At 44.4% G+C, this 53,638-nt stretch overlaps 1 long non-coding RNA gene across 1 annotated transcript; it reads right to left on the minus strand.

Moving 5' to 3' along the window:
• Positions 1–15,030: 15,030 nt before the first annotated feature.
• On the minus strand, positions 15,031–42,455 carry LOC115933032 (uncharacterized). The gene is made up of 5 exons (XR_008668133.2): positions 37,379–42,455; positions 34,204–34,765; positions 25,715–25,822; positions 21,662–23,327; positions 15,031–19,082 (listed from the first exon to the last, which is right to left on the minus strand). It is a non-coding gene; the product is annotated as an uncharacterized lncRNA (long non-coding RNA).
• Between the last annotated feature and the right edge of the window lie 11,183 nt (positions 42,456–53,638).

Below are 53,638 nucleotides of genomic sequence, written 5' to 3' on the forward strand. Positions count from 1 at the left end.
CTTGCTATGTTGCTTAGGCTGGTTTTGAAATGTCCCTTTTGGGGGGATGCTTTCACTATTTCACTTCCTTTCTATGACAGCTCAGGGAATCAGAAGACAAGGGAGATGATTTTCTTGTTTGTTTGTTTGTTTGAGACAGGGCTTGCTCTGTTGCCCAGGTTGGAGTGCAGTGGTGCAATCACAGCTCGCCACAGCCTTGATCTTCTGGACTCAAGCGACCCTCCTGCTTCAGCCTCCTGAATAGCTGGGACTGTAGGTGGGTACCACCGTGCCCAGCTAATTAAATTTTTTTTTTTCAGAAGTGAGATCTCACTATGTCACCCAGGCTGGCCTCAAACTCCTGGGCTCAAGTGATCGCCCTGCCTTAGCTTCCCAAACATACAGGTGTGAGCCCCCACACCAGTCAACGCTGTGGTTTTATGCACCTAGTGTCCCCCTATGCCCTGAACAATGATCCTCCTGCTTCAACCTCCCAAAGTGCTGGGATAACAGATGTGAAGCAGCATGTGTGGCCCACATAGTATTTTTATGGGTTAAATTGAGTCCTCCTCAAAACATGTTGAAATCCTAAATTCTAGTAGTTCAGAATGTGACCTTATTTAGAAATAGAGTTATTGCAGCCCAGGCGTGGTGGCTCATGCCTGTAATCCCAGCACTTTGGGAGGCCAAGGCGGGCGGATCACCTGAGGTCAGTAGTTTGAGACCAGCCTGACCAAAGTGGAGAAACCCCTTCTCTACTAAAAATTCAAAATTACCTGGGTGTGGTGACGCATACCTGTAATCCCAGCTACTCGGGAGGATGAGGCAGGAGAATTGCTTGAACTCAGGAGACGGAGGTTGCATTGAGCTGAGATCACGCTATTGCACTCCAGCCTGGGCAACAAGAGTGAAACTCCGTCTCAAAAAAAGAAGAAAGAAGGAAAGAAGGAAAGAAAGGAAGGAAGGAAGGAAGAAAGAAAGAAAGAAAGAAAGAAAGAAAGAAAGAAAAGAAAGAAAGAGAAAGAAAGGAAAGAAAGAAAGAAAGAAAGGAAGAAATAGGGTTATTGCATATGCTATTGATTAGGATGAAGTCATCCTGGAGGAGGGAGAGCCTAAGTCAATGCCTGGTGTCCTTATAAAAGAGGAGAGGACACGCCGAGTCACAGAGACACAGGGAAGAAGGCCATGGATTGGACGGAAGATTGGACTGATGCGTATGCAAACCAAGAAACACTGAAGACTGCCAGGAGACCACAGGAAGCTAGGAAGAGGCAAGGCAGGACTCCCCGACAAGTGCAGGAGGGAGCGTGGCCCTGCTGGCACCTCCGTTTCAGACTGCTGGACACCAGAGCCACAAGACAATCAATTTCTCTGGTTTCAAGTCACCCAGCTTTTGGTACTTGGTTGTGGCGCCCTAGGTAATGAATATAAGTACTTTCTCTTTTTTTTTCTTTTTTTGAGATGGAGTCTCGCTCTGTTGCCCAGGCTAGAGTGCAGTGGCGAGATCTCAGCTCACTGCAGGCTCCGCCTCCTGGGTTCACGCCATTCTCCTGCCTCAGCCTCCTGAGTAGCTGGGACTACAGGCGCCGGCCACCACGCCCAGCTAATTTTTTGTATTTTTAATAGAGACAAGATTTCACCGTGTTAGTCAGGATGGTCTCCATCTCCTGACCTCATGATCCGCCTGCCTCAGCCTCCCAAAGTGCTGGGATTACAGGCATGAGCCACCACGTGCGGCCGAATATAAGTATTTTTAAATTAACTCTCCTCTTCTCTCCATCTTCTTCTAAATCATCATTTTTGCCTAAGCAACAGCTAGGCAATACAGATGTGATGACTCACTTCAAAGTGGGGGAAGCCCCCATGTGCACCCAAAGCTCCTGCTGCCTTGGCCCTGGCTTCAGATACTGGACCATCATTGTGGAGGCTTGCTGGAGATCTGAGCCAGGACACCATTCTCTGTTGCCTTTAAACAAAGGCTGGTGCTCGCCCAGGCATGTAAGCTCCACCGAGGATCTATTTGGAAGGCAGAATTCTGAGATGACCCTTTAGGTTCTTGCCCTGGACAAATGCCAGGTGTAACCTCCTCTCCCCTGGAGTGTAGGCAGGACCCGTGTCTTGCTTCTAATCTATACCTATGAAAAAGATGAAGGGATTTTGCAAATGTAACAAAGCCCCTAATACATTCACTTTGAGTTAATCAAAAGGGAGATTATACAGGGTGGGCCTGACATCTTCAGGTGAGATCTTCAAAGAAGGTCTGGAGGAGAGAGACTCCTTCCTCCTGGTTTTTGGTTTTTGTTTGTTTTTGACATGAAGTCTCACTCTGTTGCCCAGGCTGGAGTGCAGTGGCACGATCTCGGCTTACTGCAACCTCTGCCTCCTGGGTTCAAGTGATTCTCCTGCCTCAGCCTCCAAAGTAGCTGGGATTACAGGTGTGCGCCATCATGCCCGGCTAAATTATGTAGAGACGGGGTTTCACCATATTGGCCAGGCTGGTCTGGAACTCCTGATATCAGGTGATTCACCTGCCTCGGCCTCCGAAAGTGCTGGGATTACAGGCGTGAGCCACCATGCCTGGCTGGTTTTGAAGAAGCCAGCCACATGAGTTTCACAGTTGCATGGAAATAAATTCTGCCAACAACCATGTGAGGTTGGGAGAAGACTGCAAGCCTCATATGAGACACTAATTCCAGCCGACACCTTGATCACAACCTTGTAAGAACCTGAGCAGAGCACCCAGCTAAAGCTGCACCCCCAGACTCCTGACCCACAGGAAAGGAGAGGGAATAGATGGGTGTTTTAAGCTGCTAAATTTGTGTTGATTTGTTATGCAGCTTAGAAAATGAATACATCATTCCATTTTTAAAAAAATCATAAGCTAGTCACACCTTTCGATTTTTTTTTTTTTTTTTTTTTTTTGAGACAGAGTCTCACTCTATCGCCCAGGCTGGAGTGCAATGGTGCAATCTTGGCTCACTGTAACCTCTGCCTCCCAGGTTCAAGTGATTCCCTTTCCTCAGCTCCCCAAGTAGCTAGGACTACAGGCAAGCACAACCACACCCAGCTAATTTTTATATTTTTAGTAGAGATGGAGTTTCTCCATTTTGGCCAGGCTGGTCTCGAACTCCTGATCTCAAGTGACCTGCCTGCTTCAGCCTCCCAAACTGCTGGGGTTGCTGACATGAGCCACCACACCCGGCCTGACACACCATTCAATTTTAAGGAACTTCCAGGTGCTGTGGTCACGCCCCTCTTGTGTGGCATGCAGGTGGGGAGAGATGGGTTGGAAGATGACTGGATGGGGGCATAGAGCTAGGTGGGAAGAGGAAAAGTGCCTTGAAGGAAGTAAGTCCCTTCAGATAAGGGAGGGAGAAGCTTGATCAATATGCAGACTTTCACAGTCCTTCAGTCCTGGGGATATTGGTGGAGAGACAGGTCTTGCCTTACATTTGAGAGTTACCATCCCAGGCAGAGGCCCTACTTCCACCTTCTTGCAGGTGGGGCTGGGGAGCAAATACTTAGAGGAGAAACGAACACTCTTTGTAAGCATGTGAAAAGTTTCTGGAGTGGAGAGATGATGAAGCAGGATATTTGGAGTCAACAGCCAAAGTTTTTATTTTATTTTTTATTTTGTATTATACTTTAAGTTTTAGGGTACATGTGCACAACGTGCAGGTTTGTTACATATGTATACATGTGCCATGTTGGTGTGCTGTACCCATTAACTCGTCATTTAACATTAGGTATATCTCTTAATGCTATCCCTTCCCCCTCCCCTGACCCCACAACAGGCCCCAGTGTGTGATGTTCCCCTTCCTGTGTCCATGTGTTCTCATTGTTTAATTCCTACCTATGAGTGAGAACATGCAGTGTTTGGTTTTTTTGTCCTTGCAATAGTTTGCTGAGAATGATGGTTTCCAGCTTCATCCATGTCCCTACAAAGGACATGAACTCATCATTTTTTATGGCTGCATAGTATTCCATGGTGTATCTGTGCCACATTTTCTTAATCCAGTCTATCATTGTTGGACATTTGGCTTGGTTCCAAGTCTTTGCTATTGTAAATAGTGCCACTATAAACATACGTGTGCATGTGACTTTATAGCAGCATGATTTATAATCCTGTGGGTATATACCCAGTAATGGGATGGCTGGGTCAAATGGTATTTCTAGTTCTAGATCCCTGAGGAATTGCCACATTGAATTTCACAATGGGTGAACTAGTTTACAGTCCCACCAACAGTGTAAAAGTGTTCCTATTTCTCCACATCCTCTCCAGCACCTGTTGTTTCCTGACTTGTTAATGATCGCCATTCTAACTGGGGTGAGATGGTATCACATTGTTGTTTTGACTTGCATTTCTCTGGCCAGGGATGATGAGCATTTTTTTCACGTGTCTTTTGGCTGCATAAATGTCTTCTTTTGAGAAGTGTCTGTTCATATCCTTTGCCCACTTTTTGATGGGTTGTTTGTTTTTTTCTTTTAAATTTATTGAAGCTCATTGTAGATTCTTGATATTAGCCCTTTGTCAGATGAGTAGATTGCAAAAATTTTCTCCCATTCTGTAGGTCGCCTGTTCACTCTGATGGTAGCTTCTTTTGCTGTGCAGAAGCTCTTTAGTTTAATTAGATCCCATTTGTTAATTTTGGCTTTTGTTGCCATTGCTTTTGGTGTTTCAGACATGAATTCCTTGCCCATGCCTATGTCCTGAACGGTATTGCTGAGGTTTTCTTCTAGGGTTTTGTGGTTTTAGGTCTAACATTTAAGTCTTTAATCCATCTTGAATTAATTTTTGTCTAAGGTGTAAGGAAGGGGATCCAGTTTCAGCTTTCTACATATGGCTAGCCAGTTTTCCCAGCACCATTTATTAAATAGGGAATCCTTTCCCCATTTCTTGTTTTTGTCAGGTTTGTCAAAGATCAGATGGTTGTAGATATGTGGCATTATTTCTGAGGGCTCTGTTCTGTTCCATTGGTCTATATCTCTGTTTTTGTACCACTACCATGCTGTTTTGATTACTGTAGCCTTGTAGTATAGTTTGAAGTCAGGTAGTGTGATGCCTCTAGCTTTGTTCTTTTGGCTTAGGATTGAATTGGCAATGCGGGCTCTTTTTTGGTTCCATATGAACTTTAAAGTAGTTTTTTCCAATTCTGTGAAGAAAGTCATTGGTAACTTGTTGGGGATGGCATTGAATCTATAAATTACCTTGGGCAGTATGGCCATTTTCACGATATTGATTCTTCCTATTCATGAGCATGGAACGTTCTTCCATTTGTTTGTGTCCTCTTTTATTTCGTTGAGCAGTGGTTTATAGTTCTCCTTGAAGAGGTCCTTCACATCCCTTGTAAGTTGGATTCCTAGGTATTTTATTCTCTTTGAAGCAATTGTGAATGGGAGTTCACTCATGGTTTGACTCTCTGTTTGTCTGTATTGGTGTATAAGAATGCTTGTGATTTTTGCACATTGATTTTGTATCCTGAGACTTTGCTGAAGTTGCCTATCAGCTTAAGGAGATTTTGGGCTGAGACAATGGGGTTTTCTTGATATACAGTCATGTCATCTGCAAACAGGGACAATTTGACTTCCTCTTTTCTTAATAGAATACCCTTTATTTCCTTCTCCTACCTGACTGCCCTGGCCAGAACTTCCAACACTATGTTGAATAGGAGTGGTGAAGGAGGGCATCCCTCTCTTGTGCCAGTTTTCAAAGGGAATGCTTCCAGTTTTTGCCCATTCAGTATGATATTGGCTGTGGGTTTGTCATAGATAGCTCTTATTATTTTGAGATATGTCCCATCAATACTTAATTTATTGAGAGTTTTTAGCATGAAGGTTGTTGAATTTTGTCACAGGCCTTTTCTGCATCTAATGAGATAATCATATGGTTTTTGTCATTGGTTCTGTTTATATGCTGGATTATGTTTACTGATTTGCAAATGTTGAACCAATCTTGCATCCCAGGGAGGAAGCCCACTTGATCATGGTGGATAAGTTTTTGATGTGCTGCTGGATTTGGTTTGCCAGTATTTTATAGAGGATTTTTGCATCGATGTTCATCAGGGATATTGGTCTAAAATTCTCTTTTTTGGTTGTGTCTCTGCCAGGCTTTGGTATCAAGATGATGCTGGCCTCATAAAATGAGTTACGTAGGATTCCCTCTTTTTCTATTGTTTGGAATAGTTTCAGAAGGAATGGTACCAGCTCCTCCTTTTACCTGTGGTAGAATTCGGCTGTGATTCCATCTGGTCATGGACTTTTTTTGGTTGGTAACTATTAATTATTGCCTCGATTTCAGAGCCTGTTGTTGGTCTATTCAGAGATTCAACTTCTTCCTGGTTTAGCCTTGGGAGGGTGTACGTGTCGAGGAATTTATCCATTTCTTCTGGATTTTCTAGTTTATTTGCATAGAGGTGTTTATACTATTCTCTGATGGTAGTTTGTATTTTTCTGGGATTGGTGGTGATATCCCCTTTATCAATTTTTATTGTGTCTATTTGATTCTTCTCTCTTCTCTTCTTTATTAGTCTTGCTAGTGGTCTATCAGTTTTGTTGATCTTTTCAAAAAACTAGCTCCTGGATTCATGGATTTTTTGAAGGGTTTTTTGTGTCTCTATTTCCTTCAGTTCTGCTCTGATCTTAGTTATTTCTTGCCTTCTGCTAGCTTTTGAATGTGTTTGCTCTTTGCTTCTCTAGTTCTTTTAATTGTGATGTTAGGGTGTCAATTTTAGATCTTTCCTGTTTTCTCTTGTGGGCATTTAGTGTTATAAATTTCCCTCTACACACTGCTTTGAATGTGTCTGAGAGATTCTGGTATGTTGTGTCTTTGTTCTCGTTGGTTTCAAAGAACACCTTTATTTCTGCCTTCATTTCATTACGTACCCAGTAGTCACTCAGGAGCAGGTTGTTCAGTTTTCATGTAGTTGAGTAGTTTTGAGAGAGATTCTTAATCCTGAGTTCTAGTTTGATTGCACTGTGGTCTGAGAGACAGTTTGTTATAATTTCTGTTGTTTTATATTTGCTGAAGAGTGCTTGACTTCCAACTATGTGGTCAATTTTGGAAGACGTGCGATGTGGTGCTGAGAAGAATGTATATTCTGTTGATTTGGGGTGGAGTGTTCTGTAGATGTCTATTAGGTCCGCTTGGTGCAGAGCTGAGTTCAATTCCTGAATATACTTGTTAACTTTCTGTCTCGTTGATCTGTCTAATGTTGACAGTGTGGTGTTAAAGTCTCCCATTATTATTGTGTGGGAGTCTAAGTCTCTTTGTAGGTCTCTAAGGACTTGCTTTTTGAATCTGGGTGCTCATGTATTGGGTGCATATATATTTAGGATAGTTAGCGCTTCTTGTTGAATTGATCCCTTTACCATTATGTAATGGCCTTCTTTGTCTCTTTTGATCTTTGTTGGTTTAAATTCTGTTTTATGGGAGACTAGGATTGCTACACCTGCCTTTTATTTTGTTTTCCCTTTGCTTGGTAGATCTTCCTCCATCCCTTTATTTTGAGCCTATGTGTGTATCTGCACATGAGATGGGTTTCCTGAATACAGCACACTGATGGGTCTTGACTCTTTATCCAATTTGCCAGTCTGTCTTTTAATCGGAGAATTTAGCCCATTGACATTTAAGGTTCATATAGTTATGTGTGAATTTGATCCTGTCATTATGATGTTAGCTGGTTATTTTGCTCATTAGTTGATGCAGTTTCTTCCCAGCCTTGATGGTCTTTACAATTTGGCATGTTTTTGCAGTGGCTGGTACTGATTGTTCCTTTCAATGTTTAGTGCTTCCTTCAGGAGCTCTTGTAGGGCAGGCCTGGTGGTGACAAAATCTCTCAGCATTTGATTGTCTGTAAAGTATTTTATTTCTCCTTCACTTATGAAGTTTAGTTTGGCTGGATTTGAAATTCTGAGGTCAAAATTTTTTTCTTTAAGAATGTTGAATATTGGCCCCCACTCTCTTCTGGCTTGTAGAGTTTCTGCCAAGAGATCAGCTGTTAATCTGACGGGCTTCCCTTTGTGGGTAATCTGACCATTCTCTCTGGCTGCCCTTAACATTTTTTCCTTCATTTTAACTTTGGTGAATCTGACAATTATGTTTCTTGGAGTTGCTCTTCTTGAGGTGTATCTTTGTGGTGTTCTCTGTATTTCCTGAATTTGAATGTTGGCCTGCCTTGCTAGAGTGGGGAAGTTCTCCTGCATAATATCCTGCAGAGTGTTTTCCAACTTGGTTCCATTCTCCCTGTCATTTTCAGGTACACCAATTAGACGTAGATTTGGTCTTTTCACATAGTCCCATATTTCTTGGAGGCTTTGTTCTTTTTATTCTTTTTTCTCTGAACTTGTCTTCTTGCTTCATTTCATCTTCCATCACTGATACCCTTTCTTCCAGTTGATCAAATCAGCTACTGAGGCTTGTGCATTTGTCACGTAGTTCTCGTGCCTTAGTTTTCAGCTCCATCAGGTCCTTTAAGGACTTCTCTGCATTGGTTATTCTAGTTAGCCATTCATCTAATTTTTTTTCAAGGTTTTTAAGTTCTTTGCTATGGGTTTGAACTTCCTCCTTTAGCTCGGAGTAATTTAATCATCTGTAGCCTTCTTCTCTCAACTAGTCAAAGTCATTCTCTGTCCAACTTTGTTCCATTGGTGGTGAGGAGCTGCATTCCTTTGGAGGAGGAGAGGCACTCTGATTTTTAGAGTTTCCAGTTTTTCTGCTCTGTTCTTTCCCCATCTTTGTAGCTTTATCTACCTTTGGTCTTTGATGATGGTGACGTACAGATGGGGTTTTAGTGTGGATGTCTTTTCTGTTTGTTAGTTTTCCTTCTAAGAGTCAGGACCCTCAGCTGCAGGTCTGTTGGAGTTTGCCTGGGTGTCAGCAGTTGAGGCTGCAGAACAGCGGATATTGTTGAGCAGCAAATGTTGCTGCCTGATTGTTCCTCTGGAAGTTTTGTCTCAGAGGAGTACCCGGCCAAGTGAGGTGTCAGTCTGCTCCTACAGGGGGGTGCATCCTGTTAGGCAACTCGGGGGTCAGGGACCCACTTGAGGAGGCAATCTGTCCATTCTCAGATCTCCAGCTGTGTGCTGGGAGAACCACTTCTCTCTTCAAAGCTGTCAGACAGGGATATTTAAGTCTGCAGAGGATTCTGCTGCCTTTTGTTTGCCAATGCCCTGCCCCCAGAGGTGGAGTCTACAGAGGCAGGCAGGACTCCTTGAGCTGTGGTGGGCTCCACCCAGTTGGAGCTTCCCAGCTGCTTTGTTTACCTACTGAAGCCTAGGCAATGGTGGGCACCCCTCCCCCAGCCTTGCTGCCACCTTGCAGTTTGATCTCATACTGCTGTGCTAGCAATGAGTGAGGCTCCGTGGGTGTAGGACCCTCTGAGCCAGGCGTGGGATATAATCTCCTGGTGTGCCGTTTGCTAAGACCATTGGAAAAGTGCAGTATTAGGGTGGGAGTGACCTGATTTTCCAGGTACCATCTGTCACCCGTTTCTTTGACTGGGGAAGGGAATTCTCTGACCCCTTGCACTTCCCGGGGTGAGGCAATGCCTCGCCCTGCTTGGGATCATGCTCAGTGCACTGCACCAAGTGTCCTGCACCCACTTTCTGACATTCCCCAGTGAGACGAACCCAGTACCTCAGTTGGAAATGCAGAAATCACCTGTCTTCTGCGTCACTCACCCCAGGAGTTGTAGACTGGAGCTGTTCCTGTTCAGCCATCTTGGCTCCACTCCCACTATTATGATTCTTGCACAGAGTCCTTTGCCTTCCAGCAGCCTCCTCTTCCCCCTTTTTAGGTTGGAATCCCTCTATTTTAGTGGCCACTGGGATGGTGAAATGACCTGGTCTTTGTCTCAGAGACCTCACACATGCTCTTCCCTCTGCCTGGAACACTTTTCCTTGCTCTGGTCCCCTGAGATCTCTTTCAGCTCAACTGCCCCATGCTCAGAGACCCCCTTTATCCCTCTCTAGTTTGAAGCCAGTTTACCCCTCTAGTCTGTGCCTGGAAAACTCGTTTTCCTCCTTGATGCCTCCTGAGTTGTCACGGGATGTATGTGCCTGTTTGGGTGTCTGGTGTCTGTCTCCCCGACTGGACTGCATGCTCCTGGTGAGCTGGAGGGACTGGACTAGCACAGGCCAAGGCCCTGGGGCTGGAGGGAGCAGGGCAGAAGGCACAGGCAAAAGGCCTTTGTGATCCAGAAGGAAGTGAAGGAGAGGGAGAGAGATGAGATAGGCTGGCAGAAGATGGGCCAGGGGCCAGGCTGTGTGGGATCTTTTGGGCCACAGAAAGACATTTCAATTCTTATGTAAGAGAACCAGGACACCATTGGAGGGTATGAGTCACCTCATCTAACTGAGCTCTGTAAATGTCAATGTTTTATTATTTTTATACAATTATTTAAAAGTGATTTTAGTTATTTACCTTTTTATTTTTATTAGTTTTATTTTTTTGAGACAAAATCTTGCTCTGTTGCTCAAACTGGAGTGCAATGGCATGATCTCTCCTCACTTCAACTTCCACCTCCTGGGTTCAAGTGATTCTCCTGTATCAGACTCCTGAGTAGCTGTCGTTATAGGCATCTACCACCACGCCCAGCTTATTTTTGTATTTTTAAGATAGACGACGTTTCACCATGTTGGCCAAGCTGGTCTTGAACTCCTGACCTCAGGTGATCCACCTGCCTCAGCTACCCAAAGTGCTGGGATTACAGGGGTGAGTCACCATGCTCGGCCTTATTTACTTCTTTAAAAAAGATCAGGCCAGTCACGGGAGCTCATGTGTCCAATCTCAGCACTTTGGGAGGCTGAGGTGAGATGATCACTTGAGGCCAGGAGTTCAAAACCAGCCCAAGCAACATAGTGAGAGATCCCCTGTCCCAATTTCTAACGAAATGAGAAAATTAGGCATGGTGGCTTGTCTGTATCCCCAGCTACTGGGGAGCCTGAGCTAGGGAGGACTGCTTGAGACCAGGAGTTTGAGGCTCCACTGAGCTGTGATTATGCCACTGAGCTACAGCCTGGGCAACAGAGTGAGACCCCAGAGCAGCCTCAGCCTCCCTAGAGCTGACCGAGCTTTTGCTTCTTATCACAGGGAATGATGGACGCTGGGGCTTTGATGGGCATCAGGTGAAATGGGCAGAGTGACGTTTACTTGAGATGGCAGTGAAGTGGGACGGGGAGGTCATAGTGACAAGGGGCGGCATGAGGTACTTGGCCTTGACGCCCTCCCCGGCCAGACGGTCCAGGTTGGGGGTGTCCACATCCTGATCCTACTCCCAGCGGAAGCCCTGGAAGGAGATCGGCAGCAGTTGTGAGTGCTCTTCTTCCCTGGGAGGGGGTGGCCGCCCAGCAGGACAGGCAGCGGCAGCAGCAGCTGGAGGGCGCCGAGCCATGTCATCCCACGAGCACCTGTCATGCACTCCTCACAGAGTTCATGGGCTTCTCCCTCTTTAGTCTGTTGTTGAACAAAGTCCACATTAATAATTCAGCCCAGCTCTGTTGTGGGACAAACAAACTGGAGTGTAGCAAGGTGCTGCATATTTGCAGGACAGTATGAAAGCGTTCTGGAGATGGATGGGGGACATGGCTGTACAATGTGGTGGATGCACTTACCACCACTGAATTTTTCCTTTGAAAATGGCTAAAATAATAGATTTTGTATGTATTTTACCACAATAAAAAATCAAACTGGCCGGGCATGATGGCTTACACCTGTAATCCCAGCACTTTGGGAGGCCAAGGCTTGTAGATCATTTGAGGTCAGGAGTTCAAGACCAGCCTGGCCAACATGGAGAAACCCCATCTCTACTAAAAATGCAAAAATTAGCCAGGCGTGGTGGTACATGTCTGTAATCCCAGCTACTCGGGAGGCTGAGGCAGGAGAATTGCTTGAACCCGGGAGGCGGAGGTTGCAGTGAGCCGAGATTGTGCCACTGCTTTCCAACCTGGAAGATGGAACGAGACTGCATCTCAGAAAAAAAAAAAAAATCAAACCACATGAAATATTTTGGACTCTTATACTAATTCCAACATTTTGAAGATCTGGGGAGAACAAACTAGATTGGTGCTTTCCTTGGCTTAGTATGTTCTGTTTTTATAGGGAGAGCAAATTATTGTTCACCAGCACTATTAAAATAGCTACAACAGGATGGGCATGGTGGCTCACACCTGTAATCCCAGCACTTTGGGAAGCTGAGGTGGGAGGATCTCGTGAGCCCAGGAGTTCAAGATGCCAGCCTGGGCAACATGGTGAGACCCTGTCACTACCAAAACATACAACAACAACAACAAATATAACTAGGTGTGGTTGTGCACCTGTAGTTCCAGCTACTTGAGAGGCTGAGGTGGGAGGATCACTTGTGCCCAGGAGGTTGAGGCTGCAGTAAGCCATGATTATGCCACTGTACTCAGCCTGGGTGACAGAGTGAGACCCTGTATGGAAAAAAAAAAAAAGTTACAGTGGACTCAGTGATCATGAGGCCAGGTACTGTATACATATACATCATCTCATTTAATTTTTTCTCTTGTTTAAAATTATTTTTTCCTCTAATCCCCATGTTGATCGACTTTTTTTTAATCCTAGGAATTAGTTGAAAATTTTGCATAAGAATTAAAAATTGCCTGGCTTGATGGCTTACAGCTGTTATCCCAGCAATTTGGGAGGCTGAGATGAGAGAATCTCTTGAAGCCAGGAGTTTGGGCCAGTCTGGGCAATATAGCGAGGATGCAACTCTATAAAAAAATTTAAAAAGCTGGGTGTGGTAGGGTTCACATGTAGTCCCAGCTACTTGGAAGACTAGGTGGGAGGATTGCTTGAGCCCAGGCGGTAAAGGTAGTAGTGAGCTATGATTGTGCCATTGCACTGCAGTCTGGGTGATGGAGTGAGACTCTATCTCTGAAATAAATGAATAAAATTGTGGTATAATATATGCAACATTTATCATTTTGTGCATCTGAAAGTATACAATTCAGGGACATTTTGTACATTTATCATGTTGTGCAATTATCACCACTACCTAGTTTCAGGGCTTTTTCAACACCTCAGTTGGAAGCCTCATATCCATTCAGCAGTCACTCTGCATACCCCCTCCTGCAGCCCTTGGAAACCTCTCGTCTACTTTCTATCTCTGTCGATTGGCTTAGTCTGAACATTGCATATAAATGGAATTCTACAATGTATGACCTTTCATGTCTGCTTCTTTCACTGAGCATGTTTTCAACGTTCATCCATATCACAACATGGATAAGTTTTATTTTCTTTTTAGACCCTATCTAAAAAGAAACAAAAATTTTAAAACAAAAACCAAAAAAAAATATAGGATGGATATCAGATGAGTCCTGAAAAGTTTATAATATTTACTATCTAGCACTTTACATAGAAGCTTGCCTACCTCTGAATGATATTCAGGTACAGAGATGACATTTATCTTGGCACTTATAGAAAGACCTATAAATTGTATAAAGACATCATCATTGGAGTTCCAGTAACAAGAAGTGGCAAGACATGACGCTGTGTCCAGGGGTTCAGGTGAAGTGTAGGGAAGGTCTTGTCTTGACGAGGTCGGATGTGAGACCCAGATGAGATAACCCAATTTCCCCTTCTGAAATTGCCTGAGAATTTCATTCCAGTTATTTGCGTAGGTTGATTCTTTCGGTGGGGGTGGGGTGGGGGAGGAGGTGAAGTGTCAGGTGAGTTCTGTTTTGTATTTGCACAACTTGGCTTTCTTTTTACTTGGTGTGGTGTTTTGCTGTATGAGGAATTTCATAGAATTTTGTCATGAGTATGCAGCATAGTGGTTTGAATCCTGCCAGGCTGAGGGTCATATCTCAGCTCTGCAACTCATTATCTATGATGCCTTGGGGCAGGTCCCATAACTCTCCAAGCCTGTTATATATTCCATAGGGTTGTGAGGTTCAGATGAAATCATGCATGCTGGCAGGAATGGTTACTGCTCATGGGATTTCCATCTGCTCCCCGTATTCCCCAGACCCCCTGTAGTTAGATGGATCCATGCCAGGGTCCAAGGCTCTATAAGTGGAGGTCACTGACATCACCTCTACTCTACAGCTTTTGAGGGCTTGGGAATAACCATCTCATTCTCTCATCTCCTGGTGCAGTAACTATGGGAGAATCCTTACATTAAGATGGTAGAATTTCCATCATTCTAGGTCTTTGAGTGGCCTTATGGAGCACACCATACCCAGCCAACCCATTGTGGACATGGAATATAAGAAATCAACCTTGGTTGCTAAGCTGCTGAGACTCTGGGGTTAATTTGTTACTGCAGCATAACCTAGTCCATCCTGATGCATGCAGCATGCAAACCACTTAAGTTGACCCTTAGTCATGGTAAGTGCTCCACAGATGTTGGTTACTTTTGGTAGGAAGATAGATTGCCTCTGAAAGTTTTATTAACTGATCTCATGATGCCAATGTTACTATTTTGTAATTGGATAAATTGGACTTGGCTCTCCTTCCAGCATGTGGGAGAGAAAGATGACTGAGAGACAATAAGGCATTATTATCTTCAGTTTCTGTCCTTGGATACCCTTGGTGGCAATGAGCAATGCATGACCCTCTGAGAAAACTGGACCTAAAGGAGAATGGGAGGTGATACCAGAATTGGGAAAGTCCAAGGCCCCAGGCATTCCCTGGTCTGGAGACAAGTTTGAGTCCTTGGTGGGAAGATTCTCCAAGAGAACATAAATGCTTCTACTATCTAGTTTGTCTCTTTGAGAATTAAAACTTTTTTTTTCATTCCAGTAGCTTTTGGGGTACAGTTTGGCTCTTTGAGAATTGCATACTAATTAATTTTAGGGGCTATCTGTACACATCTCTATATTCCTGAAACATGGTAGAAACAGCCAGCAGTCAGGCGACAATCTACCATGACCACTAAAATATCCCCAAAGTAAACACTAGATGTGATACACTAGGTTTAGTGGAGGTGGCTGGCTCGAGAGTTGATTCTATTTATTATTGTCACTGTGGTGATTATGGCCACAACATTGTGATGCATGTTGGTCTTCTTTCGGTGAGTTGCAGTTTGGAAGGAATAAATCCATTTTTTTTTTTTTTTGAGTCTTGCTCTGTGACCCAGGCTGGAGTGCAGTGGTGCCATCTCAGCGTGCTGTAAACTCTGCCTCCCAGGTTCAAGTGCTTCTTCTGCCTCTATGGCCAGGCTGGTCTTGAACTCCTGACCTCAGGTGATCCACCTGCCTCAGCCTCCCAAAGTGCTGGGATTACAGGCATGAGCCACCATGACCGGCCCCATTATTCATTTAACCAACATCTGCTGAGCACATTGGGTGTGGTGGAGGATGAACTGAAGGGGAGAGAGGAAGCCTCCTCCTGCCACTATGTTTTCAAGTTGTCCTAATACTCCACCATGACACGCAGGCTTGTGGGTCCCAGAGCTCCAGAAGCATCTCCCGACAACAATATCCTGACCCAGATTCTACTGAAAAATACGCGAGTCTAGGAGACCCATCTCTGACACTTCTCTTCTTTTGAACGGCTGATCTGTCAGTCATGGGGAGCCCTTATGAAAGTGCAGTGTGTTTTGTGAAACTTGAGGTTGATCAAAGAATACCATTAAACTTTGTTAAGAAATCTACATATTGATGACATATGCAGTGGGGTGGAGGTGAGGAAATTCCCAAATACCTTTTAGGAATTATCTCAGAAGGAGGTAATAGTCAGAACTCTTGGTTGTCAGTGACAGAAACTCGTCTTACTAGTGTGGAGTGGAAAAGGGATCATGTTTTTCTCTGCATTCCCCAACCCCAACTCCAAGCAGATCCTGAAAGAGGGACAGGATTGCAAGTGGATTATTTAGGAGATGATTCCAGGGATCACCAAGAGGGGAGTGAGGAATTGATTCATGGAAAGGCAGGAGGCCACACAGGGGGCTTCAATGAGCAGCTTACCACTCCAGGCAACTAGGATTTGACCCCACTGGGGACCTCTGGGAAGTGATGTGGAATACATTTCAAAGTTGTTCCATCCAGAGGGCGAAGATATTGAAACATTTATAGCCTGGCTCCCATCCGTCACTGGCTGTGGACTGGTCCCAGGGCATCAACTCTCTGGCTTTGCTTTCTTCTTTTTTTTTTTTTTTTTGAGACATAGTCTTGCTCTGTCACCCAGGCTGGACTGCAATGGCATGATCTCGGCTCACTGCAACATCTGCCTCCCAGGTTCAAACGATTCTCTTGCCTCGGATTGCTGACTAGCTGGGATTACAGGCGCCTGCCACCATGCCTTGCTATTTTTTTTTATTTTTTGTAGAGACAGGGTTTTGCCATGTTGGTCAGGCTGGTCTCGAACTCCAGACCTCGTGATCCACCTGCCTCGGCCTCCCAGTGTTGGGATTACAGGAGTGAGCCACAGCACCCGGCTTCTGTGGCTTTTCTGACATACTCCATGCCTGACTTTGAGAAAGCCCTCAGGTGAAAGTCTTGGTTGTATGCAGTAGCAAGCATGTACTAGAATGATAAAAACCAAGGGGCTTACCACAAGATCTCTCTCTCTATCTCTGTCTATAGCTTTGTCTGCATACTGGCTTAATTTCTTCTTACTCAAGCCTTTTCTCCATAAGGCAAGAAACGTGGCCACAAAAGCTCCTGTATTTCTCACTACACACAATTCCTGTCATCACAGAGAATGATTAACTTGGTCTAGTTCCAGTTTTGAAAAATATTCAAGGGAAGAATTCTGATTGGCCAATCTAGGCCAGATGCTCATCCCTGGACCAATCAACTGAGGCCAGAGGGGTGGAGTCATTTGAGAACATGGCAGCCCCCATGAGAGCCACATGACTGCAGTAGGAAGTGTGAGTCTCTATAGAGGGGAGGGCTGCTAGGCTGAAAAGGCAATAGATGTCTGCAGTGAAAGGAACAGATCAGGAGATACATTCTGTTAAACCTGTTAATTATTTGAAAAAAAGAGAAACTTTCAATATACTGTCACAGTATACGTGAGCCGGTGGCTCACGCCTATAATCCCTGCACTTTGGGAGGCTGAGGTGGGCAGATCAGAGGTCAGGAGTTTGAGACCAACCTGACCAACATGGTGAAACCCCATCTTGTGCACCTGTAATCCCAGCTACTCAGGAGGCTGAGGCAGGAGAATTGCTTGAACCAGGGAGGCGAAGGTTTCAGTGAGCTGAGATCATGCCACTGCCCTCCAGCCTGGGCAACAGAGTGAGACTCCTCAAAAAAAAAAAAAAAGTTACATTGTGGTTCCCCCAGCATGATTTATCAGAAAGGAAAAACTTACAATATGCGTATTTCCTATGCGCAGGCTACTGCTATGAATTGAAATTCTTAAATTCCAAAGATTAATTAAAATGTTTCTCAAGACACATAAACTGTTAGAATCTGCTTATAATGAGGCTGAAGTTGAGTAAGAAGAGAACTGGCATTTAGGACACTACTTTTCTTCTGTCAAGTACTGTCAAGTTTTGTTTCTGCCTGGAAGTAGATGCACCTCAAGGGAGGGTTGCATGTAAAGGTGTGTGTGTGTGTGTGTGTGTGTGTGTGTGTGTGTGTGTGTGTGTGTGTGTGTGTGTGTGTGTGTGTGTGTGTGTTGTAGTTTCCAAAGATGGGTACAACTTTCTGCAAATGCTCGTGCAGTATAATTGAACCAATCTTTCCTTTAAGAGGTAGAGTTTATACTCCTCTACATGAATCTGGGCTGCCTATGACTTGCTTTGGCCAGTGGAATGCTGCCAAAGTGATGGTGAACAACTTCTAGCCGTGAAAGGAAAATAAACCTTGGGGCCCCAAGATCACTAAGCTAGGCTGGGCTCGGTGGCTCACGCCTGTAATCCCTGCACTTTGGGAAGCTGAGGCGGGCAAATCACCTGAGGTCAGGAGTTCAAGACCAGCCTGGCCAACATGACAAAACCCCGTCTCTACTAAAAAATATGAAAATTAGCCAGGCGTGGTGGCAGGCGCCTATAATCCCAGCTACTTGGGAGGCTGAGGCAGGGAAATTGTTTGAACCCTGGAGTTGGAGGTTGCAGTGAGCCGAGATCGTACCACTGCACTCCAGCCTGGGCAACAGAGCGAGACTCTGTCCCCCGACCCAAAAGAAAGTTACTAAGCTAAAGAGAAAAGTCAAGCTGGGAACTGCTTAGGGGAAACCTGCCTCCCATTCTATTCGGTCACCCCTTTGCTCACTGAGATAAATGTATATGTGATTGCCTCATTTGGAGAGGCTAATCAAGAACTCAAAAGAATGCAACCATTTGTCTCTTAACTACCTATGAGCTGGAAGCCCTTTCCCTTTGTCTCACCTTCACCTTCACCTGGAGTTGTCCTGCCTTTCCCGACTGAACCAATGTATATCTTACACATATTGATTGATGTTTCACGTCTCTCTTAAATGTTTCAAACCAAGCTGTGTCCCTACCACCTTAAGCACATGTTGTTAGGACGTCCCGAGGCTGTGTCACAGGCATGCGTCCTCAACCTTGGCAAAACAAACTTTCTGAATTAACTGAGACCTCAGATTTCTGGGGTGCAAATAGTCTTAGGCCTTGAGAGCTCTCTTGTAGTTCCCATATTTTTGCCCTCTTGGATGCTGGCACCAAGCAAACCTTGGCTATCCTGCTTAAAGAGACATTTGGAGAGGGGTTCTGGAGGGCGAGGGGCCACATGGAGGAAAACAAGGTTCCCCGGCTGACATCCAGCACCAACTGATAGGCACATGCATGAGGCCGTCCTGGATGTTCCGCCCAGCTGGCCTTCCAGCTGCAGGTAGCCACAGAAATGAGCCCAGGTTAAACCAGCCAGGAAGTCCCCATGCAACTCACAGGGTCATGAGCAATAATGGCTTGTGGTGGTTTCAAGTTTCTAACTTTAGGTGCAGTGGGTAACTGAAACAGCCCACAAGGGTGTGAGCCTGTGGAGGGTGCATTTCCCACCTGCTGAAGCTTCTCATCCAATCCAGATAAGACTCTTGTTCTCAGTGTCCTTGATGGAAATGGCAGTGAACTTTTTGCAGATTGGACCATCTCGGGAATCCCAAAGATTGGAAACTATTTTCTTTCTCAGAATCTTCCACACAGCATTGAGCCTTAGGAATTTCTAAGAAGGATCTGGAATGAAAAAAAACATCTTTTGAAAATGTATTTGTATAGCTTCACTTCAGCAAGATTCATGGTGGGTATTAGACTAAGTGCTGGTGTGAAGCCAAACCATGTTTTTCAAAGACTCATCTGGCCTCAAGGTTGGCGGGATCAGAGTGGCCTCCCAGGATCTATCACATCCTCAGAAGAGTTGGTTCAACTGGCATGTACCCAGATCTGTTTGAGCTAGTATGACACTCCCTTGAGTCAAAGGCTGCCACATCACGTCTCCCTTAAGTCTCCCTAAGTACGACCCCCAGAAGTATTGACAAAATAGTGCTATTCCTGAAGATTTCAGGAGGACATAAATGAAGAGACTAAACTGCAAGGTACCAAAACTTCCATCTTTGCTAAAGACCCTCATCCAGGCTGGGCACGGTGATTCACGCCTGTAATCTCAGCAATTTGGGAGGCCAAGGCGGCTGGATCACCTGACATCGGGAGTTCAAGACCAGCCTGACCAACAAGGAGAAACCCCATCTGTACAAAAAATACACAATTAGCCGGGCGTGGTGGCACATGCCTGTAATCCCAGCTACTAGGGAGGCTGAGGCAGGAGAATCGCTTGAACCTGGGAGGTAGGTTGCGGTGAGCTGAGATTGTGCCATTGCACTCCAGCCTGGGCAACAAGAGTAAAACTCCATCTCAAAAACCAACAAACAAAAAGCTCTTATCCAATGGTCATGCCACTCTATCTGGCCATGTAATTTCTCCTCCTGGCTTTCTGTAGCAACAGCCTTCTGGGGAACCTCACTCTGCCTTTCAAAACCCCTTCGACTTGTACCCTTCATCAGCAAAGTACTTAGCTCAACATGTATGCCTCTGGGGGAACTCCTCCACATGCCATTTAAGGATATTTCCAGCAACATCATCTTCACTACCCCAGGATGGTATTTTAGAGTGGATTACGTGCCTGCTGGATGTGTTGTACTTGAACGAGTTAGAGAAAATGCCACACTTTAAGATGAATTAAGAGTCTTCATTTAGCCGGCGAAATGGCTAATGTTTAAAGTTCTGTCGGCCTCGAAGAAGGTGCTAGATTTTCTTTTATACTTTGGTTTAGAAAGGGGAGGGGGGTCTAGTTAAAACAATCTTACAGAAGTAGGCAAAAAAGTTAAAAGGAAAAATTGTTGCAGGAAAGTAAACAGTTCTAGGTCTAGGGGCTTTAAGACTATTATGAGGTGATAGACGCGGGGCTTTGGGCGTTATCAATTGGACGAATTCCTGGGAACTGCGGATATTGCTCACCACAGTATCTTATCAGTTAATTGCATTCTTCGATGTGCTGGGAGTCAGCTTGCACAAGTTAAGTCCTTGAGGAAGGGGCTGCCAGTGAAAGAGCCAAGATGGAGTCTCTCTGGCTCTCTTAGCTAAGGGAGAGTCAATTCAGATGGAAACAAGGCTAGGTGATTAAAAGAAAGGGAGAGTCTAAGAACAGGGTTAGTAAAAATAAGGTTGGGCATTACATTCCTCACTTGTGTTTTTGGGGAATCAAATCGTTGATTCTTCAGTTATAACAAGGGGGTTATATTGAGTCTTAAGATACATAAGTTTGACAGAAGCTATGCGTTGTTTTACAAAATTAAGAAACTAATTTAATATACAAGGTCCAAAAATTAAACTTAATAGTAGGATGGGGAGGGGGTCTGTCTAACTTAGTAATTAGAATAGTTAGCTCTGGGTTCTAGTTGAACATGCTTTGATACTAGGGGATGATATTTTCTTGTTCTTGTTGGCGCTTATCTAGATTTTCTTGCACTTTCTGGAGTGTATCTTTTATGACTAAGAATGGTGGAGGAACAGTTAAATCAATTTTGTCAGGGTGTTTCTGGAACATAGGGTTACTTAGATCAGTTAAAGGCCTGATTGGCTTGGGTGGGCTTTATGAGACTAGGGTTTTTTTGGATGGTGAACATAGACTTAACATTAAATCCTGGGATATAAAATCTTAATCTTCATGACATGACATGATACTATTGAGTAAGAGGATTACAATTTTTTCTAGTATATAATTTAGGATGAGAAGCACGACTGATGGAAAGAGTTGAAGATCTGGTTGATCTTTTAGAGTAGGTGGCTAAAGTTACACATGTCTAATCAGGGCAGAAAAACTGATAAGTATCTTGACAGCTAGCATCAGGGTGATTTCTAGGACAGAGGTAAAAGTCAATATTTTGGCATCTTTTTTCTGCACTTTTGGAGCTTCTACACTTAGTTTGGCTCTTGGAGTGTCTGAATGTTGCTGAAAGGTCGACACTTCCTGCTCCTGGAACTGGCAGATTGTGTTGCTTTTCGTGGGTATGGGCTGGCTTTGGGAACAGTACAAATAAGTCAACTGCAAAGGAGACTTCCTTGGAGGTACTGGCCTTCTAAGTGGTGTTTGCAAATACAAGTCCTGTTGTGAAAGAGGTGAGGAGAAAGGAGTAGGAAGGCACAGAGGATGTAACGGGCAAAAACAAATAAGTGAGGTAGATAAAAAGAATGAATCTAATGGCTTGACCTGACTTAGGTGCAGTTTTAAGGAGACTGACTTAGGCCTGGCGACTTACGTTTTTAGCTGGGCTCTGTTGGCCTTTTTGATGTGGGAGTGATGAATGTAAGCAGGAATGCCGTCTACTTTCAGAGCAGCTGGCGTCGTGAGGATGACGGTGTGAGGTCTTTTCTAAGGAGGAGTGAGTCTTTCTTTTTGGAACTTTTTAACAAACACTAGGTCTCCTGGCTGGAACAAGTGGCAGGACTTTGGTCAGGAATTGGATTGGGATGGGCTCCTGCAACAAGTGGCAGGATAATATCTTGTACCTGTTGGAGAGACTATAGGTACTGTAATCAATTAGTTTGTAATATTTCTGCTAATTTGGCATCTCTTAGCTTAGGCAAGATAGGCGGTGCCTTATTATACATGATTTCAAAAGGTGAGAAATTAGCCTGGTAAGGGGTGCACCTTACTTTAAGTAGGGTTAAAGGAAGGAGGCTTACTTAATTTACACTGTTTTTTTAAGATTAATTTTGTAGGAGTGTTTTTTAGGGTGTGGTTCATGCGTTCTACTTGCCTAGAGCTCTGGGGTTGATAGGCACAATGGAGCTTCTATTGAATGTTTGACGCCTTACTGACTGACTCAGCTATAGGCGAGGTGAAGGCTGCTCTATTATCAGACTTCATGGCAGCAGGCAGCCTATATTGAGGGATGATTTCATTGAGTAAAAACTTAACTACTGTGTTGGTGGTTTCGTTTTCGGTAGCAAATGCCTTAGTCTATCTGGAGAAGGTGTCTACTAGTACTAGAAGGTATTTGTACTTAGCCTGGTGTGGTTTGACTTCTGTAAAGTCAATTTCTTACTTTTTTCTTGGCGACTTTTTTCAGAGACAGTGGCCTGGGCTGGGTTTAGGACTTTGTTTGGCATTTACTTGGGCGCAGGTTGTGCACTGGAGAGCTGCTTAATCTGTTAGGCTTTGAAGATGGGGGATCTTAAAATGGCTCTGGAGGAGCTGAGGTAGGTCTGCTCTTCTTAAATGGGTGGTAGACTGTAGGTGACTGATTAACGTTTCTTTAAGAGTTCAGGGTATGAAGATTCTAGAGTCAGGAAGAATCTACTAACTTTCCTGATTTTTATTGGCTCTGAGATCCGAAGCCCGTTGTTGTTGTTGAGTATACGGGATTGTCAGGCAGATCTGGCTGTGGAAAGGAGACTGCGGGCAGCAAGTTTAGAGGCGCGACTGAAAGTCTCGCTGCCACCTGAGCTGCTGAATCAGCTTTCTGGTTACTATGGGCCACGGCCGTGTTTTCTTTTTGATGTCCTTTGCGGTGGATCACAGCTACCTGCTGAGGTGAGTAGCCTGCTTTCCTGGTAGATGGCTTTATGTACATGCACAGTAGCAAAGGCGTACTTGCTGTCAGTGTAAATGTTAATACGTTTATTCTTACTTTATCGGAGAGCCTGAGTGAGGGCGATCAATTCAGCCTTTTGGGCTGAGGTGTTCGCTGGTAATGCTTGAGCTTACAACACATGTGTCTCCGTGGTAACAGCTGCACTGGCTCTTCATATTTCCTGCTTGAGGAAGCTGCTACTGTCTGTGGACACGGCGGCATCTGCCTTTTCTAGGGGCACAGCTTGAAGATCAGATCGGCCAGTTTCGATAGTTTCTAACAGTTCTTGACAGTCATGAGCAGGAATAGTGGAGTCTGAGTCAGGAAGTAGTGTAGCTGGATTGAAACACTGTGGGAGAGAAAGTCAAACGAGGCTGATCTAACAGTAAACTTTGATACTTCAAGATGCGAGCATTTGACATCTATTTGCCAGAAGCATTTTGTAGTAAGGTCTTTACGGCGTGAGGAGCTGTAAGGGTTAAATTTTGTCTTAGAGTTAACTTACCATCTTTTTGGGCCAGGCTTGCTGTAGCCGCTACGGCTCGAAGACAACTTGGCCATCTAGAGGCCACAGGATCTAGCCTCTTAGACAAACAGGCCACTGGGCGGCTTTAGGGTCTTAAAGTCTGAGTAAACACGTCTTTAGCAACTCCTTGGCTTTTATGGAGATATTAGGGAGGGCTAAAGCAGGGGCTTCAGTTAATGCTAAATTAACGGGCTATTTCACTCTGTACTTCTTGGATAGCTGCCACTAAGATTTTTGTTTGTCTTTTCAATGCTTTATCAGCGGCCTTTTCAGCTGCCTGTGTTGCTTGTTTTTGTTTTTTAAGCTTTTGATTATCAAAAACTTTTTGGGCTATTTCTAAAAGCTGACTGATATTTATTCTAGAAAATCTTTTTAGTTTTTGGAGTTTCTTTTTAATATCCTGGGCTGCCTCAGCCACAAATGCTAAATTAAGAGCACGGCTATTTTCGGGAGCTACCGGGTCAAAAGGGGTGTAAATCCGATAAGCCTCCTGGAGGCGCTCTAAAAACGTTCTTGGTGACTTATCGGACCTTTGGACAACGTCGGTCGTCTTAGACAAGTTGGTGAGTTTCTGAGAGGCTCTTTTAACACTTGCGAGGAGATACCGGTGAAAATCGTCTAAAGCTCCCTTTCTACTTGAGGAATGTGGGTCCTGGTTAGGCTAGGTAGAGGGAAAGACATCCTCAAGGAGGTCTCTCGCTTGTTCTTCCGGTCCGTTGGCTGATGTGAGGAAGTAGTTTTTGGCTTCTTTTGGATACGTTCCTTCTTTTCAGAGGTAAAAAGGGTTAAAAGGAGCTGTTGGCAATCATCTTAGGTGGGCGGGTGAGTCCGGAGTACAGACTCTGTCAGAGAGGTCAAAGCCTGGGGCTTTTCAGAGAAGGTAGGATTATGGGTTTTCTAATTATATAAGTCAGAAGTAGAAAAAGGGACACAAACTAAGAAGGGTGCCGAGCGCTCGTCACCTGGAGGGACTTGTGCCTCTCTCAGTGGTAGTAGAGGGGCTACTTCTTCCTGCCACGGTCATGATTGAAAGGCAATGGGTGGCGAGCCTACAGGGGACGTCGTCGAGGAGACATGGGATAACTTTAAGGGAGAAGGTTGGTTGTAAGACGGTGGGATTGGGTGAGGGAGACTCTCCTCTTATTCAGAGGGAGGCAGTACAGGGGAACTGGCTGAGGGTCGAGGCGAAAACACGGTCTGGCTTAGGAGGACTTTGGAGGTAGAATTATGAATGGCGCATGAACGGAGCCATGGAGAGTGGATCCTGACTAAACGTAGCTAATGTAGGGAAACTGATCAGGGTGGCTAGGAGTTTCAGTAACAACCTGCCACACAGCTTGAACAATTGTGAGGCTCAATGACCCTTCAGGTGGCCACTTGACTTTAAACTTTGGCCATTTTGTTTTGCAGAGTGTCTGGAGCTTGCCTTTTTTAAGGCGGACTTTATAATCCTCTGAACTGAGAGAAAAATTCTGCAGCATACATTGGAGAGGGCTTTAACTTTACAAGGCTGGGAGGAAGTGTTTCTTATTTATTTTTTTTTGAAGGCACTTTAATAAGATTTGAGCATAGATATTAAACTTAGCATGGACAGAGAAACTTATTTCTTGGGGGACTGGCGTAGTGAAAGAACAGAATCAATATGACCAGAAAGAGCAGAAAAACTTACAACAGCTGATACTACTTGCTACATTGCTGTAGCTTTAAGATTGAGGGAGGAGGACTAGAGCCAGCCTGAGATCTTCTGGGTCAGTTTGATCTAGGCGTTCTTCTTCTTCTTCTAGATCTGCACTTTAAATATTTTTGGTGTCTTTATGACTTAAACGCAAATAGCTTAAACTTAGCTTTTTCTTTTAAGGGTTTAAGGAGTGAAAGCAGAGCCAAGTCCTGGAGACGGTAAACTTGCTGTCGCACCATAAAACGAGATGTGCGGGATAGGGGGCGGGGACAAGGTGGAAAAGGACTACTCGGATCATTTTTAAGATGGGACAGTAGCCACAGAGGAACAGAGTAAGAATCTAAATGAAGTAAAGCAGTACGGGCGTACATTTCTTTACACAGTGTTCTACTTAAGGGCACAGGAAAAGTTACAGAATGACAAGAGGGGTGAGCAAGGAAATCTGCAGGGTGGCTGTTTTGAACTCACTACTGGTTTAGTTTAGAGGAGATCTAATCACTTGGACGTGGAGTATGACGATCTAAATACTTACAACTTTCGTGGTGCTAGAAATCTTAATCAGGCAAATGTTTTTCACACTTGTTCTTGTAACAACACTTGACTTGCTTCTGGCAGAAAAGACAGGACTGTGGTGGCCAGCCTAAAAGATTGATGAGAAATTTAACCTCCTGTGACAAAAAAGTCAGCACTAAGGACTTAGAAGAAGTTTTAGACGTCTTGGGCAATATCAACGTCTTGACATGCAAAACTTTGACAACTACTAACAAGACAATAGACACTGAACAGAACAATCAATATAAAACAAACAATTGACTTTAGGGCATGTAAACAGTTATGACAGTTTCTTCCTTTTTTTTTTTTTTTAAGACAGACAAGGGGAGGGTTTCCTGTGATGGGATCAGTCAGATGCCTGCCTGGCCACTCCCTCTGGGGGGAATTGGGCTCCTATTAGCATTGGCAGGCCGGTATAAACTTCCGGCTCAGATCAAGCTATGCCTGATGCTGCCTTAAGCCTTATGAGGTCGCCACGGAACCGCAGGTGAGGGCCTACTTGAACTCCGTAGCTTTCGCCGTGGAGCTACAAACTGGATGACAAGCGCAAACCCTTGTCCTCCCTCATTCATTCATTATTCACACAGAGTATATAACAGGTTTTTTTTTTTCTTTCTTGGAGATTCTTCAAGAAACTTGAACAAGAGAAAGATGAGAGATAGAAAAAGAGAGAGAGAGAGAATGACCGGTCTGCCAGAAACCAGGACTCAGTCCTCCAGCATCCTGGGATGTGGACTGAGTCAAGGGAGGGCCCCTGTCAGGGCCACTTCCCTCCTAGAAAGAGACACAGAGGTGCCTAACAGAAAACCAGGGCTCTACCTTCTAGCGTCCTAGAGAAACAGGCAGAGTTGAAAGAGGGACATCCTCATCAGGGCCGCTTCCCTCTTACTAGAACTGAAGTCAAATCTGACCTACGTGACCTCAGGGTCAGAAGTCGAGGACTCAGAGGTGGAATTTTTATGGGCACCCACACGGTAGTCGATCCGCTCTCCTCTGGAAGACGGTCACCTTTCGAGGACCTGAAGATTTTTTTTTAGGTGGCACCCCCCCAGAAGCCGGCCATCCTTCCGGGGGAGCTCGGCTCTCGCCTCATGGCGTTTCTCGCTGGGGCCTCCAAATGTTGTACTTGAATGAGTTAGAGAAAATGCCACACTTTCACATGAATTAATAGTCTACTTATTTAGCTGGTGGCCAAGAAATGGCTAACTCTTAAAGTTCTCTTGGCCCCGAAGAAGGGGCTAGATTTTCTTTTATACTTCAGTTTAGAAGGGGGAAACGGGTCTAGTTAAAAGAATTTTACAGAAGTAAAGTAGGCAAAGAAATTAAAAGGATAAATTGTTACAGGAAAGTAAACAGTTCTAGGTCTAAGGGCCTTAAGACTATTACAAAGTGATAGACGTGGTGCTTTAGGCATTATCAATCGGACAAATTCCTGGGAACTGTGGATATTGCTCGCCCCACAGTATCTTATGAGTTAATTGCATTCTTAGATGCGCTAAGAGTCAGCTTGCACAAGTTAAGTCCTTGAGGAAGGCGCTGCCAGTGAAAAAGCCAAGATAAAAGCTGTCTCCAGTGTTAGAGGTGGGGCCCGGTGGGAAGAGATTGGATCATGGGGGTGGATTTCTCATGAATGATTTAGCATCATCCTTTTGGTCCTGTCCTTGCAATAGTGAGTGAGTTCTTGCAATAGTGAGTGAGTTCTTGCAAGATCGGGTTGTTTACGAGTGTGTAGCACCTCCCTCCTTACTTCTTGCTCCCGCTTCACCTTCTGCCATCATTGTAAGTTTCCTGAGGCCTCCACAGAAGCTCAGCAGATGTCAGTGTCATGCTCCCTGTATAGCCTACAAAACTGGGAGCCAATTAAACCTCTTTTCTTTATATATTACCCAGTCTCAGGTATTTCTTTATAGCATGAGAGAACAGCCAAATCCAGCAGCCATAGACAATATGTAGCAAATGTGCATGGCTGTGTTTCAATAATACTTTATTGACAAACACATATGCAAGCAGGTCAGATTTGGCCCGTGGGCCATAGTGTCCCAACATCTGCTCTGGAATATTCTGTTCAGCCTGGATGGACATCCCTAGGTTTTTTTCTTTTGAGACAAAGTCTCACTGTTGCCCAGGCTGGAGTGCAGTGGCACAATCTTTGCTTGCCACAACGTCTGCCTCCCAGGTTCAAGCAGTTCTCCTGCCTCAGCCTCCCAAGTAGCTGGGATTACAGGCACCTGCCACCACACCTGACTAATTTTTGTATTTTTTAATAGAAATAGGGTTTCACCATGTTGGCCAGGCTGGTCTCAAACTCCTGACATCAGGTGATCCACCCACCTCAGCCTCCCAAAATGCTGGGATTACAGGTGCCCGCCACCACACTTGGCTAATTTTTGTATTTTTAGTAGAGATGTGGTTTCACTATGTTGCCCTGGTTGGTCTCGAACTCCTGATCTCAAGTGATCCACCTGCCTCGGCCTCCCAAAGTGCTGAGATTACACGTGTGAGCCACTGCAGCTGCCCTCTAGATTTTTTTCTTTTTTTGACCATTGCTTATTTGGTTTGACTTTCATTTTCTTCCCCATTGTGGTAGTCATTTTCTGAATGCCTGTTAGTTTATCCATCTCTCTCCTCTGTAGTCCCTACAGTCAGATGAACTCCTCTGCAGGTGCAATGATGTAACACTCTCTAGTGCTGAATTTTGAGCAGGAGAAAGAGAGCAAGAGTGACCAGTACCTTTGGAAACTCTGGCCTCCTGAGAATTTGGTGTCTCCTCTGCAAAGATTGCATACCTGTTAACCCACAGGCAGGAGGTAGAGACAAGCCAGAATCATGATCTGTTGAGCTTGAGTTTAATATTTGATGCACAGAGATCACTGAGTTTTTTGATAAGAATTAGAGGGGCAAGAAATGGCCACAGAGAACAATTTCTATCTCCAGGTGAGGATTCAGGAGATAATTCTGTGAACAGAACTTCCTGAGAACTGAGATGGGGGAAATCGCTGGTATTAGAAGAGTGAAAAGGTCAGTAATTAAGGCTACGACTGTGCTGTTAGAGGCAAAAGAAGAAAATGAGACTGCCAGGCATGAATAATGAGAAATCTTTGATGGAATTAGCCATGCAGAACAGATACTAAATGCATCCTCATTCTTCTCATAGTCAAAAGTTTTTGCTTAAGCTGGATGGGAAAAAGAGAATCCCATTTCACTAAGTATAAAAGAGGGGATTTTAGAGAAGGTCTCAGAAGAAAGAGATGTGGGGGTTTGGTGAAACTCACCAGAGGCTGAACCCTCTCCAGCATAACACAGGGATTGGGAGGAGTGGGGCAGCATTAGGCCAGGTGCATAGCCCAGTGCTGCTCTCTCTGGACTTTCTGCTCTCTCTGGACTTGTTTGCTAGCTGAGCTTATCCATTTACATAATTTTCAGTGCCATTTCTCAGCTAATGAGTCCTGAACTTTTGTCTTGAGGCTAGACTTCTCCTTCAAACAGCAGTCTTAAACACTCAACTTCTTTCTTGTTTTTTCCACTTGTCAACTCATGAACACCTCAACTTTGTTACATCCAAAGCCAAACTCATGGCTTGGAGTGAGTGGTAGGTGATGGCTGTAATCCCAGTGCTATGGGAGGCTGAGGTGGGAGGATTACTTGAGGCCAGGAGTTGGAAGCCAGGCTGGAAAACACAGTGAAACTCCCTATCTCCAAAAAAAAAAAAAAAAAAAAAAAAAAAAAAAAAAAAAAGCTAGGCATGGTGATGTGCATATGTAGGATCTGTAGTCCTGCTACATGGCAGGCTGAGGCAGGAGGATCACTTGAGCCCAGGAGTTTGAGGCTTCAAAGAGCTATGATTGCACCAATGCACTCCAGCCTGGGTGACACAGCCAGAGACCCTGTCTTAAAAAAAAAACCCAAAGCCAAACTCTGTTTTCCCTCGTCTTTCTCCATGGGCTCTGTCCATGCCATCTCTGTTCTGTAAATGGCACCACCCCCTGCTGAGCTGCTCAAGGTGGTCATAACTCATGTGTTCTGCTAACTCTGCTTTTGCCCTCTTCTCCAGTCAGCAAGTCCTGTGATTCTAAACTTTATCCAACTTGTCCACTCTCTGTAGCTTCACTGTCATTATCTTTGCCTAGGACACCACTATCTCAGCTGGGCTACAGCAGCCTCCTAACTGGTCTTAACTGGTACTCTGCACCTGCTCTCCATGCTCAGCAATCCATTTCCTACCTGACAGCTTCAGTGATCTTAAGGTGTCCATTGAGTCTCATCCCTGCCTTTCCTGCCCATGGTACATAGAATAAAATCGAGACCTCTAGTCTTTTGCCTGTTCCTGCCACCTCTCCAGCCCTCTCCTATATCTCCTGCCCTTGGCCTACTCTATTTCAGCCACTATGGCCTCCTTTTGTTTTCTTGGACTTTCAAACCTTTTTCCACAACAGGACCTTTGCACTTGCTGCTTCAGCCTGGAATGATTTTCCTCTGCACCTCCCCAAATTAGACCATCCTTTAGGTGTCAGCTAAAATGGTGCTTCCACAGACAGCTCTTCCCTGACCCCTTTCTAAAGTGGACTTCCCTGCTCTTCTCCACTTTAACCTCTTATTGTTTCTTGTTGTGGGAAGTCAGGGACCCCAAATGGAGAGGGACTGGCTGGAGCCATGGCAGAGGAACATAAATGGTGAAGATTTCATGGACATTTATCAGTTCCCAAATAATACTTTTACAATTTCTTATGCCTGTCTTTAATCTCTTAATTCTGTTATATTCATAAGGTAAGGATGTACATCACCTCAGGACCACTGTGATAATTGTGTTAACTGTACAAATTGATTGTAAAACATGTGTTTCAACAATATGAAATCAGTGCACCTTGAAAAAGAAGAGAATAACAGCAATTTTTAGGGAACAAAGGAAGACAACCATAAGGTCTGACTGCCTGCAGTGTTGGGCAAAAAGAGCCATGTTTCTTCTTGCAGAGAGTCTATAAACGGATGTGCAAGTAGGAGAGATATCGCTAAATTCTTTTCCTAGCAAGGAATATTAATAGTAATACCCTGGGAAAGGAATGCATTCCTGGGGGAAGTTCTATAAATGGCCGCTCTGGGAATGTCTGTCTTATGCGGTTGAGATAAGGACTGAGATACGCCCTGGTCTCCTGCAGTACCCAAAGGCTTACTAGGGTGGAGAAAAACTCCACCCTGATATATCTGTGGTTAGCCTGGTTCTCTGCTCTTGAACCTTGTTTCTGTTGTTAAGATGTTTATCAAGACAATACATGAGTGAATGAACATAGACCCTAATCAGTGGTTCTGCTTTTGCCCTTTGCTTTGTGATCTTTGCTGGACACTTATCAGTAGTTCTGCTTTTGCCCTTTGTCCTGTTCCCTCAGAAGCATGTGATCTTTGTTAGACCCTTAGTAGTAGTTCTGCTTTTTACCCTTTGAAGCATGTGATTTTATACCTACTCCCTGTTCTTACACCCCCTTCCCTTTTGAAGCCCTTAATAAAAAGTTGCTCATCTGAGACTCAGGGGGCATCCCAGACCTACTGTTGTGTAATGTCACCCGCAGCAGCCCAGCTGTAAAATTCCTCTTTGTAGTGTCTCTCTTTATTTCTCAGCTGGCTGACTCTTATGGAAAATAGAAAGAACCTATATTGAAATATTGGGGGCAGGTTCCACCTATAGTTCTTTCATGTATTTACTTATTTTTTGTTTGTCCCCCTCTGTATCCTAGAAACTCCTGGAGGGCAGAGGCATGCCTGCCGTCTTCATCATTGCATTACCACCACCCAACACTATCGGGGGACCTGCCCTGATAATCAGGTAGGTTCTTTTCTATTTTCCTAAGCATCGACTGGCTTGAGAAATAAAAGGACAGAGTACAAAAGAGAGAAATTTTAAAGCTGGGCATCCGGGGGAGACATCACACATTGGTAGGATCCGTGATGCCCCACAAGCCACAAAAACCAGCAAGTTTTTATTAGGGAGTTTCAAAAGGGGAGGGAGTATAATAGGTGTGGGTGACAGACATCAAGTACTTAACAGGGTAATAAAATATCACAAGGCAAGTGGAGACAGGGTGAGATCACAGGACCACAGGACCTGTGAAATTAAAATTGCTAATGAAGTTTTGGCACCACTGTCATTGATAACATCTTATCAGGAGACAGGGTTTTGAGATCAACCTGTCTGACCAAAGTTTATTAGGCAGGAATTTTCTCTTCCTAATAAGCCTGGGAGTGCTATGGGAGACTGGAGTTTATTTCACCTCTGCAATCTCGACCATAAGAGACAGGTAAGCCCTGGGGGGCCAGTTCAGAGACCTACCCCTAGGTGCGCATTCTCTTTCTCAGGGACGTTCCATGCTGAGAAAAGGAATTCAATGATATTTCTCCCATTTGCTTTTGAAAGAAGAGAAATATGGTTCTGTTCTGCCCGGCTCACCGGCGGTCAGAGTTTAAGGTTCTCTCCCTTATTCCCTGAACAATTGCTGTTATCCTGTTGTTTTTTCAGGGTGCCCACATTTCATATTGCTCAAACACACATGCTGTACAATTTGTGTACTTAACGCAATTATTACAGGTCCTGAGACGATATACATCCTTCTCGACTGACAGGATTAAGAGATTAAAGTAAAGACAGGCATAGGAAATCACAAGGATATTGATTGGGGAAGTGATAAGTGTCCATGAAATGTTTACAATTTATGTTTAGAGATTGCAGTAAAGACAGGCACAAGAAATTACAAAAGTATTAATTTGGGGAACTAATAATTGTCCATAAAATCTTCATAATCCACGTTCTTCTGTCATGGCTTCAGCCAGTCCCTCCGTTTGGGGTCCTGACTTCCTGCAACATCTCTCCCTTTCTTTTTATATAAATGTGCCATGGCGATGAAGGCTTGTTCGTTCTCTCGATTTTGACACAGGATTATTTGACTGGTACGGCACACTAAAAGCAAGCCGATTAAGCAGAGAAACATAATTCCAAAATTTACTACAGTGGAGCCCCCAATAGACTTAATCCAAATTGTGGGGTTTAATCCATAAAGATTTTCTGCCACCTGATCTAACGCCTGAGCTCCAGGCACGATGGAGAAGTGAGCTTGGGAGACTTCAAAAATTTGTTTTTTTAATTTAGTTGTTTTCAATGATAAATTATCTTTTCTACATAGAAGGTGTCCTTTGACCATTTCCCATGAATGATCAGTCTCGTTATAGGAATAGGGGTGATGCAGAAATCCAAAGTATTCCAATCGCACTGCATTTGCATGCGATGTTCTAGACTCACTACACGATCTCCAAGCCAAATAACAGACTGTCTTAAATCATTAATTTGATTTGCCAATTTTTGATCTATGCCTTGTTGAGAATTCCACATTTGGGTGGAATTGGCTTGCCAATCATTAACAAAATGAGCCGTTTGAATAGACTGGTGTAATGCCATTCCGGCAGTGGTGGCCATTGCAGTGACTGTAATTAGGCCCATGATAACAGCGATTAAAGTGAAAACAAATCTCTTAGATCTTTTTAGAATTCGTTGTACCACTTCATTAATTAAATGTATTGAGGGGGAGAATTCCCAAGGTCTAGGTAAAGTTATCGGAATCCAGATTCCTTCTCGAGCTCGAACCAACATTACACTTTTCCTGGAGTCAAAATGGGAGTTAATACAAGTGTATAGATGACAACTGACGCATTGGACAGTTTGATTATTCATCCACATTTTGATATTTCCTACCAATAGCATGTAAGGAGGCTCAACACAACTCTGTATGGGAACAGTCAGGTTGGAGCTAAGTAAAGCAGAATGTCTGGGTCTACGTTGATACTGAGAGAGTGGGACGGTAGTGGGAACAGCAGTCAAAATAGTTTTTCCTTCCCATACTTGCAGTCCAGACATAGCAATAGCCAATTTCCAAAGTTCTGGGTGTTCTGGGCTCAGAATAGGGAGTATCATAGGAGGCCTGGGGGCTGGTAATGCCTTCATCTTCCCATTTTAAGGGAAACAATGAGCTGATCCTTGTATGCAAAGTAGAATGATGATTCTCTTGCTCCTGATAAGAAATAAAATATGTAGCCTCCAGGCATTCCCTTCCACAGAGGAGCAATTGTTTTTTAAATAGCCCTTTGGTGCCCAGTCTATTACTTAACCATATAAGTCATTTTTTAATATTACTGCATGTGAGTTAACACAATCTTCCCAAATTAAAGTTTTAGATGGGCCCTCAAAGTGTTTAGGGCATGGTTTTCCTGCAGGTTTATACTGAAAGTATGGGGTACCTCCCATTACTTCTCTTTTCATTTGTTTTAAAGGAGAAAGGGAGAGGCCAGAGACCAAATGTCCCATTTTGTCTATAGCTGATGTTTCTGAAAGATAAGCAGCCCAGAACTGAGTTTCTAGATGGATGCAACCAGGTGCCTGTCCGAGGCACAGAGGGCGGTATTGATAACCCATGGTAACATTAAATGCAGTACCTTCTTCTCCTGGTTGAGCAGGGCAAGGGTCGTCTATGGCTCCAGGCATCCACACACTATCGTTAGTGTAGATTTCTGCGGGAGCATCTATCCAGGTGAGAGGGCGAATAAGTGGAGGAAAAGGCACCTAAGCCCAAGAAGAATAATTATGTGTAGCAGGTACATCAGTGTGAGAGGAAACTGGTGAGACAGAAAGTATAAGGAGGAGAATCATTAAATAAAACCTAGTGTAAGCGAGATGGAGTGCTGAAGGAGAAAGAGAAGAACAGAGGGATGTTATTTTCAGGCTAACAGAAATGGTGAGATATTTAGGTTTGTAAGGAGAAAAAGAAAGGTAATCAGGAGAAGTGTGATTAGTTAGATGGGTCTCCACTGTCATCAGGGAGGATTGATTTACACCCATTGTGATTTGGTGTGCCTGTTTCTGAGGAGTCGGCACAGATCTCACCACATCTGAAGGCAGTCTCTGACACAGACGTCTCTTCACTGTGGTTTTGATTGTCAGTATTCATAAGAAGCTTGAGTCTTCTGGTGGGTACCCAGACAGGGGATTGATGATCTCCTGGTGAAACACAAGCATATCCTCTTCACCACGTTAAGTAGAATAACAGACAATATTTAAAGGTTTGGGGAAATCCTGTAAGGCAGTAATTACAGCAATTAACTCCGCCTTTTGAACAGAAGTATAAGAGGTAGAAACAAGTTTGTCTGCAGGACCTATATAGCCAGCATTGCCATTGCTAGAGCCATCAGTGAATACTGTAACGGCCTCAGGAATGGGTTGATTTTTGGTTAATCGAGGAACCACCCAAGACGTTATTTTTATAAAATCAAACAATTTGTTTTTTTGGATAATGATTGTCAATAACACCAATAAAATCAGCCAAGTGAATTTGCCACAGTACAGAATGTTGAAAGGCAGCCTGAACTTCGAGCTGATTTAAAGGAACTACAATTAAACTTGGATCAAATCCAGAAATTTGAAGTATTCTTCACCGAACCTGTCCAATTAATATGGCTATTTGATCTAGATAAAGTTTTTGACACAGAATGAGGAAGAAAACACCATTCCACTAAATCATTATGTTGAACTATTAGTCCAGTAGGAGAGTGTAATGAAGCAAAAACCAGAAGCTGAAAAGGCTGAAATGTCTGTACTCTAGATAACTGGGCAGTCTGGATTGTTTCCTCTACAAATTCCAGATCCAGTAAAGCCTCAGGGGTCAAAGTCCTAGGGCTGCGGAGATCAGAATCTCCCCGCAGCATAGAGAACAAGTTAGACAGGGCATAGGTCGGAATGCCTAAAGTAGGTCTTAAATAATTAATGTTACCCAAAAGTTTTTGGAAGTCATTGAAAGTTTTTAAAGAATCTCTCCTAATTTGAACTTTTTGAAGTTGAATACATTGTTTATCGACCACCATTCCTAAATATTGAACAGGAGTGATCTGTTGAATTTTATCCTGAGCAATGTGTAATCCAGCCTCTGTAACACAGTGGCTCAAAATTTGGTAACAGTCAATTAATTTTTTTATCAGTTGGGGCAGAAATTAAAATATCATCAATATAATGAAGAATATAGGCCTCGGGAAATCGGGCTCAAACTGGTGAAAGCACGTGTCCAACATAAAGCTGGCAGATTGTAGGGCTATTTAGCATTCCCTGAGGAAGTACTTTCCATTGATAACGAGCTACAGGCTCCTGATTATTGATACATGGTACAGTAAAAGCAAATTTTTCACAATCCGATTTATGTAAAGCGATATGAAAAAAAAAACTCTTTAAGATCAATAAGTATGAGAGGCCAATCTTTAGGTAGTAAAGCAGGGGCAGGCATGCCGGGTTGGACGGCCCCCATAGGTTTAATTACAGCATTAATGGCCCTTAAATCGGTTACCATCCGCTATTTGCCTGATTTCTTTTTTACTAGAAACACAGGAGAAATCCAAGGGGAAAGACAAGTTTCCACATTTCCAAGTTGTAGCTGCTCAGAAACCAATTGATTTAAAGCCTCCAGTTTTTCTTTAGAAAGCGGCCACTGCTGAATCCCAGGGCCACTTGTCTTATCTCCTTTGTTTAAAAGGATATTAGGTAGTAAAAGCAATTGAGCTTGTTTAACAGTAGTAAAAGAAACAGGAGCTTGGGCTGGGGAGTGTAATTTATCCCAGGCTCTCATACACACTTTTGTTACTTGTTCTGTGGTAAGAGTATCAAAGTTTAATTGGGCATAAGCATCAGACAAACTATCGGAGCCTGTGAGCTGAGCCTGAGTAATTAGAATGCCATTACTCCGATTTAGCTGAGCCTGTAAACAGGCCTCCTCTGACCACCAGGCTGAGATGGACTTAGAACAGCTTTTTGCCAAAAGATCACAGTCTGAAGGAAGCAAAATGACCTCAGTATAAAAAGTTTGCAATACCATTTGAACATAAGGAAAAGTAGGACCATACTGAGTACAAGCATCCTTAAATTGTTTTTAAAAAGGTAAGATTGAGCGGCGCATATCGACGCAGACTGGTTGAGGAACTGAAACGACAGGAGGGTGAGGGGCTGTAGTGGATGGGGGAGGGCCTGGAGAATGACAGGTAAATAGTAGTTTGGTCCCAGAGCCATTATTTGATGCTGGAGGTTTGAAGAGAGAAGAATTAGCATATTTATAGTACCGGGCTTTGTGAGTCACAGCCACAGGCGTTTGAAGTACCGGCTTTTCGTGAGAAGAAGTAAGAAAAGTAGGGGGTAACTTTAAGCCAAAGTTACCAGAGTTAGAAATCGAATTTTCAGAATCCTTAGGGAGGGGAGGAGTAGCTGAAGGGAGAGTCTGAACGAAGGCCATGTGGGAGAGGAAGGTTGAGAAAAAGGCAGAGAAACTGAGGAAAAGGCAGAAAACTGCGGCAACTGCAGGGGTTCACGAGATTGGCAAGCCACGAAGATGGCACGCACCAAGCACCCCAAACAGTGATGGGAACATAATACCCGGCCGAGACCAGTTTTCGGAATGCTTTACGGACACAATCACACAATTTTATATACACCGTTCCTTTTTCAGGAAACCAAGAAAAGTATTTTTCTACTGCCCTGAATAGAGTGATCATATTTTTCATGGTTACCGGTTTTAACAGGAGTTTGTTAGATTACTCATGACCCATAGTTAACCCAGACCTTACACAGATTACTCACCACTCGTCGGGGAGTTGAACACGCTTATCTGTGGGCCAAGCCGATTGACGTTTCACCGCACCTACCAAAGGGAATCCGGTTCCCTCATGCACTTAGGAAACAAGAAAGACCACGTGGGCGCCAGATATCAGGGGACCTGCCCTGATAATCATGTAGGTTCTTTTCTATTTTCCTAAGCGTCGACTGGCTTGAGAAATAAAAGGACAGAGTACAAAAGAGAGAAATTGTAAAGCTGGGCGTCTGGGGGAGACATCACACATTGGTAGGATCCGTGATGCCCCACAAGCCACAAAAACCAGCAAGTTTTTATTAGGGAGTTTCAAAAGGGGAGGGAGCATATGAATAGGTGTGGGTGACAGACATCAAGTACTTAACAGGGTAATAGAATATCACAAGGCAAGTGGAGACAGGGCGAGATCATAGGACCGAAGTGAAATTAAAATTGCTAATGAAGTTTTGGCACCATTGTCATTGATAACATCTTATCAGGAGACAGGGTTTTGAGATCAACCCGTCTGACCAAAGTTTATTAGGCGGGAATTTTCTCTTCCTAATAAGCCTGGGAGTGCTATGGGAGACTGAAGTTTATTTCACCTCTGCAATCTCGACCATAAGAGACAGGTGCGCCCCGGGGGGCCAGTTCAGAGACCTACCCCTAGGTGCGCATTCTCTTTCTCAGGGACGTTCCATGCTGAGAAAAGGAATTCAGCGATATTTCTCCCATTTGCTTTTGAAAGAAGAGAAATATGGTTCTGTTCTGCCCGGCTCACCGGCGGTCAGAGTTTAAGGTTATCTCTCTAATTCTCTGAACAACTGCTGTTATCCTGTTGTTTTTTCAGGGTGCCCACATTTCATATTGCTCAAACACACATGGTGTACAATTTGTGTACTTAACGCAATTATTACAGGTCCTGAGACGATATACATCCTTCTCGACTGACAGGATTGAGAGATTAAAGTAATGACAGGCATAGGAAATCACAAGGGTATTGATTGGGGAAGTGATAAGTGTCCATGAAATGTTTACAATTTATGTTTAGAGATTGCAGTAAAGACAGACATAAGAAATTACAAAAGTATTAATTTGGGGAACTAATAATTGTCCATAAAATCTTCATAATCCACGTTCTTCTGTCATGGCTTCAGCTGGTCCCTCCGTTTGGGGTCCCTGACTTCCTGCAACACAGCACAGTGCCTGGCACAAAAGAGTTGCTCAATAAATAAATCAGGATGAACAGATAAATACACAGATAGGCACTTTGAACTACAGATGAGGTTAAATACTTTTTGTTTTTCTTAGTCAAACATGTGCAATTAAGCATGTGATAAATGTTATGATGACCATACCTGTGTCTTGCCTGATGTTCTTTGCAATCACTAAATGAAGTCAGTTGTGCCTGTTTTGACAGTTCTATTTTCAACCTAATGATCTGTTTCTTTTAACTTCTGGCTGTTGGCTTTGTTTGGGTTTGTTAGCCTGACAAAGTGGTAGATATTGGTATTTGCTCTTTTGTTTAAATGTCACGAACTTTAAAAATGCCTTTGCTTTTGGTAAGAAACCCTAGTTAGGACACCCTAGAGGTCAGGATGATTTGGGTTCTGGTGCAGTAACAACAATCCCCAAATCTCAGTGGCCTCATGCAGTGAGGTATTTGTTTGTTTTTGAGACAGGGTCTCACTCTGTCACCCAGACTAGAGTGCAGTAGTGCAATCTCAGCTCACTGCAACCTCTGCCTCCCAGACTCAAGTGATTCTCCTGCCTCCTGAGTAGCTGGGATTACAGGCCCATGCCACCACTGTCTGGCTAATTTTTGTACTTAGTAGAGACAGGATTTCACCATGTTAGCCAGGTTGGTCTTGAACTCCTGACCTCAAATGATCCACCCGCCTTGGCCTCCCAAAGTTCTGGGATGACAGGCATGAGCCACCATGCCTGGCCACAGTGAGGCTTATTCTTGGTCACGTTGCATGTCTGGGCTGTGTTAGGGCATTGTGGGGTGGTCTGTTCATTGTGTTCACTCAGGGATCCAGGCTGACAAAAGCCCCATCTCTGCATGTGTCCTTGATCACCACTTCAGGGGAAAGGGAATGTGGTGGATCATAGAGCCTCTTAACACTTCCACCTGGAGGTGACTCAAGTTGCTGCTGCTCATGGTTCATTGGACAAAACGGATCACAGAGTCATGGGCAACTTCTCTGTGCCTGGAAGGGGAAACAAAATATGAATAGCCACATTGATTTTCCCTAGATATTACAGAGAAGGACTCATTTAAACACAGTTACTTATTTGTGTTTTGAAGCTAATTGTAGTCCATCAACCTTCACAGAAGATATGTGCACTTCCAAGCTATTATTAAGCACAATTTTTTTTTTTTTTTTTGAGACAGAGTCTCACTCTCTTGTCCAGGCTGGAGTGCAGTGGCATGATCATGGATCGCTGCAACTTCTGCCTCCTGGGTTCAAGTGATTTTCATGCATCAGCCTCCCAAAATGCTGGGATTACAGACACCCACCACCACGCCTGGCTAAGTTTTGTATTTTTAGTAGAGATAGGGTTTCACCATGTTGGCCTGGCTGGTCTGGAACTCCTGACCTCAGGTGATCCACCTGCCTCGGCCTCCCAAAGTGCTGAGATGACAGGCATGAGCCGCCGCGCCCGGCCTTGAGTATGATTTTTGATTTGGAAGGTCAGAGTTAGGGTTTTAGTCTGAGGACTCTATGATGTGAAGGTGAAAACAGACCTCGGCTGTGAGTTTGCTGGGATTCCTGTGCTGCTTCTACAGCTCTTTGGCCGTGTGACCGTCACCTTTGGCAAGTTTCTTTACCTTTCTATGTGTTGGTTTCCTCATCAATAAAATGGAAAAAAATAATCATAATCATAATAACTATTGGTGTTGGGATAGCCCAGTGGTTGACACATAAGGACTCAAACATACTACTTTTTTTTTGAGACGGAGTCTTGCTCTGTTGCCAGGCTGGAGTGCAGTGGTGCAGTCTCGGCTTACTGCAACCTCTGCCTCCTGGGTTCAAGTGATTCTCCTGCCTCAGCCTTCCGAGTAGCTGGGATTACAGGCGCCTGCTACCACTCCCAGTTAATTTTTGTATTTTTAGTAGAGACGGGGTTTCACCATGTTGTCCAGGATGCTCTCGATCTCTTGACCTCATGACCCACCCACCTCAGCCTCCCAAAGTGCTGGGATTACAGATATGAACCACTGTGCCCGGCTCAAAAATACTATTATTAATTTTGGGGGGCAGTTATTATATTTTGTGAAAATCAGAGTTCAGTACCTTGTAACACTGAGTTGGGATCTATCCCTGAAGGAACAGGCTTCTAAAGAGGAAGGCATCGAGAGAGGGGCAAAATTTTAGTGGACGCTGTAATGATTTTAGGTATATGGACCTGGGGCAGAGTTCTAGCTGGGGCCACCAGGTAGCAAGGTGGACTTTGCTAAATTCTATCACTTTCCTGAGCCTCAGACTCACTTGTTACAAATGGGGTTAAAGCATCCCTCTTTCAGGGCTAAGATGATTAAGTAAGAGGGAATGAAAGCAACTTCCATCAATGGTCAAAAGTATTCATTTAACTTCTTTTTTTTTTTTTTTTTTGAGATGAATTCTCTGTTGCCCAGGTTGGAGTGCAGTGGCATGGTCCCGGGTCACTGCAACCTCCACCTCCTGGGTTCAAGTGATTCCCCTGCCTCAGCCTCCTGAGTAGCTGGGACTACAGGTGCGTGCCACCACGCCTGGCTACTTTTTGTATTTTTAGTAGAGACGGGGTTTTACCATGTTGGCCATGATGGTCTCGATCTCCTGACCTTGTGATGCACCCACCTTAGCCTCCCAATGTGTTGGGATTACAGGCATGAGCCACCATGCCTGGCCCATTTAACGTCTATATTACTTTCCTGTTGGTGGATTTACCAGTGCAAACTCAGCAGCTTAAAACACCACCCAGTTATTATCTGTTTCCATGAGCCAAGGGTCTGGGCAGGGTTTAACTGGGTCTTCTATTCAGGGTCACAATACTGCAAGCAGAGTGTCAGCTGGGGTCTCATCAGATGCTCAGTGTCCTCTTCCAAGCTTATTCAGTTTGTGGACTGAATTCAATTTCTTCCAATTGTTGAATGAAGGCCCTCAGCTCCTAGAGCTGCCACCTCCAAAGACAGTTCACAGCATGGCCATTTATGTCTCCTTGGAGGCTAAGGGTTGAATCTCTGAAACTTCACCTTTAAAAGACTCACCTGATTAGGTCTGGCCCACCTAAGATCATCCTGCTTTGGATGAACTCAAAGTCAGCTGAGCAAATGTGCTTAACAAAGCAAGTGTGACCATAATCACATTTGCAAAATTCCTTCCCCTTGGCCAAATCACAAGCTCTGCACACACTCAAGAAGAGATGATACAGGGAGCAGATATAAGGGAGTCGTTCTCTTGGGGGGCTGTCCTAGAAATCTGCCCAGTACAACTTCCTTTCTCGAGGAACAGCAGGCCTGGGGAGAGATGATCACGGATGAGAGCAGCCCACAGGTTGCGAGTGCCAGGTGCTGGAGTAGGATGCAGGAGGCTGACAAGCAAGTATGAAAAGCCTTCTCTGGGCTGGGTGGAGTGGCTCACACCTGTAATCCCAACAGTATGGGAGGCCGAGGTGGGCGGATCACGAGGTCAAGAGATAGAGACTATCCTGGCCAACCAACATGGGGAAACCCCGTCTCTACTAAAAATACAAAAATTAGCTGGGAGTGGTGGCACTTGTCTCTAACAACCCAGCTCCCCAAGTGAGCAATTCCTGTCCCTTTTAAGGACTCACAACCCTAAGAGGGTCCGTGTGAGAGGGTCGTGATCGTGAGAGAGTCATGATCGATTGACCAAGAAGGGAGTACGTGACTGGGGGCTGCATTCAGCAAACCCCATCTCTACTAAAATAGCAAAATTCAGCAAAATCTCAGGATAAAAATCAATGTGCAAACATCACAAACATTTGTATACACCAATAACAAACAGAGAGCCAAATCATGAGTGAACTCCCATTCACAATTGCTTCAAAAGAATAAAATACCTAGGAATCAAACTTACAAGGGATGTGAAAGACCTCTTCAAGGAGAACTACAAACCACTGCTCAACGAAATAAAAGAGGACACAAACAAATGGAAGAACATTCCATGCTCATGGGTAGGAAGAATCAATATCATGAAAATGGCCATACTGCCCAAGGTAATTTATAGATTCAATGCCATCCCTATCAAGCTACGAATGACTTTCTTCACAGAATTGGAAAAAAACTAAAGTTCATATGGAACCAAAAAAGAGCTGGCCTTACCAAGTCAATCCTAAGCTAAAAGAACAAAGGTGGAGGCATCATGCTACCTGACTTCAAACTATACTACAAGGCTACAGTAACCAAAACAGCATGGTACTGGTACCAAAACAGAGATATAGACCAATGGAACAGAACAGAGCCCTCAGAAATAATGCCGCATTATCTACAACTATCTGATCTTTGACAAACCTGACAAAAACAAGAAATGGGGAAAGGATTCCCTATTTAATAAATGGTGCTGGAAAAACTGGCTAGCCATATGTAGAAAGCTGAAACTGGATCTCTTCCTTACACCTTATACAAAAAGCAATTCAAGATGGATTAAAGACTTAAATGTTAGACCTAAAACCATAAAAACCCTAGAAGAAAACCTAGGCAATACCATTCCTGACATAGGCATGGTAAAGGACTTCATGTCTAAAACACCAAAAGCAATGGCAACAAAAGCCAAAATTGACAAATGGGATCTAATTAAACTCAAGAGCTTCTGCATGGCAAAAGAAATTACCATCAGAGTGAACAGGTAACCTACAGAATGGGAGAAAATTTTTGCAATCTACTCGTCTGACAAAGGGACCTATGACTTTCTATTAACCAAGAGAATATGGCAGAGGTGATGGGATGTAGTGATTATGTTAGATAGGATGTTAAGTTGTCTTGCTAGGAGGCTGTCTTGCTGGCTTTGAAGATGTGAGCTGCCATGTCAGGAGTGGCCAGATGGAGAGGCCCATGTGGCAAGAAGCTGAGGACAGCAAGAACCTGGGGCCCTGAGTCCAGCAGCCTGCAAGGAACTGAATGCTGCCAACATCCAGATGAGACGGGAAGCAGATCAATCACCAGTCAAGCCTCCAGATGAGAACTGAGCCCTGGCTGACATTATGGTTGCAGCCTTGCACTGAACCCAGCTGAGTCACGCCTGGATTCCTGACCCACAGAAGCCACGTAGTGATAACTGTATGCTGTCTCAAGCCACAAAGTTTGCAATAATATTGTTGCACAGCAATAGATAACTAATATAAAAACTGTCCTACATCACGTACATTACTGAGTGAAATGCAGAACCTGGATTTAAGCTCTGATTTCAGAGTTGTGGTCTCAGTCTCCCCAGGGAGACCTGTCCTGGGAGACAGTTATGCCAGGCTGTGATGCTGTGATGATTGTTCTCTTCCTACCCAGAAGCTTTCAATAGGCATGTCAAGCATGTGACCCCAGCTACATATGCCAAATGTATTTCTGACAAATGCCAGGACATCGTGAGCTTTCTTGTTTTACTGGGAGCTCCATAAGGGAAGGATCATCTCTGTCTTTTTTTTTTTTTTTTTAAGAGTCTCACTCTCACCCAGGCTGGAGTGTAGTGGTGCGATCTCGGCTCACTGCAGTCTCTGCCTCCTGGGCTCAAGGGATTCTCCAGCCTCAGCCTCCTGAGTAGCTGGGATCAAAGGTGTGCATCACCGCACCCAGCTAATTTCATATTTTGGGTAGAGACGGGGTTTACTCATGTTGGCCAGGCAGATCTTGAACTCCTGGCCTCGAGTGATTCGCCTACCTTGGCCTCCCAAAGTGCTGGGATTACAGGCATGAGCCAATGCACCTGGCCTGTCTTTTTTATGTTATGTCCATGTGAAACAGCCCAGTGGTCAGCACACAAAGGGGTCCAAATGTGAAAGGAAAGGGCAAACACAGGGGAAACCTAGGGGTGTTCAGAAATAGTTCCCAGGTCATTGCCTGTTTCAATATGTAGAGTCCTGGGCCCCACCCACAAGATTCTGACTTGGCAGGTCAGAGTTGGAGATGGGGAACTACCTGGTTACGAGGGATCCCAGTGCATTTTGAGGCAGCTGGTTGTTAAGGCTGCATTGTAAAAATTACAACCCAAAGATGTGAAGGGAAACAGAAAGACATTGGCAGGCTAGAAAACAACACAAGTAAAACAGGAACAAGTTCATTCCAGAAGGAGATTCTCAACCACAGCTGCACATCAGAATCACCTGGGGAGATTTTAAAACCCCAGTGCCCGGGCTCTGCAGCCCAGATCAATTATTACAGAATCTCTTGGGGATGAAACATGGGCATCAGTATTTTTGGTTTGTGTGTGTGCGTGTGTTTTTTTTTTTTTTTTTTTTTTTGAGATGGAATCTTGTTCTGTCACCCAGGCTGAAGTGCAGTGGTACGATCTCAGCTCACTGCTACCTCTGCCTCCCAGGTTCAACCCATTTTCCTACCTCAGCCTCCCAAGTAGCTGGGATCACAGATGTGCACCCCGAAGCCTGGCTAATTTTTGTATTTTTAATAGAGATAGGGTTTCACCACGCTGCCCAGGCAGGTCTCGAACTCCCAGCCTCAGGTGATCTGCCCGCCTTGGCCTCACACAGTGCTGGGATTACAGGCATGAGCCATTGCTCCTAGCAGTATTTTTTTAATGAGGCAAAATTCACATAACATTCAAGTCCCTGTATGAAACCATCCACTTCAGTATCATTAAATACATTCACAATATTAAGCAATCATCATCTCTGTCTAGTTCCAAAACATTTTCATTAACACCCCCCGACCCCCCAAAAAATAACCCTGTATCCATCAAGCACTCTCCATCCCCTCCCCTTTCCCCCAGCTCCTGGCAACCACTTACCTGCTTTCTGCCTCTATAGATTTGCCTATTCTGGGCCTTTCACATAAATGGAATCATGCAATATATATAATAACCAAAAGGTAGCAACAACCAAGATGGCCATTTGGTTGACGAATGAACAAACAAAATGTGCTGTATCCATACAATGGAAATATTGGTGCCTACTACACGTGGATGGACCTTGGAAACATCACGCTAAGTGAGAGAGAGCCTTGGTATTGTCTCTTCTCCCCAGGAGATTCCAAGATGCAGCCAAGGTTGAGACCCACTGACAAGCAATGGATACGATTGGGTGCAGATGAAATAAGGCAGCCAGAGGCAGGAGGGACGTCTCATTGAAGATGACTATTTGTGGATGCCTAGCAGGGGTGGGGATGAGGTATGATAACAGCAACCCCAATCCCAACACTGCGTGAGCGATTTTATCTTCAGCCAGCTGATACGCCTCATGGGGTTTGGACACAGGACAACTCTGCCTCCCAGGTTCAAGCAATAACACCTGCCTCAGCCTCTTAAGTAGCTGGGATTACAGGCATGTACCACCGCGCCTGGCTAATTTTTGTATTTTTAGTAGAAATGAGGTCTTGTCATGTTGCCCAGGTTGGTCTCGAACTTCTGGCCTTAAATGATCCACCCACCTCAGCCTCCCATAGTACTGGGATTACAGGCATGAGCCACAGTTGCAGCCTCCAAATTGTATTTGAAGTTTGACTTTCCACCTCCAGAAAATCCAAGTCACAGTGGGACACTCCGGAGTTAATTTGAGAGAAATATGCTTTTAAAAACAACTCCAGGCCAGGCTCAGTGGCTCATGCCTGTAATCCTAGCACTTTGGGAAGCCGAGGCAGACGGATCACAAGGTCAGGAGATCAAGACCATCCTGGCCAACATGGTGAAACCCCGTGTCTACTAAAAATACAAAAAATTAGCCGGGCATGGTGGCACATGCCTGAAAGCCCAGCTACTTGGGAGGCTGAGGCAGGAGAATCTCTTGAACCAAGGAGTCAGAGGTTGCAGTGAGCCGAGATCGCGCCACTGCACTCCAGCCTGGCGACAGAGAGAGATTAAATAAATAAATAAATAAATCCCACCGATATGAACACCAAACTAGAATCATTCCACTGACTTCCCTCCGCCAATCAGGGGGGGTGATGGTGATGGTGCATGAGTGTCTATTTGCATTGAGTCTTAATGGAAAATAAGTTTGTGTCACTCAAAGGAAAAACAAATTACAGCCCGGACTGGAGCTGTGGATTAATAACATGGCTGAGTGTTGGTACAGGCTTCCCACAGCAATATTAAAACTGAAAAAGTCAGCAATGAAGCTCCCAGCCACATTTCTGCCAAATGATTTGGGGGAAAACAACAGAGGCACTCCTCAACTTTTCCTTCGCTGCACAAAGTGGGTTTGGCTGGAAATGCCAAGTGTACTTGTTGCTGGGATCTTTCAGATGAAAGCAAGCTGGGAGTCAACCTCCTGCAGCCGCAGGCCAGAAATGGGTTTAGACCAAACTAGTAACACTGGTGCACATCTAAACAGATTTAACTCCCTGCCAGCAATCCAGATTAATTTAATATGCTTTCCTATTGGCATTCTGCATTTTTCATTAAAGCAAATAAACATCCATCCCTCTGTGATAAATCAGGGCAAAAAAAAAATTCATATGTTTAGGGCATAGGGAAAGAGGAGTTGTTGGCTGTTAAAAAAAAAAAAATACTGCAAATCGCCTTTGAAAGTCTAGACATCTTCATCATAAACACAAACATTCCTCTTCACAAAGGGACCTCAAGTAACCTTAGGCTGGAGGGCCCACTTGAGTATGTTTTTTTTCTCATTCTTTCTTACCTTCCCTCCAGCACACCCAACCCACATTCAGTGACCAAGTCACGTGGGTTTTACCTCCTAAATCTTTTCAGATCCGTTCACTGCGCAGCCACTCTCCCGACACCACCATAAAGCAAGCCACCATCACCTTCAGCTATTTGACTGCAAATGCCTCCTCACTGGCCTCTGTCTTCCCCTGGCCCTGTGACAATCTGCACTCCTCACAGGAACCAAAGCGATCACTTCAGAAGGTGCATCCAAACCGATCACTCGCTTTCAATGGCTCCCTCTGCTGTGTGGGTTAACAATGATAAAAGCTCGGCCGGGCGCGGTGGCTCATGCCTGTAACCCCAGCACTTTGGGAGGCCGAGGCGGTCGGATCAGGACGTTAGGAGGTCCAGACCATTCACCCTAACACGGTGAAACCCGTCTCTACTAAAAATACAAAAATTTTAGCTGGGCGTGGTGGCGGGCGCCTGTAGTCGCAGCTACTTGGGAGACTGAGGCAGGAGAATGGCGTGAACGCGGGAGGTGGAGCTTGCAGTGAGCCGAGATCGCGCCACTGCACTCCGGCCTGGGCGACAGAGTGAGACTCCATCTCAAAAAAAAAAAAAAAAGATAAATGGTCACCTTTACTGAGCACACCCTATCTCATTCCATCCCTACATCAGTCCTTTATTTCACCAGTGGGGAAGCTGGGACACAGAGTAGTTAGGTGGGATGCCCAAGGTGGGACCACTCGTGTGAAGTTTCCACACAATAATGTGAGACCCTCCATGACCTAGCCCCTCTCTTTCTCCAGCCTCATTTCCTGATTCTCTCACTTGCCCTGCAGGCTTCAGCCACACAAACTTCTTGAAAGTCCCTTAAATCTGGCTGAGCGCAGTGGCTCACACCTGTAATCTCAGCACTTTGGGAAGCTGAGGCGGCTGGATCATCGGAGATCAGGAGTTCGAGACCAGCCTGGTCAACATGGTGGAACCCCATCTCTACTAAATATCCCAAAATTAGCCAGGTGTGGTGGATGGCACCTGTAATCCCAGCTACTCGGGAGACTGAGGCAGGAAAATCGCTTGAACTCGGGAGGCAGAGGTTGCCGTGAGCCAAGATCGCAGCACTCCACCCAAGCCTGGGCGTCAAGAGTGAAAGTCCGTCTCAAAAAAAAAGTCCCTTAAATCTGCTCTATGCCTATCAACCTCAGGGACTTCACTATGCTGTTTCTCACCCTGAAATGCTGTTCCTCATTTCTCTACATAGTGAACTCATCCCACCCCCTAGGCCTCTCCTTAAGTGTCATCACTTCAAGGAAGATTTTACTTTTTTAATATAACTATTAAAATATAATTCAGGTACCGTATGATTTGCCCATTTAAAGTGAACAAATCGATGGCTTCAGTGCATTCACAGAGCTCGGCAACCACCATCATGATCAATTTTAAAACATTTTCATCTCCCCAAAAAGAAACCCTGTATCCATGAGCAGGTTCCTGCCATTTCCTCCTCCCACTAAGCCCTGACAATCTACTTTTTTTGAGATAGATTATCTGTCACAGGCTGGAGTGCAGTGGCACAATCTCGGCTCACTGCAACCTCAGCCTCCCGGGTTCAAGCAATTCTCCTGCCTCCCGAGTAGCTGGGATTACAGGGATGTGCCACCACGCCAATCTAATTTTGTATTTTTAGTAGAGGCAGGGTTTCTGTCTTCACAGATTTGCGTGTTCTGGACATTTCATATAAATGACATCTTAGAATATGTGGCCTTTTGTGACTTGGTTTCTTCCACTTAGCTTAATATTCTTATAGTTCATCCGTGCTGTAGCCCGTGTTAGTACTTCATTCCTTTTGATGACTGAATAATATTCCATTGCATAGTCAAACCATGTTTTATTTCTCCACTCATCAGTAGACAAGCAATCGTGTTGTTTTCACTTTGGCGCTATTATGAATAATGCTGCTATGAGCATTTGTGTACAAGTTTCTGGACGGACATATATTTTCATTTCTTTCATAAACTGGAGTGGAAGTGCTGGGTCATAGAACTCTGTGTTTAAGCTTTTGAAAAAGTGCCAGACTGTATAAGAAAGAAAGCCTTTCCTCACCCTGTGAGACTGAGCTCCCTCTCTCCATTTATACATTCTCTTTAAGCCCTTTGATTCTCTTTCAGAGCAATTCACGTTGACCTGGGTCACCCTCAACTTAAGGCTCATAACTCCCGTAAATCCTCAGGGTCCACACTAAATGTGATGAAATATGATGCAAGTCACATATTTAGTTTTGCATTTTGTAGTAACCACATTTTAAAAAGTAAAACAAAAGAAGTGAAGGTAATTGGAATAATATCACAGATTTAAACAAATCTATCCAAAATACCAGGTCTACATGTATAAAATATTTTAACAATAACAAAATACTTTGCGTTCTTTTTATATTAAGTCTTCACAATCTAGTGTGTATTTGACACTTCTTGCACATTTCAGAATGATGGCAGCAGCCCATAAGGGGGGCCCGCCCATGATGCCAATGATGGGCCCTCCTCCTCCTGGGATGATGCCAGTGGGACCTGCTTCTGGAATGAGGCCGCCCATGGGAGGCCACATGCCTGTGATGCCTGGGTGCCCAATGATGAGACCTCCTGCCCATCTCATGATGGTGCCCAGTCAGCCCAGGATGACTCGACCAGACAGATAAGGATAGAGGGGAGGCCTCATTGCATCAGTGTTGTTTTGTTGTTGTTATTGTTGTGTTTTTTGTTTGTAATGTTGTGTTTTGTTTTTGAGACAGTGTCTTCCTCTGTCACCCAGGCTGGAGGGCAGTGGCATGATCTCAGCTCACTGAAACCTCCACCTCCCGGGTTCAAGCGATTCCCCTGCCTCAGCCTCCTGAGTAGTGTGGGACTATAGGCGTGTTCACCATGCCCGCCTAATTTTTTTTATTTTAGTAGAAACGGGGTTTCACCATGTTGGCCAGGATGGTCTCAATCTCCTGACCTCGTGACCCCCTCGCCTCAGCCTCTGAAAGTGCTGGGATTACAGGTGTGAGCCACTGCACCTGGCCTATATGAATTTTATATTTACCTGCTCCCTTCACCAGGAGATCATGCTGCTGTGATGTCGGGTTTTCTTAACAGCATAAGGAAGGCTTGCCCCCTTGCCCTATCAAAGAGAATAGTTTTGGAAGGAGAAGTGGGACCAAAAAGATGCAGTTTTCATTTGTATTGGGAAATGTGAAAATAAAATTGCCACCTCTTTTAGTTAAAAACAAAAAAAAGGAAACAAGATGTGGGGCTGCCATATGCAATACCGTGGATTCCACGGATCTTCTACTCTGGAGGCAAATATTATCTTTGCTGAAGGCAGACCAACCTGACACAAAGGCCTTTTGTTTTTTTAATGTGACTGTGTTTTATTTTAGAATGTGTAATTCACTTTAGAAGGGCAAAGTACCTGTCTGGGGAAGACTATTTAATTTGCTGCATTTATTTAGAATGTTGGCTGATGTTATTATGAAGGGAAACAGCTCTAACAACTGAGTGCCCCCCACATAGCCACAGCTCATGAGTTCACGGGGCAAAGGAATTGAACAGCAGCCTCCTAATAGCCAGCCTTCTTTGTGATGTGGAAATAATTATCAGCATGTAAAAGACTATATATATATTCAACAATTCTGATCCCCTGAAAAATTCAAATCTACAACTGATTTGCTTCCTGGGCTCCTGAAAACAACTTTGTCAAAATTGTTCAGAAATATAATCAGCCAATCGTTGCCCCTTGGGGACGCAGGATAAAGCAAGTCAGCCATGACCAATGTGGAGTCGGCCGTGCACAATTACATGCAGACCTGCAGGACATCGAGTCCCTGCTATGGTCCTTCCCCAGTCAGGCCCCCATTGCCTGGGCTGCAGCCAGAAGCATTCAGGCACAAGTGCACTCAACAAATACTTATTTAATTGTATTGGTGGTTAGAGGGTTGCGATTGATTAAGGTACATTAATGGATCCATGTCCTCCCTGTATCCAAGACTCTGTCATTTGTCTCTGCAGTTCCTCCTACTGAAGAATCGGAGTATATTTCTCCAGTCCCTAATGTTGGGTTTTGTAATGTGTCTAGCTTTGGCCACTGGAATATTAATCTGTATGACCAAAAACTTGGAAAGTGTGCATTCATTTGTGCTCACTCACTCCTGCTATCACCATGAGAACAAGCCCAGGCAAGACTGCTGTTTCCAGCAGAAGATAAGAGACACCAAGAGCAAAGTCGAGCTCCCCAGACATGTTCATGCTAGAATGACCAATCCTCAGCTGACCCATAGATCCATGAAAATAAACGACTGTTGTATTAAGCCACTGAGATTTGGAGTGACTTGTTATGCAGCATTTTGTGACAACAACTAACTGACACAAGGGTCACCGTCCTTTATCTCTGTAGATTTTAACCAATTTTAATAGCTAGATGGAGATCTCCTAGTTGCCTTTATTTATAATGAATATGACTGTAGAGCTAGTTTGGCCTGACACTACCAGTAACCTACCCAGAAATTCAGAAATACTTTCTTCTCCAACCTGCCCCAACCAACCTTTTGTTTGTTTGTTTGTTTTTGGGTTCTCCCTCTTTGCCTAGGCTAGAGTACAAATGGTACAGTCAGAGCTCACTGTAACCTCAAAATCCTGGGCTCAAGTGATCTTCCTCTTCAGCCTCCTATGTAGCTAAGACTACAGACATGTGCCACCATGCCTGGCTAACTTTATTCTTTGCAGAGAGAGGGTCTCACTATATTGCCCAAGTTGGTTTCAAACTCCTGGCCTCAAGCAGTCCTCCTGCCTCACCCTTCCAAAGTGCTAGGATTATAGGCATGAGCCACCACACCCAGCCTCTTCTTCTTTTTAAATAGAAACCTTATTTTATTCTGACAATGGGTTGCTTTCTTTCTTTTTTTTTTTTTAAGAAAAAGTTGGCCCAGCCCCAGGGAATAAATTTTGACTGCTCTAAACAGGGTCGGCCAACTATAGACCAAGGGCCAAATCTGGCCCTCTGACTGTATAAATTAAGTTTTACTGGAATAAAACCAGGTCCACTGATTTATCCATTGGCTACATACGCTTTTAGGCTACGATGGCACCACTGCGTCACTACATCAGAGGTTATCTAGACAAAAAGCCTAAAATATTACCGTTTGCCTCTTTATGGAAAAAGTTTGCCATTCCCTAGTCTAAGGTTTAGATTCTGAGCTTATCATTTTATCCCACCCCCCCTCACCAGTGACTGGCTCAAAACAAGTCTGTGATTCCATTCTGACTGTTCTACTGAGGGAATTCCCTCTTCTTCTCATGCAGAGCTGATGAGGGTAAGTTGTATTAATAGGACATACGCTCAGGTTTTCTGAAAAATACTTTTATCTAGAAATGCATAGGAATATGCTGGTGCCTGAATGTACCATCCTGGGGCCTGGAGATTGACTCACCTGCCTCCAGAGCTGGTGCTCACACTTACTACTGAGAGGCCTGAGGAAACGCCTGCCTACCCACCACCAGAACCTGCATAGGTCACCTGGAGAACTGGAGATCAGCCTGCCACACACACCACCCAGGAGCCCAGTGGTGCACCTGCCCACCTGGCCCAGTGCTGCCACTGCCAGCAACCAAAGAAGCCACCTGGAGGCCCAGGGATTGGCCGACACAGACAGGCTATCATCAGTGCCCACAAACGCTGCCCATGGTCCCTAGTATTGACACACCTGGTCCACCGCCACTACCACTGATGCTGAAGGACAAGACTTCCTGGCATCCCATCCTCAGCAAAGCCTCACCACAGCCTCCAATAACAACTGCAGTCTGGCCAAGTGTGGTGGCTCACGCCTGTAATCCCAGCACTTTGAGAGGCCGAGGCAGGTAGATCACGAGGTCAGGAGTTCAAGAGCAGCCTGGCCAAAATGGTGAAACCCCGTCTCTACTAAAAATACAAAAATTAGCTGGGCATGGTTGCATGTGCCTATAGTCCCAGGTACTCAGGAGGCTGAGGCAGGAGAATTGCTTGAACACGGGAGGCAGAGGTTGCAGTGAGCTGAGGTTGTGCCACTGCACTCCAGCCTGGTGACAGAGCTAGACTCCATCTCAACAACCACAAAAAAAAAAACACTGCAGTCTAAGCCACTGAATGACTCACAGGCACCACTCATGCCAATTACAGCTGAAGGAATCATATGCAGACTATACCACTGTACCCACCCAGAATCAAAGCCAAAGTGTGATATCCAATGAACACTGTAGATACAGCTATAAGAAAAGGTCTTTCCCATATAAAAGCCAATCCATAAAATTGGAAGAAATGACTGTTATGTCAGAGGCACAGATAGTCACATAAGGATGCAAGAAATATGAAAAAGGAAACATAACATTTCCAAAGAAGCACAATAATTCTCCAGCAACAGATCCAATGAAAAGAAAATCTATGAAATACCTGAAAAAAATTCAGAATAATGTTATTAAAGAA

The sequence above is a fragment of the Gorilla gorilla genome, chromosome 7 (assembly GCF_029281585.2).
Source record: "Gorilla gorilla gorilla isolate KB3781 chromosome 7, NHGRI_mGorGor1-v2.1_pri, whole genome shotgun sequence".
In the NCBI taxonomy this organism is placed as follows: Eukaryota; Metazoa; Chordata; class Mammalia; order Primates; family Hominidae; genus Gorilla; species Gorilla gorilla.